The 72089-nt window shown below is 35.0% G+C and overlaps 2 protein-coding genes across 2 annotated transcripts; both read right to left on the bottom strand.

Annotated features, from left to right (window-relative positions):
- Positions 1–23603: 23603 nt before the first annotated feature.
- Positions 23604–27958, bottom strand: LOC121979552 (YTH domain-containing protein ECT4-like). The gene is made up of 9 exons (XM_042531549.1): positions 27767–27958; positions 27180–27253; positions 26889–27042; positions 26609–26685; positions 25885–26472; positions 25015–25578; positions 24721–24933; positions 24508–24654; positions 23604–24235 (listed from the first exon to the last, which is right to left on the bottom strand). The coding sequence occupies exons 1-9, from the start codon at positions 27798–27800 to the stop codon at positions 23984–23986; spliced, it is 2103 nt and encodes a 700-aa protein (XP_042387483.1). The 5' UTR covers positions 27801–27958; the 3' UTR covers positions 23604–23983.
- Positions 27959–30952: 2994 nt separating this feature from the next.
- LOC121979545 (CHD3-type chromatin-remodeling factor PICKLE) lies at positions 30953–56842 on the bottom strand. Its single transcript, XM_042531538.1, has 31 exons — positions 56464–56842; positions 54653–54790; positions 54420–54574; positions 54101–54262; positions 52154–52395; positions 51959–52054; positions 51734–51870; positions 51434–51649; positions 51257–51364; positions 50671–50721; positions 50247–50346; positions 48895–49037; positions 48711–48820; positions 47310–47448; positions 46978–47147; positions 46810–46876; positions 46541–46663; positions 44551–44657; positions 44377–44455; positions 43243–43446; positions 41826–41979; positions 41633–41738; positions 41314–41388; positions 37896–37957; positions 37741–37817; positions 34059–34186; positions 33066–33231; positions 32836–32964; positions 31694–31817; positions 31535–31599; positions 30953–31460 (listed from the first exon to the last, which is right to left on the bottom strand). The coding sequence occupies exons 1-31, from the start codon at positions 56614–56616 to the stop codon at positions 31119–31121; spliced, it is 4128 nt and encodes a 1375-aa protein (XP_042387472.1). The 5' UTR covers positions 56617–56842; the 3' UTR covers positions 30953–31118.
- Between the last annotated feature and the right edge of the window lie 15247 nt (positions 56843–72089).

Raw genomic sequence — 72089 nt, 5'->3', positions numbered from 1 at the left:
TAAATTTCGTTGAAAGGCTTTGTCTAGGAAGTGGTGGATGCTCCCATATCCAAGAAGGTCTAGTGTCTCGCAATGTTTAACCTAGAAGTCAATCTCTGAAATTAATATTTAATTGAATTTGTAACATGGGTGGATTTGGATCAATAATGTTAAGTATCGTTTGCGATCCAAGTCTAAACCACTAAGAACATATAAGTTGAATTTGGAATCAATAATGTTAAGTTCTGTTTGTGATTCCAAATTTAATTTCTAAAGAACACAATAGGTTGTTAGGAATGGTTCAGAACTTGTACAAAATTTTTGTACAGGGGAACTGGTACGATATTCCCAGTAGCAACCAACACTTCCCTCATGTCTTGGCCACTGCACTAATGGCTAGTAGTCACTCGTGATTTATCTCCCCGTATTTGCCTAGGGATTGATTGGCGAGGACATTGGAGGTGAATGAATATCGCCTTTTTGCCACATTGATGACTAACTAGTTGTCCATGGGTACCCAGTTGATTAGAGGATGATAATTTTATTATAACAAGCTAAGGGTTTAATTTCTGGTAAGTACATGTCCATGGAAAAAAATTCCTCCCACCCCTAGCCATTTGACAGTTGGGTATAAGTTGACTCTGTGATTTACCTCTCTTCATATAACCTAGAGACGAATTGTCACATGGGGTGAGCGTAATTACCTTTTGCTACCATTAATGACTAACAAGTTATCCCCACGGGGTGCTCAGTTGGCTAAAGGGTGTCAGATATGCTACAGTGAGGCAAAAGATCAATTTCCAGCGGGCGCATGCCCTTAGAAAAAAAAAATCCTCTCATCCCCTAATTACTTGACGGTCGGCTATAAACTGATCCCGTGATTTACCTCCCCTCACATAATCTGGGGATGAACTATGAGAAGTGTCAAGATTGAGCGTAATTACCTTTTACTACCATTGATGACTAACAAGTTGCTATAGACTATAATGTCAAAAGTGGAACGGCTCCCATAATAATAATTCAAATCTCAACTATGACATATTACATATGGAAAGTTTGATAATTTTGTGATATGACATTGTCCATCAAGACTCATATACTTCCTAATTTATTTTGATGATAGGTGAAAAATTTTGATAAAATTAGATCGATCATTTCAAACCTCCAAAATTAATTAGATCATGGGAGCTTAATATCATGATTATAAAAAAAAATAATGACTAACAAGTTAGCACATGCATTGCTTGATTACTAATACATATTTTCGCAAAAAACATTAAATGATCATTAGTCCATTAATCAATACATTCTGCTCGTTTGGTAGAAATAGGCTTGACATAGAGACTTTGGGGAAGAGACTTACAAACATCCGTAGTCGTAAATCTCATAAAGAAATTTATGTTCCATAATATTACTATCACATCAAAAATTAAAAATCATACTTTTTTTGAAAACTTCTCGTCATTATCATAAAATCTCTCTCTTTTTAAAATCTCACTTCTTTTAAAATCTTCTCTCCATCCTCTCTCCACTAATTTTTTTATAAATCTAGTTCTAAGATTTTGGTATAAATTTATAAAAAAAAACTATAAACTCTATCTATGTAGTGAGAGGGGGGTTTATATTTAGAGATTTATACCATAAATCGCATGCTATAAATAGTGGAGAGAGGATAAAGAGAGAATTTTAAAAGAAGTGAGGTTTTTAAAAAGAGAGATTTTATGATAGTGGAGAAAGATTTTTAAAAGAGTAAAATTTTTAACTTTTGATGTGGCGAAATATAAACCTATTCAAGAGGTTTATGACTACGGAAATCCTAAGAGCATCCACAATGATTGAAGCTCTCAGAGAGCTCTTTCGTTACCGCATCCGCGCAACGTCAAAAGTAAAAAACCTCTATATATCTCTCCACTATAAAAAAAAAAAAAAAAAAAAAAAACTCTCAACTCTTTCATACTCTTTCCTGACCCTACATTTTCTCAAATTTTTTATTATTTTAAAAAACTAAACTTAAAAAAAAAAATAAAAGAAAAGGAAGAAGCGGCTCCATGAACATGAAACCGCTTCTTCTCAAAGTTGAGGGAGCTCCTTCCCTTGAGCCACCTCAGCAATGGGAGCTCTTGTATATGCTCTAAGTAGTTCATAACTTCAAGCTTGTAATTGATGGCACCATGCGAGTAACTAATTCAGGAGTGTCAAACCACATTTAAAAGAGGCTTCCCTGGTCCAGTGGTCTAGCTTCGCATCATTGGTACTATACAAGGCTTGCAACATTCCAGTCAAGTTGGTACTCTGGATAACAAAATTATTCTACTAGACAAGTGTCGATTTTCACGGATTTTATTTTTCTGAGAATTAAATATCCTCCCACTTAAAAAGTTATTCTGATTTATCTTCCTTCATCTTACTGTAGAATGAGATCGACAATGGGAACGGAAATGAGGAACGCTAGGGATAAATGAAATCACCTTATGCTTCATTGTTCTTAGTTTTGGCGAGTTTGGCCGTTGGAATGGATACTTGCAAGAATTCTTCCTCTGCTGCCTCTTCTTTATTGGAAGACCTCATTCCTGGCTCATTCATGGTCATTTTCTCTTCCGTTCTTCAAAAAAGCTAAGGATGTTGATTATTATCTATAATTAGTAGGTTTAATTGTAAGTTGTACATATGAGTACAAATTGAATCCATTAAAATGATTTAACTTAGACTTATTAGTTTGATTATTGGATGTAGACTTTATATGTGTAGAACTTATATTCCCGCATCTATTATCATCTATATGCTGATAATAGATGTTTACTATATATAGGGATCTATAGTCCCGCGTCTATTATTATTTATAGGCTGATAATAGATGTCCATTATATATATGGTTGGTCTCCAAAGATTTAGGGAATTATCTTGACCTAGTTTCTTATTCCCCGTTGACAAAAAACTTTTCGGTACGACATCCCCTAAACCTCTTGAAAGATCCGTCATGTTTTCTTCTTCTTCCTCAGGATTTTCTAGACGACACTAACGAACAAAGACATAACCCTTCGATCAAGTTTTTTATCATTATGTTTATATATTTACTTTCTTATATCATGGTCTTGATGAAAACAGATCTTCTTGTTCTTGTATTTCTTATATGATAGTTCTTAAATTTTTCGTCGATTTATTGTTTGTATGTTAGATCAAGTTTTTCTAGTTAATATAAATTTTTTATCATCGAAAATTATGTAAGAGAAAATAAGATACACTTATTTAACCTAATTTTAGATAAAATTATGATTCAATCAATTGCTCTGGTGATTATTGAATTTAAAATTTTAAATAGAAATAATTAAAATTTAATTAATTAATAATCTTAAACTCATGAATATATTAATTTTAATTGATTAAGTTTATTTTTAATCGAGTGAGATTAATTTTTATTAGATTATTTTTTTCAAATCGAAAAAATGTGAAACACTATTTTTTCTTCAAATCGAAAAAACGTGAAACACTATTTTTTTCTGGTAACAGTATGTTAGTGTTTCATAAAAAAACGTTTCGTTAATAGTATTTCAATTGAAACAGTAGGTTATAATTTTTTTAATGAATATATATATATATATATATATATATATATATATATATATATATATATATATATATATATGCTGTTTTAACGTGTATATATATATATATATATATATATATATATATGCTGTTTTAACGTAAACACTATAACGAAATAAAAAAATACTGTTTCAAAGAAAAACAAATGTATTAAATAATTTTTTTAATGCATGAATAATTAAGGAAAATAGTATTAAATAATACTATATAATTTAATTATAGAACTTTAAAGGAGTTTTAACTTTTAAAGGAGAGTTCTGTTGGGACCCATCAGCTAGAAGGGAGTTGAATAACCCTGTATAAATTCACAAGAAACCCTTTTTAGACTTAAAAAAATACTTGTATAAAATAAAATAAAGAAATAAACTAAAAGACGAGGCTCACAGATTTACTTGATTACAACCGGAGAGGTTGTTAATCCAAGGAAATGAATCGCACTAAGTATCTCCTTCAGACGGAGAAGCCTCTTACAACATTAAAAGGACAAAAAAAAATGAAGCTAAACTAACAAAGTGAAGCGCGCAAATGTTGGAACTCAAATTGTTTGTTATTTTTAAGCTTCTGGACCAAGGCTGTATTTATAGCCTTGGTTGGGGCGCCTAGAAAGGTTCCAGGCGCCTGGAGTGGGATAGATTTTTATCCCCGACGCAACGATCAACGTCCACGTCGATGATGATAAAAGTTGGGTTCCGAGCGCCCGGACCCTCAAAGTCAACCTCATTGACTTTTTCGGTCCGGGCCCTCTGCTCCGGTGCTGCTCGCCTCCGTCCGGATCTTATACTCCGGCTCCACTCTATTGGGTGATTTTGGCCAACCGAAATAAGGCTCACCCGAACTCAATTTCGGCCTTCTCCTCGATCAGGCTTCCGCTCCGACTTCTCGTCCCTCCAACGTCGCGCAAGTTCTTCTCGTCCATCGATGTACTCTTCCGCAACCCTTCCATTCCTCAGATGCACCGAACCCGTTGGCTCCCTTCCCGTGCTATCATTCTCGGTAGCTGCGTCTTCTCCTGTGCTCCTAAACTCCTGCACACTTAGACACAGGAATTAAAAACCAACAAGACCTAACTTAACTTCTTTGATCATATCAAAACAACCTTGGAGTTCCAACAATCTCCCCCATTTTGATGTGAGCAACTCAAGTTAAGATAGGGTAAACAAATAAAGTTAAAACAAAAAAAAAAATTTACAATAAAACATAAAAAATAGAAAATTTAATTTTAAGTTATCTCCCCCTAACTTAATTTTTTTCTTCTCCCCCTTTGATCACATAAAAAATGGGGTACAATAAAAATCTAAGGGTAACTTTTATAAAATCCTGAATTTCGAAAAAAAAAATTCAAGTAAACAAAATTTCTAAGTAAAATCTGATTTTGGAAATTTTGAAGATAATTTTGATAGCGCTAACAACGCAATAATTTTAGAAACATTTTCTAAGTAAAAATAAAAATTTTCCTCAGTTAAAAAAAATCAAAAATTATTTATTTTTTAGAAATTTTAGTAAAGTAAAAAAAATCTAAGTAAAAATTTTCTAAGGAATTTTTTTTTAAAAAAAATTTGTGCAACTTATAAAATACATTTTGAAAAAAAATAACTTAAAAGAAACTAAGTAAAAAATGAATAACTATTCAAAGCATCATATAATTTTAATTTTAATGTTTTATCATTTAGTCAATTAAATATTTTTATTTCAATATTTAGCTTCCAGGCTGTGGCGAGGCACTAAGCCTTCTTCGTTATTAGATCATCAACCACTTCTAGATAAAGCCTCATAAAGAAATTCAACATTTAATTTTATTGCTGAAAGTTTTAAGTCTAAATTAACGTTCAAGTTAGATAAAACTTTAGAACCCAATACAGGTTCTAGCCAACTGGATTAATTAGGAATTTCTTTGGGACATATTTCTTTGAAATATTTCTAATTTGTCTTTTGTGATATCTAAAATACCAATTTAGGTTATTGAATTTTCTAAAACTTGTATTATATAAGCATGCATGATTTTTTAAGTTACTTATTTCTTTTTGCAAAATATCATTTTTTTTAATTTTATTTTGTCAAACTCTTCTAATGGACAAGATTTTGCTAAAATTAATTTTAAATTTTTAATTTTTAATTTCTTTTCAAGTTTGCAACAATCTTTGGTTAATACTTTCACAAATTTAAATAACTAATCAGGTGGGAGAGATCGTACTTGACTTACCTTGTCGACTTCGTTATCCGTAGCTCCCCCTGAACTGCTGCTTTCTTCCGATGTAGCTCTCCCTTCATCGATGCTCTCGATGCTCATTTCGGGCGAGCTTGCTTCGTCTTCATCTTCTTGATGAATTGCCATTAATGCAAGTCCGGAGAAAGCCATGACTTCCGATTCGGACGATGTATCGTCCCATGTCGCCTTTAGAGTCTTGTACTTGTTCGTTTGGACAGACTTCTTTCCTTTGTCCTTGTCCTTGTCCTTGTTCCTAGGCTTGGGGCAGTTGTCTTTGACGTGTCATTCTTCGTTGCAATGGTAGCATCTGATCGTCATTTTCTTTCTACCCTGCGGATGATTAGTTTTTCTTGATTTAAATAACTTTTTAAAACGTCTTACCATCATTATCGTTTCTTCATCCTCGAGAGAAGATTTTGAATCTAATTCGTCCATCCTTGCCTTAAGGGCAATGTTGTGCGTCGGTTCCTTCTTTATATCTGCACATCTCGACTCATGGATTTCAAAAGTTGAAAACAACTCTTCTAAGGTAACAGTTTCTAAATCCTTAGAGATATAGTAGGCATCTACTAATGATGCTCATTTCGTATTTCTAGGGAATGCATTGAGTGCATGCCTTAGTGAATCTCGGTTGCTTACCTTTTCTCCGAAATTCGAAAGTCCAGTGATGAGCTCCTTAATTCTCGAGTAAAGGTGTGCTATGGTTTCGTTTTCTTCAAATCGGAGGTTGGTGAGCTGATTGCGAAGTAGGTCCTGTCTCGCAAGTTTCGCCTTCGAGGTTCCCTCATGTAGTTCCAGGAATTTCTCCCAAAGCTCCTTTACGGACTCATAAGCTCTGATTTGGTTGATTTCTTGTGGCGATAGTACGCTTAGCAGATGAAACTCGGCCCTGTCGTTTGCCACATAGTCGGCTTGTTCCTTCTTCATCCATTAATACTTTTCCTTGCCCTCGAGTGTTTCAAAACCAAATTCCATTATTAATGATAAATCGAAATCGTTTTTGAAAAATACCTCCATTCTCTTTTTCCAGTTGTCGAACTCTCCCTCAAATTTTGGTGGGTAGATGCTTGGTTCGGCCATCATCTTTGATTCGATCAACGGTTAGTCCTCTTGAAGCATCCTAGCTCTGATACCACTTGTTGGGACTCGTTGGCCAATTAGAAGGGGGGTTGAATAGCCCTGCACAAATTCAAAAGAAACCCTTCTCGGACTTAAAAGAACACTTGCATAAAATAAAATAAAGAAATAAACTAAAAGACAAGGCTCAAAAATTTTACTTGGTTACAACCGGGGAGGTTGTTAATCCAAGGAAATGAATCGCACTAAGTATCTCCTTCAGGCGGAGAAGCCTCTTACAGCAATGAAAGTACAAAAAGATGAAGTTAAACTAACAAAGTGAAGCGCACAAGCATTGGAACTCAAATTGCTTGTTATTGTTAAGCTTTTGGACCAAGGCTGTGTTAGAGTATATACTAAAATTCTAACTTTTGTATAAATATTTATTTAGAAATAAGAATCACATTGGTCAAATGTCTACATTTATATATACTGAGTGTCGTCGTTCAATTAATTTATATTGTAGATAACATGGTGTGTGGTGGCACACACAAGAGATCGTATTATCGGTTCTTTATAAATTATAAACAGTAGCTCACGACTAAGATGGAAAGGAACAAATCATTGGAATAGTCGTAGTGTAATTAGGTATTAGTTTATCTTGACTAATAAATTACACTAGTACACTCTAAATGTATTGAGCAAGACCATTTAAGGAAAGTTCTTTTTATACTGACTTAATAAAAAAACAAGACCTTAGTTATTATGGAAGTGTGTGCTCTTAATCCTAATATAATAACAAGCACATATATTTAGTATTCATTTCTTTAACTTATCAAAGGGTGAGGTTTAGCTTGATAAATCAAAAGGCCCGATAAGTTGGAAAACGATATTACTTATAGTGTGTGTTGTTGATTATAGAAGGAAACTGTGTCCTAGTAATCTAGGTTGATAATGTCCCCAAGAGGAGCTTATAAGGATTGTTATGTTAAACCCTGTAGGTGGACTTAGTCCGACATGACGATAAGGTTGAATGGTACTACTCTTGGAATAAGATATTAATTAAAGAGAGTTGTCGGTAACTCATTTAATTAGTGGGCATTCGACATCTTAAACATAGGGAGACTAACACACTCATAATAAGAAGGAGCCCAAAATGTAATTTGGGATTGGTGCGGTAGTTCAATAATAATTCTTTAGTGGAATGAATTATTATTGATGAAATTAAGATGGGTGTTCGGGGCGAACACAGGAAGCTTAATTTCATCAGGAGATCAAAACCAATTCCTCCTCTCGGTCCCTATCGTAGCCTCTTGTATATAGAGATTTATACTCACCGCATACCCACTCCTTACCCAACCCAAAGGGGCCGACCAAGCAAGCTTGGAGACCAAGCTTAGGCCAGCCAAGCAAAGGGTTGAGCAAAGATAGAGTGGCCGACCAATGCTTGGAGCCCAAGCATGATGTGGCCGACCCTAATAAAATTCAAAGGATTTTATTTAAAATATTTTCTTACGTGGATAACATGATTTTATAAAAGAGGGTTTAAAATTTAAATCTTTTCTTTTATAGTGTCTACAAAAGATTAAGAAAAGATTTGAAATCTTTCCTTATTTGTAGATTGAAAGAAGATTTTAATTTTGATAAAAATTTCTTTTTTTGTAACCATGTTCATGATTTAAAAAGAGAGTTTTAAAATTAAAAATTTTAGTTTATAAGTATCTACAAAAGATTAAGAGAAGATTTGATATCTTTCCTTATTTTTATATTGAAAAGAGTTTTTAATTTTAGAGAAAACTTTCTTTTTTGAAAATCATCCACATGTTTAAAAGAAATATTTTAATTTATAAAATTTCCTTTTATAACCCACCATGAAGGGAAAATTTATTGGAGAAATTTTTTATAAATTTCCGGAAACAAATTAGGAAGTTTTAATTCTTGTATTAATTAAAACTCTCCGTGTTTTGGAGCTTATAGGTGGTCGGCCATTATAATTAAGAAGAGGAAGTTGTTTTTAATTAAAAATAATTTTCCTTTTCATGGCAAAGGAATTAAGGAAGTTTTTATTTAAATTTCCTTATTTGACAAGACCAAGGATTATAAAAGAGGAGTTAGAGGTGTCTTCATGGGTAACGACTATATTCTATTTCTTCCTCTCTTTTCCTCCTTGGTGGTGGCCGGCCCTATTGCTTTTCCCTCTTCCTTTTCTTTCTTCTTCATTGGTCGGACCTTATCATCTTTTGGAGCTTGAAGGTGGCCGGATTCTAGCTTGGAGAAGAATGAGAGAAAGGAAGCATCCCTTGGAGCTTGGTTGTGGTGGCCGAACCTCATCTATTCTTGGAGTACTTGTGGTGGCCGAACCTTGCAAGGAGAAGAAGAAGCTTGGGTGGTTCTCATCTCAGTAGATTGTTGCCCACACAACATCCGGGATAAGAAGAGGAATACGGTAGAAAATCAAGAGGTTATTTGCTTACAAAGAAAGGTATAGCTAGTAATTATTTTCCGCATTATACTAGTTTTCTTTGTATAGTTATTTTTGGAAATACCAAACACAAGAGGCATATGATTCTAGAGTTTCAGATTTGTTTCAAATTTATGTTTCTTTTGTTTTATTTTTCAAATTTGTTATTCGATTGTTCCTTTTGGTTAAACCTAGAGTTATATAAGTAAATTAAATATTAGCTTTCCTTAAAAAGCTTTGTCTAGGAAGTGGTAGTTGCTGCCATATCCAAGAAGGTCTGGTGCCTCGCCATGTTTAACCTGGAAGCCAATTATGAAAATTAATATTTTATTTAATTTATAACGTAGGTGGATTGGATCAATAGTGTTAAATTCTGCTTGCGATCCAATTCTAAACCATTAAGAACAGATAAGTTAAATTTGGAATCAATAATGTTAAGTTCCGTTTGTGATTCCTAATTTAACCTCTAAAGAACACAATAGGTTGTTTAGGAAAAGGTTCGACACTGGTACAAAATTTTTGTACAGTGGAACCGGTACGATCTTCCTAGGACCAACAAACAATTGGTATAAGAGCTAGGGTTTGCCTCTGTGTGTTTGATTTTCAATTTGATTATGCACATGTCATACATAATTTAGGCAGAATAATAGTAGGATGTACTAACTTTGTGGTTGCAGACTCCAACTATTATGGCATATAGATATTGTGTGTGATTGGACCCTTGGACATGTCAAGGGCATTTTATTGTGTGTGCATGATTGTAAAATTAAATACAGCAGGAGCTGTATTAGTTATTAGAATTTTATATTTTTGTTTTGATCTAGAATACATGTACATTCCTTTGTGGAATATAGGATCGATATATGTAAAAATTCTATTTTTATCGCGGATCATATCCTTGCGAGGCGTGGTGCTATCGGAGGACCAGAGGCGCAGCGGAAAAAGGAAGCTCGATGGACACAACAGCATGAACCTAGGGCTGACAGCACGCGAAGGGCAGTGATGGAAAAGGCCATAATAGTTGAAAAATTAATTTCCATATTTATTACTTGTATTTACTGTGATGTGTGTGATGTGTGATAGCTAGGTTAAAATTCCTCACAATAAATAACTAAGTGGGAGAGGGATTAGTATATGAATCTCACGGTCTCCATTACTGGTTTGTAAGTGATGCAACAAGCTTGCGCGTTGGCTCTGAGTGTCTTCCTCCATATCAGATGAGTTTGTTTGCAGATCACTAGATCAAACTTCTAAATTGGGATGGTTATAGGAAATTATTTAGGAACGTGTGATCTTCCCCATCGGAAGGGGCACAATCTTACTTAATGGACTAAGTATCAAGTAATGGTATACACTTAGGCACACTTAATAGTATCCTCCCCATCGGAGTCACTGCTATTATTTGTGTGACCGAAGAAAACCAACTATTAATTAATTTGTCATAAAGATAAATTGACGAGATAATAAAATTAAAACCCCCTCTTACAAATGTTGAAATTTTGTATACGTCCACACTATCGTGGCATACAAAATTCACGGTGTTTGAGGTAATTTTATTTGTCAAGTTGACAAGATAATAAAATTAATGGGTAAAACACCTCTTACAAATATTTGGATTTGTATACGTCCACACTATCGTGGCATACAATATTCACGGTATTTGAGGTAATTTTATTTGTCATAAAAATAGGTTGACAAGGTTATTAATGGGTAAAATCCTCCTCTTACAAATGTTCAATTTTGTATATGTCCACACTATCGTGGCATGCAAAATTCACGGTGTTTGAGGTGTTGGTGAATTTAAATGATATTGTTTGAGGAATCAATATTATTTTAAATTCTAAAGTCTTGACCAAATGTTTAGTGATTCTTATGTTTTCAATTCCCCAGCTGTTATACTATAGAATAGACTTAGCAGTCCCAGTTATAGTGATTGGAAATAAAACTTGGACATTAAAGTGGACTGTCCTCTCAGAACTAAGAACAACATAGGTGTATTTTATTCATTAGTTGTTGAAACATGTTTAGTGGTGTTATCTACCAGTACCTGGTGTGTAGATATGGGAGCCACTGATCATGTCTATAATTCATTGTAGGGGTTCCAGGAAACCTGACAACTATATAAATCACTGTCTATATGGGTACTGCTGCAAAAGTAGCAGCTGTTGCAGTGGGAGATGTTTATCCTCTGATAGGAAAAAAATATGGATTTTAAGAAATTATCTTAAAATACCAAGTTTAGAAATAAATTAATTTCAGTTTCTAAACTATTTATGGATAGATATTCTGTTACATTTGATAACAATATGGTTGTCAAGAAAAGTAGAGAAATTATCTGTTCAGGTACGTTGGTTGACAATTTATAATCCAACAACTCTCACGATGCAACAAATGAAAATTAATAACATATCTTCTAACTCTAATAAGATAAAACAACCTTCGGAAATGAACCAATCATATTTTTGGCATCTAAGGCTATGTTATATTAACTTGAGTAGGATTCAAAGGCTAATAGCCAATGAACTTTTGGATTCATTGGTAATGAAAATTTTTCCAACCTGCGAGTCTTACTTGGAAGGAAAAATAACCAAGAAGCTTTTTAAATCTAAGGGGTATAGAGCCAAAGATGTGATGGAATTGGTTCATTCTGATTTGTGTGGATCTATGACTATCCAGGCAAGAGGTGGTTTCGAATATTTCGTCTATTTTATAGACAACTATTCGAGATACGGGTACATTTACTTGATGCACCGCAAGTCTAAATGCTTTGATAAGTTCAAAGAGTACTAGGCTGATGTGGAGTAACGTCGAGGTAAAAGTATCAAAACATTACAGTGAGATCGTAGTGGCGAGTACCTCTTGGAAGAGTTTAGGAGTCACTTATCAGAAGTCGAGATTCAATCTCAACTAACTGCACCTGGTACACCCCAACAGAATGGTGTAGTAGAAAGAAGAAATAGGACTCTTATGGAAATAGTTAGATCAATGATGAGTTATTCAGAATTATTAAAATTCATTTTAAGGATATACTCTAGAAATGGAAGTGAACATAGTACCTTCTAAGTCAGAACTCTCTACTCCCATAGAAGTGTAAAATAGGCGTAAGCCTAGTCTGAAGCATATTTAGATTTGGGGTAGGCCAGCACATGTGCTGAAGGGAGACACTGATAAGTTAGAAAGGACTTCACTTGTTTGTGGGTTATCCTAGAGAAAACGAAAAGAGGGTTATAGTCTAAAAATCAGAAGGTCATTGTTAGCATCAATGCCCGATTTTTAGAAGATGACTAAGTAATGAACCACAAGCCCATAAGTAAATTTGTTCTTAAAGAAATAAATAAAGGACATGTCTAATCTAGTACCAACTGTACAAGATGAAATATCATAAGAAACTGCAACACGTATCACAAATGATACACAATTGCAGAAAGTGCCTCGTTATAGTGGGAGGATTGTTAGGCAACCTTAAAGATTCATGTTTGGGGAAAATCTTTGGACTTGATCCCTGGTGAACATAAACTTGAGTCCCAGAAATATGATGAAGCACTCCAAGATAAAGATGTAGCATCTTTGCAAAGTGCAATGAATACTGAAATAGAATCTTTGTATTCTAAATTCTGGAAGTTTATAGAATCATCAAATGGTGTAAAAGCCATTGGGAGAAAATAAGTCTACAATAGAAAAAATTGGATAGACGGGAAGGTGGAAACTTTCAAAGCAAGGCTTGTTGAAAAAGGGAAACCTTTTACCGGTAGTCATGCTTAAGTCTATTCGGATTCTTTTATCTATTGTTGCTCATATGGATTATGAGATTAGGCAAGTGGATGTCAAGACAGCTTTCCTTAATGGAAGTCTTGAAGAAAATATTCATATAAAGTAACCAGAAGGGTTCATCGCAAAGGGCAAAGAGCATCTTGTGTGCAAGCTCAATCAGTCTATGGACTGAAGAAAAGCTTCAAAGTCTTGGTTCATCTGGTTTAATAAAGTAATCCAGACCTATGGATTTATTCAGTGTCCAGATGAGTCTTGTGTATACAAGTAGTGTGATGGGAGCGTGGTGGTATTTCTTGTACTATACGTAGATTACATTTTTGGTAGTTGGAAACAATATCAAAGTGTTGTCGGAAGTAAGGGTATGGTTGTCCAAGCAATTCAATATAAAGGACTTGGGAGAATGTGCACATATTCTCGGGGATCAAAGGAATCACAAGAAAAGAATGTTATGCTTATATCGAGCTTCATACTATCCTAGCTCGTTTTAGCATGCAAGACGCCATGAAAGGTTTTTCTACCTTATGGGCATGGAGAATCTTTATCTAAAGAGATGTCTCCGAAGACATCAAAATAGATAGAGGACATGAAGGCAGTTCCTTATGCTTCGACTATCGGAAGCCTAATGTATGTTATGTTGTGTACAAAATCGGATATCTGTTTTGCCCAGGGCATAGTTAGCAAATATCGAAGTAACCCATAACCGGGACACTAGACTGCCGTAAAGGATATATTAAAGTATCTTAAAGGGACTAGAGATTATATGCTAGTTTACAAGGCAGATAATTTGATCCCTGTAGGTTACACGCATTTTGACCTCCAATCAGATAGGGACAATAGAAAGTCGACCTTGGGGTTTTGTGTTTACTTTAAGAAGTAAAGCAATAACAATGGAGAAGTGTTAAGCATAGATATTTTTTTAGACTCCACCATAGAAGCTGAGTATGTGGCAGCCTCTGAGGCATCCATAGAAGTTGTATGGCTTAGAAACTTCATAATGCACTTAGATGTGATTCCTGATTTGCCCGAAATTATTACAACGAGTTGTGATAATATTACGTGCAATAGAAAACTCGAAGGAACCACAAGTCCATAAGGCAAGTAAACACAATAGAGCGCAAGTACCACCCAATATAAAACATCGTATAATGAGGAGAAAGTGTTGCCGCCTAGATTGCATCAGGTGATAACATGTAGATCCTTTCACTAAGGTCCTTAAGGCAAGAGCTTTTGATGGGCATGTTGAAGGGTTGGAAATCAGATGTATGGCAGCATTTTTGGCAGCATAGTCTTTTAGTATAAGTGAGAGATTGTTAGAGTATATAGTAAAAGCCTAGCTTTTATATAAACATTTATTTAGAAATAAGAATCACATTGGTCAAATGTCTACATTTATATATACTGAGTGTAGTCGTTCAATTAATTTATATTGTAGATAACATAGTGTGTGGTGGCACACACAGGAGATCGTGTTATCGGTTCTTTATAAATTATAAACAGTAGCTCACGACTAAGATGGAAAGGAACAAACCATTGGAATAGTCGTAGTGTAATTAGGTATTAGTTTATCTTGACTAATAAATTACACTAGTACACTCTAAGTGTATTGAGTAGGACCATTTAAGGAAAGTTCTTTTTATACTGACTTAATAAAAAAACAAGACCTTAGTTATTATGGAAGTGTGTGCTCTTAAACCTAATATAATAACAAGCACATATATTTAGTATTCATTTCTTTAACTTATCAAAGGGTGAGGTTTAGCTTGATAAATCAAAAGGCCCGATAAGTTGGAAAATGATATTACTTATAGTGTGTGTTATTGATTATAGAAGGAAACTGTGTCCTAGTAATCTAGGTTGATAATGTCCCCAAGAGGAGTTCATAAGGATTGTCATGTTAAACCCTGTAGGTGGACTTTGTCCGACATGATGATAAGGTTGAGTGGTACTACTCTTGGACTAAAATATTAATTAAAGAGAGTTGTCGGTAACTCATTTAATTAGTGGGCATTCGACATCTTAAACACAGGGAGACTAACACACTCATAATAAGAAGGAGCCCAAAATGTAATTTGGGATTGGTGCGGTAGTTCAATAATAATTCTTTAGTGAAATGAATTATTATTGATGAAATTAAGATGGGAGTTCGGGGCGAACATGGGAAGCTTAATTTCATCAAGAGACCAAAACCAATTCCTCTTCTCGGTCCCTATCGTAGCCTCTTGTATATAGAGATTTATACCCACCACATACCCACTCCTTACCCAACCCAAAGGGGCCGACCAAGCAAGCTTGGAGACCAAGCTTAGGCCGGCGAAGCAAAGGGTTGAGCAAAGATAGAGGGGTCGGCCAATGCTTGGAGCCCAAGCATGATGTGGCCGACCCTAATAAAATTAAAAAGATTTTATTTAAAATATTTTCTTATGTGGATAATATGGTTTTATAAAAAAGATTTTAAGATTTAAATCTTTCCTTTTATAGTGTCTACAAAAGATTAAAAAAAGATTTGAAATCTTTCCTTATTTGTAGATTGAAAGAAGATTTTAATTTTGATAAAACTTTCATTTTTTGTAACCATGTTCATGATTTAAAAAGAGAGTTTTAAAATTAAAAATTTTCTTTTATAAGTATCTACAAAAGATTAAGAGAAGATTTGATATCTTTCCTTATTTTTATATTGAAAAGAGTTTTTTATTTTAGAGAAAACTTTCCTTTTTGAAAATCATCCACATGTTTAAAAGAAAGATTTTAATTTATAAAATTTCCTTTTATAACCCACCATGAAGGGAAAATTTATTGGAGAAATTTTTTATAAATTTTTGAAAATAAATTAGGAAATTTTAATTCTTGTGTTAATTAAAACTCTCCTTGTTTTGGAGCTTATAGGTGGTCGGCCATTATAATTAAGAAGAGGAAATTGTTTTTAATTAAAAATAATTTCCCTTTTTCATGGCAAAGGAATTAAGGAAGTTTTTATTTAAATTTCCTTATTTTCCATAACCAAGGATTATAAAAGAAGGGTTATGGTGCATTCATGGGTAACGACTCTATTCTATTTCTTCCTCTCTTTTCCTCCTTGGTGGTGGTCGGCCCTATTGCTTTTCCCTCTTCCTTTTCTTTCTTCTTCATTGGCCGGACCTTATCATCTTTTGGAGCTTGAAGGTGGCCGGATTCTAGCTTGGAGAAGAAGGAGAGAAAGGAAGCATCCCTTGAAGCTTGGTGGTGGTGGTCGAACCTCATCTTTTCTTAGAGTACTTGTGGTGGCCGAACCTTGCAAGGAGAAGAAGAAGCTTGGGTGGTTCTCATCTCGGTAGATTGTTGCCCACACAACGTCCGGGATAAGAAGAGGAATATGGTAGAAGATCAAGAGGTTATTTCCTTACAAAGAAAGGTATAACTAGTAATTGTTTTTCGCATCATACTAGTTTTCTTTGTATAGTTATTTTTGGAAATACCAAACACAAGAGGCATATGATTCTAGAGTTTCGGATTTGTTTCGAATTTGTGTTTCTTTTGTTTTGTTTTTCGAATTTGTGATTCAATTGTTACTTTTGGTTAAACCTAGAGTTATATAAGGAAATTAAATATTAGCTTTCCTTAAAAGGCTTTGTCTAGGAAGTGGTGGTTGCTGTCATATCCAAGAAGGCCTAGTGCCTCGCCATGTTTAACCTGAAAGTCAATTATGGAAATTAATATTTAATTGAATTTATAACACAGGTGGATTTAGATCAATAGTGTTAAGTTCCGCTTACGATCCAATTCTAAACCATTAAGAACAGATAAGTTAAATTTGGAATCAATAATGTTAAGTTCCGTTTGCGATTCCTAATTTAACTTCTAAAGAACACAATAGGTTGTTTAGGAAAAGGTTCGACACTTGTACAAAATTTTGTACAGTGGAACCGGTACGATCTTCCTAGGGCCAACCAACAGGCTGTATTTATAGCCTTGGTCGAGTCGCTTGGAAAGGTTCCAGGCGCCTGGAGTGGGATAGATTTCTATCCCCGATGCAACGGTCAACGTCCACGTCGATGATGATAAAAGTTGGGTTCCGGGCGCCCGGAATGGGTCTGGGCCCTCTACTCCAGTGCTGCTCGCCTCCGTCCGGATCTTAGGCTCCGGCTCTGCTCGCTTGGGTGATTTCGGCCAACCAAAATAAGGCCCACCCGAACCCAATTTCGGCCTTCTCCTCGAGCGGGCTTCCGCTCCGGCTTCTCATCCCTCAAATGTCGCACACGTTCTTCTCGTCCACCGGTGTACTCTTCCGCAGCCCTTCCGACCCTCGAATGCACCAAGCCCGTCGGCTCCCTTCCCGTGTTATCTTTCTCGCTAGCTGCGTCTTCTACTCGACTTCCTGTGCTCCTAAGCTTCTGCACACTAAGACACAGGGATCAAAAATCAACATGACTTAACTTAACTTGTTTGATCACATCAAAACAACCTTGGGGTTCCAACAGGTTCTATATATGATCATGTAGTCACATACAGTAGACTTTCAAATCAATTATGATAATCGGTTGGATAAAATCAATCGACTGTCATATGCTATCAATTGATTGATAAGTCTAATTTAGAGTTGTTAAGGCTTATTAAGTAATTTCTATTCGAAATAAGTTTCTAAGGTTTTCTTAGATCTATCTACATAATATGCTACTAAGTTGAACTAATGTGTCGGCCCAAAGGAAGACACCTTAGGTAGGTTTAGTACATTTTGTGTTAGTAGATGTATATCTATGCTAAAAGAAATCATCCCAAAAAAAGGTTACTTTTATGCTAGATATATATACAAGGTAGCTTACAACTATAGAACAAATTATTATTTTGTTCAGATAATGCACAAAATATGTCGGCCTAAAGGAAGGCATATTATGTAGCTGATTGAAGTTGTTGTGAGCTATAGACCAAAATATAACTCATATAAAGTATCATATTATACGCATAATGGATCGGCCCAAATGAAGGCACATTGTATGGTCAATTAAAGTTTGAATTATATTAGAGAGTATCGCTAACAAATAATATGAAAACACATTATGCTGTACTTGGTATCTCATAAAGAATCCATTTATATGCATTTAAAATTTTATTTTATTTACATAATTTTATATTACTTATATATTCTTGGCTTTAATTAAATCGTAAGTTTAAATAAATTTCTCTCTTTAAATTTCAGTGCAATCTGTAACTGCCAGCATTAATAACATCCCAACGTTAACTGGTTCGAATTTTGCTGAATGGAAAGAATATGTGACTGTAGTCTTAGGTTGTATGGACTTAGACTATGCATTAAGGAATAATTGTCCCGCACCTCTGACCAGTGCTAGCACTATAGAGCAGAGGGATGAATTTTAGCTATGGGAGAAATCATATCACATGTGTCTGAGTATCATGAAGCTTTATATATCGACACCAATAAAGGGCTCAATAACAGAGAAAAGAGATGCTAGGAGTTTCTTGGATCAATTTGCAGACTGATTCACCTCAAATAAAAAGGCTGAGACTACCACACTTTTTACGAAGTTGGTAATCATGCAATACAATGGTAAAAGAAACATAAGGGAGTACATTCTGGAGATATCCAATATAGCGACATTGAATGAACCCATTATTCAATGCGTGCAACAGGAAAGAAGACTAAAGATTGAAACATCTGAGAGTGACTTCTCAACTTTGTTAGTTCAGAAGTCAATCTAGCTATTGTACCCACTAACACTTAGTGGATAGATTCCAGTGCTACTACTCACATAAGTGTCACTATATAGGGTTGTCTCAGGAGCCGGCTTCCGCTTGATGGTGAAAGATACATCTATACAGTAAATGGAAAGAAGACTAAAGTCGAGTCGATTGGTGTTTTTAGGCTTTATTTAGGAACCTATGTTTTTCTGGATTTAGAAAATATATTTAAGGTACCATCTTTTTGACAGAATTTAATTTTAATTTTTTGTTTGGACAAATTAGGTTATTCTTATTCATTTAGAAATGAAATTTTCAGTATTTTCCTTAATTCAGTGTTGGTTGGCAACGGTTCCTTGGTTGATAAGCTTTATAAATTGAACACCTTTACTTCTACAATTGACAACTTAATAATGCATAGTATAGGTATGAAATGTAAATTCACTGACAAGAATTCTTCTATGTTGTGGCATAGGCGTTAAAGATATATATCCAAACAACGCCTAAAAAGGTTAATGTCACATGGAATTCTCGATTCCCTTGACATATCAGACGTTGATATCTATATAGAGTGTGTTAAGGGGAAAACCACTAACAAAAGGAACACGGGGGCTAGCCCTTGCAGTGACATTTTGGAGCTAATACATACAAACATTTGTGAATCATTCCCTAAGACATCTTGGAATGGACACGCATATTTTATTAGCTTCATAGACAACTATTCCAGATTTGGCCATCTGTATCTTATTCATGAGAAATCGCAATCTTTGGACATGTTTAAAATTTAAAAAGCTGAAGTTGAACTTCAACTAGATAAGAAAATCAAAGTCGTCCGATCCGACCGTAGAGGTGAATATTATTATCGATATAATGGATCAGGTGAACATCTAGGACCTTTTGCGAACTACCTTGCTGAGTGTGAGATTGTACCTCAATATACCATGCCTGATACACCCAGTCAGAATGATGTAGCTGAGCGTCGCAATCGAACCCTAAAAGACATGGTAAAAAGTATGATGACTTTCACTTCTTTACCAGAATCTTTATGGAGTGAAGCACTAAAGACTACAGTTTACCTATTCAATAGAGTACCTTGTAAGACAGTAACTAAAACCTCATTCGAGATATGAACAAGTAGAAAACCTAGTATTAAGCATTTGCACGTTTGGGGTTGTCCAGCTAAAGCTAGGTCTTACAGGCCTAATGGAAGGAAAATTGACTCAAGAATAGTTAGTTGTAATTTTGTATGTTATTCTGAAAAGTCAAGAGGATATAAATTTTATAATCCCTATAATATATCCTTCTTCAAAATGGGAAATACCAAGTTCATTGAGTACAGTGGAAGTAATAAAATCAGGGAAGTATTTTTTGAGGAAAGCATTAATGATCCTCCTGTGGTCACTACTAGTGCAATCAGTAGCAGAATGGTTACCATACAACATATTATGGGTATCACACATTCAGTGAGCGTAATGAACCATGATATTCCCATGATATCTCCAATGCAATTGAAGGAACCTGCCACTGAAATTGAAGTATTGCCTCATATTGATCAGCAAGTACCTCAAACGCAAGTATCTTTAAGGCGATTCACAAGGGAACGGAGAACCACGAATTCTTGTGATTATGTTTATCTCCAAGAGCATGATTTTGACATAGGATTGGAAGGTGATCCTACATCTTTACAAGAAGTCAAACAATGCTCTAACCCTGAAAGATGGATTAACGTCATGTAAGAAGAATTGAAGTCTATGGTAGATAATGACGTTTGAGAACTTGTAGAATTACCTGAAGGAAAGAAGCCCGTTGGTTGTAAATGGATATTTAAAACCAAGCGGGGTTCAAGGGGTAATGTCGAAAAGTATAAGGCTCATCTTGTTGCCAAGATATTCACTCAGAAAGAAGACATTGATTACAAGGAGACTTTCTCACCTGTGTCGACAAAAGACTCCCTTATGGTAATCATGGCACTTGTAGCTCATTATGATTTAGAGTTATATCAAATGGACGTAAAGACTGCATTCCTTAATGGAGACATAGAAGAGTCTATATATATAGTGCAACCACAGAACTTTGAGTCTAATGACTCAAAGCACCTAGTATGTAGATTAAAGAATCCATTTATGTTTAAAGCAAGCGTCTCGTCAGTGGTACCGAAAATTTGATCAAGTGGTTATCTCATTTGAATTTAAAGAGAACTCCATTAATCAGTGCATATATGTCAAGTTCAATGGGAGAAAGTTTGTTATACGTACTTTATATGTGGATGATATATTGCTTGCGAGCAATAATAAGGGTATGTTGCATCAAACAAAGTCATTTCTATCTAATAATTTTGAAATGAAAGATCTTGGTGAAGCATCCTTTATTTTATGCATACAGATCTATTGTGATCGTTCAAGAGATATTCTTAGACTTTCACAACAGGCCTATATTGAAAAGGTGTTTATAAGGTATGGTATGCAAAATTATATACCTGGTGACACACCTGTGTCAAGAGGTGACAAGTTCAGTTTGCAGCAGTGTCCACGGCTTGAGCTTGAAATAAAATAGATGGAATAATTCTCATATGCGTCAGCAGTGGGAAGTCTTATGTGTGCATAAATTTATACTCGACCAGATATAGCATTTATAATGGGGATGTTAGGCAGATATGTAAGTAACCCAGGACCATCGTACTGGAAAGCGGTAAAGAGAGTGATCAGATCATCTGGAGGTGATTGGATATTTAGACTCTGATTTTGCTGGATGCTTGGATAGCAGGAGATCTATTTCAGACTATATTTTCATGCTTGCTGGAGTGGCTATATCTTAGACGAGCGTCAAGCAAATGCTAGTAGCCACTTCTACTATGGAGGCAGAGTTGGTAACATCTATGAAGCATCCAATCACGGGATTTGGCTGCGGAACTTCATCACAGCATTACAAATCGTTGATGGCATTGACAAGCCATTGAGGATCTACTTTGATAATAAAGTCACGGAACTTTATGCCAAGAACAACCGCAATTCATCGAAGTCTAAACTCATCGACATCAAATTTTAGCCGTTAAAGAAAGAGTTCAGAGTTGTCAGATTATGGTAGAGTACATCAGCGCATATTCCATGATGGTCGATCCACACACCAAAGGCTTGGTGTCTAAGGTGTTTCATGCGTATGTTGTGGATATGGGAGTCCTTCTTATGGAAGAAGAATTCATCTAATAGGAGTATGTATTTATTGCTCTATGTTGATTAATAAAGATAAATATTTGTTTTGATTATTGTACGTACTTAAAGTTCAAAACATTAATGGGAATTTCTATGTTTGTTTTACACTCTAACTATGATATCATTATTTACTGTTGTTGTTTAACATTTGGTGTTTGTAAATAACATATAGATTCATTTTGGAATCATACAGTTTGGATCATGATTTACTATTACAATTTAGCATAAAGGATTTTGTAAATATAATCTGGCCTCTTTTGAAGTTATCTTAGGACCAGTTGAAAATTGACATGTACTAATAATATTTTATATAATTTTTACTCTACACATCTGCATCTTGATCTATGTCATTAATGACATTGGTATTGTGATTACTGTTAGGACTTGTTACGATCATATATAGTAGCTATGACCTCTTTAATTCTATACCAATGAAGTTAATGGATCAGATTATTTACAAGAGTATTCTATACCTATAAAGTTTGATATCAACTAAAGTTACTTGTATTCCATATACAACTCACAAGTAGCTCAAGTGGAAGATTGTTGGTTATTATCTCTAATTAATGGGCTTAATTGTAAGTTATGCATATGAGTACAAACTGGACTCATTAAAGTGATATAACTTAGCCTTATTGAATTCGGTTGTCGGATATAGACCTTCTTCTTCCTCGGGATTATATAGACGACGCTAAAGAATAAAAACATTACTCTTCAATTAGGTTCTTTGTCATTATATTTATATATTTACTTTCTTATGTCATATTCTTGATAAAACTAAATATTTTTATTCCTGTATTTTCTATACGTGAATTCTTTGTAATTTATAAGTCATGCGGCTTAGATTTTAAAAAACTATCTTAGATTTTAAAAAAAACTATCATAAGAAACTTCTTTCTCAGTGTCAGTTGTTCCTGATGGCAAAAGGCGAATACGCTCGTCCCCAGCGCCTCCGTCAATCCGTCCCATGGTCAACACAAAGGAAGTAAATCACGGGCGGCTACTAGCCTTTGGAATAGTGACTAGCACATAAAAGAGACATTTATCTCGACTTTACCGAGATTCGAATCCAGACCTCACGATGACAACACCTCCAATGTCAATTGCTCCTGTGTAGACATGTAGTGTAAATTATGGAACATAGGACACTCAATTCTACATTATTTCTCTATTTCTGGCGGGAGAAATTACCTTCTACGATTTTTTTTTTCTCTCTATTACGATATGGTGCTAGGTTAATTTATCAGTGGGACTTATATCTACTAGTATAGAGTTTGCAAATCTAGCAAATAGACTTTTGTTTGTGAGCTTTACCAGCAGTTCCATTTCACGCAGGAAAGTGAAGCACTGCATTCCACAAGAAAGTGAAGCAACCATGATACTTTTGTGTTTCAAGTGAGAAAGGCATGATCAGTTAAAAAAAAAATTGCCACAACAGAAACAGAAATTATTATTATTATTAATAAGCTTGGTTTGATTTTATTGGTTTCCTAAAAAAATCTGAATTGAAGCAGAATATACGTACACACTTTAAAAAAAAAAATTATGATATATTTCTCTTAGACGTGGAACATCACCATGATCAAACCATTTGTCCCAGGTCACAGCACTCGACAACATAATCATCAATTATGAGACAACCCACCCATACAAGCAAGATAATCAACATCTATTCAGCATAACTCAAGTGTCATTTAAGCAAGCATTTAACCAAAGAGATCCTTGCAAACAAAATAAACAGCAGAAAATACACAGAATTACGAGTAGAGAAAACAGGTTGATCGCATCTAATACTATGAAACTTAAACACCAATGACCTACTTAAGGGGCAGCTTAGAAAACAAACTCAAATCAAATATTAAGCTGGAATTAGAAGAAACTACAGCTTTTCTACAATGCAACAGCCAATATAGACCTAAAGCATACATGTCCACCATCTGATGCCCCAGATTTTGATCAAGTAGCAAACAGTAGAGAGCAGCAATCTGAGGAAGCAAATAGATGTGGCTGTGGAATTGGCTGATTAACTTAATAACCGTTAGATACACCATTAGCCACAACTCGCTTCTCAGTCACTGGTTTAGCATCCTTCGGAGCAACACCAGCAACAGCAGGGACACCATTTTTTTCTGCTAAAGTGAATTCTGACACCGCAAGTGCATTTTGTGCAGATTCTTTCTTCAAAATAGAAACCAGTTCCAAGGACTTCGACAACACAGGCTTCCCATTGGCATTATCCTTTTCTTTTTCATCAAATATGACTGGTTTTCCATCCACAAGCTGAAATGAAAAGATATGGATGAGTGTTCAAAAAGGAAGGGCAACAGTCCAATAGATGAAGATAAAAATTCCCAAGCACACTAGCATGAATTTCAAAAACAAGAAACTTATGGAACTGAGCCATTAAAATTATTAATGCATAGTCTCAACATTCAAGAACGCATGTGTGGCCCATTGATTAACCTTTAGTTACTAAATTTTTGTTGATTGCAGCATAAAATCAGTGTATACAAATACTTGGCACATCAGAAGGATAAAGGACTTGATCATGCCTTCTTCTGTAACTGTTGTTGCTTTGGTCTCTTTTCTTGCATCACCTTCTGGCGGTTCTCATAGAAAGTAAAATCATCCAGAATTGAAGTCACGCTCACATGTTCCTTGAAAAGCTTGAGCAGTTGAAATCCTTGTTCAAGCTTCACCTATAGGAAGGATAAGGCAGGTAAAAATGATATTTCAAATGATTAACACTTGAAAGTTTTTCTTACCTCCTGAGTATCTCTGCTGTTTGTCACAGGTTTGTTGTCATTGTTCTCCAATGTAATATGTTTTAGGATGCTATTGGGCACATCCTTTACAATATGCCATTTAACAGGAAAACACCCAATCCACTTGTCCTGCTGCCAATAATCTAATGTTTTGTTGAAATCAACCGGACCAACCATCTCTGCAACACCTACGAACTGTCCACTAGTGTTGACCTATAATGCAAAAGACATAATCAACAATTATATCATATAAACCTGAAAAATTAGAAAGTGCAACACAAAAATGATGCTTACAGAGAACAATAAAAACACCGGGCATCCATTTTTCTCTTTAGATTCCTGATAAGCAGCATCAAGCTTCTTGTTCCCATGGGGAGTACTAGCCCAAACATTGTACTTGATACTCTTGTGAATATCATCCTCGCTGTATGATTTTATTATAAAAAACTTGGCATCTGAATAAGTTACTAGGAAATCTGTCTTGTTGTATTTGTCTTTATCAGGAACTTCAGAAGAGTCCTGGACACTTGTAGAAAGACTTTGCCCCCTTACTGCAACAGAAAAATTAGGCCCAAATCCCTTTTGGCTTCTAAAATGACCTGCCCTTGGTCCTTTATTAAGCTCACTCAGGCCTTCTAAGTTCTCATTACCATAGCCATAGAAACCATTGCCCTGACCTCTATGCTTATACTTGTTATCCATTGACATTACCCATCTTCCATTCATGCTGGAGTCATAAATATTTGATCGAAAGCTCTGGTTACCTCTGAATCCATTAGCATTCTGACCATATATTCTATTGTTAGGGTACATCTTGTTCACTATTCCAGGAGCTGATGATCTTGGAGTATGCATTCCCTGGCAATCATAAGATATTCTCACTAAACAATGCCAAGAGCGCAAGAAGTATCACAGATAATCGAATATAAAGTTCAATATGTTTGGAATTTGCAAAATGTTCAGCAAGCAGATGCCAAAGTAAGTAACAGTTAAGTGAAACACTTGACTTGCAGCAAGCTAGATTATGACTACTTAGAACAAATTATAACAAAATGCAAGCATGAAAGTGTGCTGCGTTTTCTTACACATGATGCCTACTCAGTTTCACAAGAATAAGTAAATATATCAGTTAACAGACAGGATACTAATTTGTATTGTACATACAGAAAGATGAGGGAGAGGATGGAGATTCTGATTTCTTGTTGACGTAGTATTTGCAATATGAGATGTCATTGAAGAGCCATTGTTAGTGGAAGTTGGTCTCTGCTGCCCATCAGGAAACATGGAACCATCATACCATGAAATAGGTGACCACATGCCATCATATCCAAATCTTGGATCCTGGTAACCAAAAGATGGATTCAGGCCAGGTAATGTGCCTTTACCAAATGAGACACCTGTATTTGATGGTGTATTCTGTTGGTTTGGTTTTGCTTTTGTTGTCCCATTGTTGCTATTTGTACTTGCTTTAACAGCTTCATTTGAATTAGCTTTTGTTGTATCTACTGGAATAGGAGGAAGTTCAGTGGCAGTAGATGTAGAAACATCTCCTTTGGAACTAGGATTTTGGCTTGTTGTGTATGGTGCACCACTGGCTGTCTGTGGCTGGTAATACGTAGCAGGGAAGTGGTAATGTTGGGGTGTGTATAGTTGATTGTTGTGCCCCATAGTTGGAACTGGGGAACCAGGAGAAGGATATGGACTATATGGAGAATAACCATATCCAGGATGATACATATCCCCATAAACCCCCTGTCAATGACCAGAAATGCCATTAATATATGAACATAGAAAAGAGCCAAAGTACATAAATAATATTTGCAAAATAACTTGCTCTGGTTAAGGAACAAGATACTGAAAATAGAAAGGAGAGTTGAAAGCAACTTACAAGTGGAGGTACCTCCACTCCATCAGAGTTAACATATCTAGGATAATCCTCCCACTCTGTCATTGAGCCATCATAACCTGAATTTTTTAAAAAAATATTATGTAATTCCTCAAGTAACACTAAGGAAACTAAAGAAGATATTTGCAATCTTAGCAAGTATCCTGAAATAGACGTTTATACAGAAATAAAACATAGAACGAGTTTACACACAACATGCAATTCAAGTAATTCGGGTAATACCTAAAACATAAAAAAAGATCATCCATGTATCACATCTAACCTCCATAGTACAAAGCCGAAGAATATCCATTCGGCAAGTAGCACATGCTCGCATCAGTATGCTCCTGAAGCCAAGGGGTCAAAGACCGCTCATATGTTGGGATTGGAGCAATTGGTTCCCCGCCATTGGATGAACCATATTGAACTCCAGAAGTCTTCATAAAAAAAAATAAAAAATCAATCAATAATAACTCTAATTGAATAAGAACCTCAATAATATCATCCTTCCTCAAAAAGAAAGTATAGATAAAACGCCAATAATAATTTCCAATAGCTAAATTTGAAAATCTACCTTTGTAACTTCTGAAGCATCTTCACTTTTGTTTTTTGAGTCCAGGGATAACTTTTGCATCAGATCTGCAGATTCTGAGACACAAATTAAGGACTACCAAAATTGAAAAATTGTAACATTATAGTTATAGAACTCAAGCAGTACGAATCACATTAAAAAAATTGATCTCCATACCAAGTTTCCAGATTGTGCATAGTGCTGAATACGAAACAGAAATTATAGGTCAACTAAAAAAGTATTCCTCCACAGGCTTAAAACAATAAAACCCACGATAAATCCATCGACTAGAAAACCTCGAGACGATTGAAGAAACAACACAGCACTAATATTCCATCCAAGAACCAAAAAACGTAGCAAGAGAAGAAAAAAATGACGACCCTAAACCCCTCCTGCCCCAAAAAAAAGTATTCCACCCTTCATCATGCTTGAGCCTCCGATCCAACATAACCGATGTAAAAAAACCTAAACAAAGAAAGCGGGAAGCAAAATCCAGTTTTTATACCGAAACACCAGCATAGAAGCAACAGAACAAACGGATCGAATCAGATCAAGTAACACTAAATCGATTCCCTCGGAAGGAAGGATACGGTCGGCAGGAGCAGCGGGGGCGACTGTCGCCATGGACGGATCTGCAGGTAAGCCGCGGAGTCGGAGGAGCGAGCTGTTGCGGGAGGATCAGATGGCCAAAACCCTAGAGAGCCTGGAGAGGGAGGAGGACAACCCTAGGAGAAGAAGGAAGGAGTTGAGCGCCGCCACAGGAGAGGGGGAAAAAAGAGAGGGTTTTGGTGTCGAAGAGGAGCTGATTAAATACTCACGCTTTTGCTCGAGCCCGCACTAACCCAAAAACTGATACATCCGTGGGACCCTCTTCTACCACTCAAATTGTCGAATTATTACTCTGGGTAGGAGTACGGGTAGACATTCCTTCCCCGAAGATCGTTTCCGAAATAGGAAAACATGGCGACTGCTCTCTTTTTATTTAGCCGATAAACGCAATTAAAATCGTGAGAAAAATGTAGGAGAGCTTACAATTTTTTTTTAAAAAAAAAAAGGAAAATCTATATTGCATTTTGAGTTTCGAGTAGAGTTGTTTTTGTACAATTTATAAGTTATTTTTTTAAAAAAATCATAGATATAATCTATATTTTAAAAAAATATATGTGCATATCTACCTTAAAAATATATCTGCGGAGATAGATATTTAAAAAAAAACGAAAATCTATATTTTTTATCGATTAAGAAATATATGAAGTTGAATGGACTTGTCAACGACTTGTCTAGGTTGGTCTATTATTGCCCTACGGCCCACTGAACTCTTCATATGTGACAATCCCATAATAATCTTTAATATTTAGAACAATCTCATTCATCCTGTTAACAATTCCACAATAATCTTTAGCATTTTAATCATCCTTCGAGCAAATCACTCTATCTTAGATGCTCAATTGTCTTTTTGCTTGTGAAGTAACCACCTTAAGCATTGTTGCTCCACCCCCATTTTTTTCTTGAACCATATTCAATTTGACCCTTTGCATTTTCAATCTCACTTTCAAGGGTTTACTATATCAATAGAATACAAACGAAGCAAGGATGATTTTGATACAATTTAAAATGAAAAGAAGTCAATATATATCATTGGAAAGGCCATTTTATTACCTAATAGTCTCAACAATCACCTAACAGTCTACCCTACTCTAGGTATTTGGCAATTCATCTCCCTTTCCCAACCCCGAATTATGAGGTGTCGATTTATGTTTGTTCGTGATAAGAGACAAAGATAGCTCATGTTAGTGAGTGATCATTATGTTATCAACTCTCCATCTATTTTTTTTTTTTATTAAAGTTGACACTGAATATCTAGTTGCTTATTAATTCTGAAATGACTCATTCACTTTTTTAAAAAGGAAAATAATTGCTCGCTATCATAATTAGAAAGTACTCATAACAGACAGTCTATCAATATGATATTTTTAGACAATACTCGTTAAAAAAAAATCATCTGTTAATTTATCAAAGTTAAGAGTCGATTCTTAAAGGCCTGAAAATTTGAGAATGCGTCTGCTGCTACACCATTATTCTGGGACATCAACTTCTATTTTTTTCTTTTAGTAGTCCAGGTATCCAGCTTGCGGAGGCTTAGGGCTCGTTTAATGAGGCTCGTTAAGATAAATAAATCAAGCTCAAACTTCGCAATACTCGGCTCGTTAGCTCGTGAACACGTTCGTTAAGCTCATGAATCAACTTTTAAATTAAAAAAATAATAGTTTTAATATTAAATTTATAGATTTTACACTCTATTTATGAAAAATATAGACAAATATATTAAATTTATGTATTAGAATAAAATTATAAATTTTAATAAGAATATTATAATTTTCTCTAAATATATAATTTAATTTTTAATGAATATTTGAATTTATAATTTATACTTATTAATCTCGTTTAGGCTCGATAAAAGCTCGAATAAGCTCGTCAGCCATGAATATATTCGTTAAATAAAGCTCGAGCTCGGCTCGATTATAAACGAGTCAAGCTCAAATATTCAAGAGTTCGGCTGGCTCGATTACACTCCTACGGAGGCTCATCAATATAAATCGGAAAGAGCTTGCGGGCATCTAAGCAATCAACATTCTTAGAGTTGTCATCCCACTGGAAAAAATTCTTACAGTGAGCCGCAGCTGAGATTTAATTCTTAGATGTCTAGTTAATTGTTTGTAAGGTATAACTGCTACACCATTGTCTCCGGACATCAACTTTCTATTTCTATAAATGATCATAAGCAAGCCCCTGGTGCCTCACACACTAAGAAATCGAACAGGTCAATATATGAAAGGGTATTTTTGATTGCTTCCTCAGGAATATTTGGAAGCATCAACTCGACTATATTTGGAAGCATCAACTCTCTATCTATTAAAATTGATAATGTTGCTCTTAGCACTCGTTAAAAAAATTAAAAAAAAAAACTACTGCATCTTATCATAGAATATGAAACGAGCAGTGCATTTTGAAGGATCAAGTTGCACAATTCTGGAAGAAAATAAAAATAAAAAAAGGTTTCACAATGTTTTACGAGTCAACCGGATTGCGTGAATTATAAAAGTAAATATTTAGCAAAGAATTAACTTTAAAATGTAAAATGGAAAGATGAAGAGTGCAATATATTAAAACAAAGAATTGAAGAGCTTGGCAGCCAGCTTGAAATTTCTACTTGCTGCAGTTCATCTTTATTCAAAACTCTGCCACTCTAAACCCACACACACAAATGAAACTTACATTCTTACATAGCCAAAATCGAGGAGCAAAGCCAAAGAAACAGAAACAGCTGTTTGCTCTAAGCCCCTGCAAAGTGCGAACCAGACTGCTCATGAAAATTTGTCAATACCGAAGTCAACAAAAGCAGAACCGAGAGCACAGAGTCGCAAATGGTGCTAGTACTGGCTCCCAAACTGTACTGGCTCAGAAACTAGAAGGTGGTTTAACGCTCGGAGCTACTATGACACAACGGAACAACAGCTGAAAACACTTGACAATAAATGCGTGGAAATGTACACAGCTAATTAGCACATTAGTGAGAACACCATAAAGTGAAATATAATCAGCGGATCAACTTTAGAAGTGCCCTTATGAACCCCTTGAGGTACCCATATTCGTAGAATTTCATTTTCAACCGTTTGACTTATCACCAGCTCTCACAACGTTGCTCTCCAACCTGTATCAAGCAAAAATAAAATTTGGGATTACATAGATCAGAACTTTTTCGAACTCGCATCATGTTTGGTGACGTAACAATGCTCCACTATTTGTAAACATTCAGAACAGATGTATAGTCACAACACCGTATGCCTATACAAGAGCAAAAAGGCTGATTGCATTCAATTAGTCAACGTGCGGTCAAATTAGCCTGACAATTACTTAACCTACGATAATGATGACATTATATTAATCATCAACGGCAATCACTCTTTCTGATGATGGATCCTTGCAAGTCTCTGCCCCAATTGTTTCCCTGAATTGTCCATGTGACACGTTCACCTCCTGTGATTTTTCATCCTTTTGAGATTGGGATTCAGATTTGCTACATGGTTGGGTTGCATCTCCTACAGTTTGTACTTGGGGTTTTTCAGCAACTGCCGGTTGATTTGACTCTGCAATAATTTGGCACACATCATCGTGGATAGTCTCTAGCTGATGAAAGCTCTTTTTCATCCTAGAAACAGCGGAGGTATCGCCTAAGTGTGCATGCACCGAGTCGATAGTATTTTCTTCTATTACAGTGCACATCTGTAAGAGCAAACACTGTTTAAGTTGCAAAAAAATCTGACTCGGGTCAATATGAACCAGCAACTATGGTTTACCTCGTTATAAAGTCGGTGCAATCCTACTCGGACATCTTTCTTGTCACAGGCAAGATCTTCTGGAGCTGGAATTCAGAGTATAATCAGGTTTTATGTATTTTGCTAAATAAAAAAAAACAAAAAGACCTTAAGAGCATACTAAAAAAAAAAGATACGTACGTATCTGTTCCACAGCAGGCATTTGCCCCAACAGTTCGGTGATATCCATGTTAAGATTACTTGTTTCTGAAACCTTTGTATCAACTTGTGGATCTTGAGTCAGCTGCTCACTTACATATTTTTTCTAAGTGCCAAACCAGAGAAAGTGAGTCAAAGTATATAAGTACAAACCATTCTTGCATCTAGTAGACAATACATAAAATAATTGTTACAAGTACATAGTCAAGCAACATACTAAGATTCAAGTTGAATGAAGCAGGTGTAAGTCTAAGGGCAGAAGAAAAGAAACAGTAGACAATAGATAAGAAACCTGTTGAAGATGCTTTTTTTATCACTTGCTTACCGGGGTGGATGAATAGAAGGGAAGCAGGGCCAAGGAAAAAAAGTGTGTTCTGCCCATGAAAAAATGATCACTTTTTCATATTCCTTTCTTTCATTGCATTTCCTGCCATTCATCCACCCAAGTAAACAGGCAATTGACATTTTACTTATCCAATATAAGTGATTTTATTTAGCTAGTTTATCAAGAAAAAACATTTTTCTCATTTCTTATTTTATCTTGTAGCATTTCTATCCAAGGTAGACAAGCCCTAAAATCAGAGAAGCTTAAGAACTGCCAAATAGGTTTTAATATTTAGAAGATCAAGCTATTTGGAACATACACTATCTTCTGAAGTATAAAATTCAACTATAATAGTTTGGTGCAGCCAATTATACGAGTGTTTAGTTTTCAATCATGGAGCTAATCTCGTATGGCAAGAAAGATACTACCACCACCAACTTTATCAAGGACAAGAAATTTAGAAAGACAATTCAAACTGCATCCACAATTACAGGCATAAAAACAGTAGAAATAATTCTAGAAACATATTAAAAACCGAGGATTAACCAAGTAGAGAAATAGGATATGTACTTTGTATTACTATCTAAAAAAATAAAGCACGTGTACATATAACCTCTAGGTCTAAATGATTATCCATTATTCAACTATTGGATTAAGTCTATTTTTCCTATTATTTCTAGCAAAGCACAAGAAGTATAAATTTAACAAAGTTAAGTTATGGAAACATGCAATTCCCTTTAATAAAGGGAAATAAACTAAAGCACATACCACTTTAAATGAGTATTACATTATCCGTTACCTTAAAACATTCAAATTCTAAAGCTTTTTCTAAATGAAAATATCTCTTCCTTATGAATTCAACAACCCTTCTTTGCAATTCTCTTGACTGATACGAGCTGTAGCCGTCTTTTAAAGATTCAGGAATCCCCTGCAGAGAAAAATACAAATATATAGTTTTTCTAAAATAAGTTTTAAGTTTTTCTAAAATAAGTTTAACTTCCCAATTTTCTAATGTTCTAATAAACTTACATTACTATTGTTAGCACTACTTGCAGTTGGAACAGAATCAACATTCTCATTAGTATGAACACTTCCAGAAAATGACCTGCCAGGAATATTTAACTCCCTACGGACAATATCAGCTATCCCTATTTCTTCGTCTTCTATGATATATTGCCATCGAGCATAACCATGCCTAACATAGAAAAAAATTCAATTTAGTCAGATGCAATACCGTCTTGACAAGCATACGACAAAGATGAGTAAATGTACATTCGACATGGTTTAGGATGATGATACAATTTCACTAAATGAAAGTATAGCTAGGAACAAGCATTTTTTGATAAGCTTATAGGTCAAGAGGAAGCAAATTAAATATGAATATTTTCAAAAAAACAAAAGGTAATCAGACAAAAAAAGTAATGACAGATCACTCCTTTAAACTTATTACTGAAAATACAAGCATTAATGTTTTCGGTAAATAGTGTAGTTAGCAAATTATAACAACAGAGTATGTGTACATACACAACACCATAATTGAAAATCCAATGAAAAAAAAATCAAAATATCTAGTGATTAAATGGATGATCTATAGATAAGAAAATTTATCATTTTTTCTTCAGCCACAAAAGAGAAAATGAAAGGGTGTGAAAACCATGTCCCCTGTTTCTCCATATAATAATTAGCTGCCCAGCTTATGGGGCAAATTTGTAAAAGCAGCTAGAATATCAGACCTGGTGGAGATCAAAAGGTGAAACATAACAACTACCTTCTGACTTCTTACTAGCTCAGGTTAAAATTCATACATGGCAAAATGATTAAGATATTTTCTTAGATTCAAACTTCATATAATTTGACAATTGAAAACAGCAGAACTAGCTACTTAGAAAATATGATATACAAAGTATCAAACTGCAGGGATCATATTAAAATAGTCTGAAATTTAGTATACACAAACCAATGACATATTTGTCTTAACCAGTATTTAAACAGAAATCAGCCATAGTAATAATTGTTGCATACTTCAACATAGCTTTCAGCAGTGATTGATCGTGTTCTTCTTTCCAAAATCTTGCAGTCAGGCCAGGAAAATGCACCATTATATCTTCTGAGAAAAGCTTAGCTGCTGGATGTTCCGCGATGAACTTCATCTAACAATCATACAAGGGAAAATGGCCAAAACTGAAATATATAAGGAGAGCTCATAGAAGTAATATACAGTACGTGCAAGCAGTTCTTAAATAACAAAATTCTTCAAATATGCAGAGCATGATGCACAATATATTTGTCTAGCAATTAACAAGGTAAATGCCAATGAATCAGTGTGCTACTGACTGCTAAACGCATCAAGCCACTACTATAGCTAACTTGCAGCAATTTTCTTTTCTATCCACTTTATATTCAAGTCAGTCATCTTAGTTTGTTTTTACTCAGAAAATATAGGTAACATACATTCCAATAGAGTCTACATATAGCACAACTCTCAAACAAATAAAATTATTATGTTTACTTAGGAACAAACATACAAAATAAACAGGATCTAGGAGTCCATGCTTGATGCAAACCTAAACTTTAGAACAATCAGTACATTTCCAGTAATAACATATACCATAAGCATTGATAAAAATTATTAGATATTCTATTTTTCTCTAAATCCCACAAAAATAAATGTTGAGTATCATAAATCTTTTCTAAAGTAAAATAAAAAATCAATGTAAATATTTCTTTAGTTTATATTACTCAATTAGTTTTCTTAGTAAATGAGCAGCATGCATAAGCAAACTTTCAAGTACAAAACTGTACTACATATTTTTGATTCATCTCTTATTCTTATGTCAATAGCTCTTCCATCAAATTTAATGGTTTGGCACATTAATAAAATTCATAAATAACTAAAACATCAATCCACACATTTATAAAAGCTTTCCTCCAATCCTCAAGCAATTTTTAAACTAAGCAAATTTTTAATCTTCTGAACTCTTTCAAACTTTAATACGAACATCATACAATTCACACTTTACTTACCTTTACTTTGTTTAGAGCTTCTTCAACATTATTACAAAACTAAATTTTTCTGCATAGACCTCATTAAATAATTTTTGCATCTTAACCTAACATCCAAATGTCTTTTTTTTTCCTGTCTTCGTATCTAATATTGCTTAAATCGTTACATTCCAATTTTCTACCTTTGGATATACAATGAATATCCTTTCCCTGTTCTTAACTTATAGGTTCCATAGAACATACCATGCTTTAAGCTTTCTTGTACTTAACAGATTTTCAACCTCAATTTAAACTGCTTTATACCTATTCAAGTTCTCATCTACTTTTATTGATCATAAAAAATGTCTTCTTTATACTAATAGCATTTGTACTTCCTAATCAAGAACAATTTTCTTTATATGTAAAACCCATATTATTGAACTCAATCAATTTCAATAAGGTGGGCAAAGATACGATCTGATTATGGTTGATATCTTGGACATGCTCGAAAGTCACTGGAAAATCTAAGATATGGTTCAAAATTTGAAAAGATTTATTGAAAATCAAACAAATTGAGTGAGGATAAAAAAGAATCAGGGATTTATCTTTTCTTTCCAAAATCAGTTGACTTCTTTTAGAATTTAGATCTAGACAAAAATCTGTAACAGCTTATGAGAACAAGGAAAACAAGAAGCCAGAAGAAAATCCACGAGAAAAGCCCTAGCCAAACTCATTTCCAAAGCCAATGATCCAATGGGCTTCATGATAGAAATTGTTTTTGTCAGTGGGTTGTAAACAAGCCAAGCCGAGCCAAATGTAATGATGTTCAAGCTTGTTTGATAAGATGACTGAGCAAGCCTAAAATGAACCAAGCCAAAAGATTGTTCAAGCTTAGCTTGATTTCTTTATTATGAGCTTGAACTTGATTCGAGCTTGGCTTAGAGCATAGTTCGTTTAGATGTTATGGAGCTCTTAATTCAAGCTTATTTGATTGGTTGAAACTTTAATATTTTAAGTTTGTTTGTTGGTTAATGAGCTTGATAATACAATCTTATTTGTTTATTTTAAAATTTCTTTATTTATTTAGCATGTTAATAAAAGTTTATTGATGAACATGGTTCATGAATATCACGAACATTAACGAACTGAACACATGTGTTCAAGTTTATTCAATTAGTTTAACGGATTGTTCAAGCTTGTTCATTTAATTGATCTTGTGTGCATTGAACGAACATAAACAAGCTCTGACCAAGCTGAGCACCAAACTTATTCACGAACATTCAGTTCATTTAAAGCCCTATGTCACTTCCTTGTATGTGAGAACAAAAAGATAAGGTCTGCTTTAGCGGGAATTGAGGCCTCACTTGTGAGGAAGGCTAGTGATTTCATGTGGAAGAAGCAATTAACTTTTTTTTTATACCAGGTATCCAGATTTGGTATTAGCAAGCAATTAACTATCGATATTACCGCAACAATAATAGCTAAACGATAAATACCATTTTGTAGTAATAGTCTTAGGAGGTTTTGATATGCAAAGTTAATTACATAAGGGATGGCAAATAAGGCGATAACAACATATGTATGTTACAAATAAGGATAACAGCGTGCAAATATTATTATATGTATAACTAAATAGTGAGTATATGATATGTATTAATACTGAATTAAATATTTAAGATATGATAAATAACTATATTCTACTACATAATAAATTGTATATTAACAATTAATAAAGAAGAAAATAAAATATTTGATAAATAATAGAATAATTAATAGATTAGGTATATTAATATTATTGCTTGATTAACACTCTAAATAATGATATCATGGTTAATTAAAATAATAAAGAATTAATAATTATCATTAAATATATAATTTATTGATTAATTACAATCAATATAATTATTGACAAAAGTATAAGAATTTTAAAAAAAAGATAGCACGGTGCACGAAGCTTCCGCCAATGCAGGATCTAGGGGAAGGGTCTATTGTATTTGATTACGAATGCTCTATGATCGATATCATACCAATATCCATGTCAACCATACTTACAAATCTGATAATATGATGTTAGGTCACTTAAATATGATACATCATACAAATTATTAATCTGATGATACGACGTGCAACAACAGCAATAACAACTTAATTGTTTCATTTTTATGAATTTATCTTTTTATAGATCTCAATCTAAAAAATTCTAATTATCTAAAAAAGTAAATTACTAAAATTTTCAAGTGGCCGATCACAATACAGATATTGATCACACATTGTTAAACCTCTACCTTTGTCCTCTGCAAGAATTCATTGTCATAATCCTATCTTATTTGTTATGAAATTGCACACTATTTCAAAATTATCAATCTATTTGTTGCAAACTCCATTCTCCATTCAGTCTTCGAAAGGATAATATTATTGTCTTTTGAACTCTCATTATCTATTTGAAAGACTACAAGCAATCTTTTTAGTAAAAAATTTAAGTGGGGAGATGCGATCTCAAAGGACATAATAAAACAAATAGCAATGAAATGCTTCTTAGGCCACGCATATCCAACCAATAATGCATTCATTGTTAAAGAATCAAAATTATAGTTAAAATGAGATTAATAGTTGATTGTCTTGAGCTTCTTAGTTTTCAAAAATAATAGAATTTTCTTTAAAGCATCTTATCAAGCACGATTGTTAAACAAAACTGTTAAGTAGATAGCACATTATTACATACCTTCTCTTCTATCAATTGAATATGTGCTATTCTAATCAATATATCCTCGATACGCGCTCCTTCTTTGGGAACACCATCTGTCAGTGAAGAAACATAGAAAAATGGTTGTCATTATAAATTAAAGTGAAACAGTTGATGAAGTTCATGTATAGAACCTGAAAAATTGGGCAAGTCTGTCATATCCTCCTGGAGATGTCTCATGAAAAGTTCAGCATAACTGCCAAAGAGAAAAAACAGTATAAAATACATATTTGCATTTCAGCAGCAGAAATAAAGAGAGTAGAGAAACAAGTAAATTTTTCCTCAACATAAGTCACTCTTAGTTATTGATATCCCACATTTATAGTTTAGGCAAAAAAAAAAATTAAGAAACTCACTTTGTAGAGTTTATGATATTCATGTGAGGTAGTCAAAACTTCCATAAAAAAAGAGAAAATAGGTCCTTGGTCTATGTGTTCTGAGCCTGCTAGGATTCCCAATGTATGTAATTATGAAAATATCAAGGCTGCTACATCTTCCCAATGCCTCTTTAAATAGGATATTGTTGTAACATCATTCCCCAAAAAATCATGAGACATTGTTTCTCCTAAATGAGGCCGATAAATTTTCATGAAATAATCATAAATTATGGATTTATCTCCAACAGAGTTGAAAATGGGTAACAGAATTTTCCAAGGATAGCTAGATTGTGTGACTGAATAATAATAAAGAAAATACATTCATTAACAAAAGAAATGATTTTTGCGGGTAACTATCTTGCTTTTGCATCTCTGCAATTTTGTTAATTTTAATGATCACCTTGTTGTAAAGAGTAATAGGTACATAGCATTATTGGTGTAGTAGGTTTAGTCTTGCAATGGTATTTAGTTAACACAATAAGAGAGTGATTTTTCAGGTCAAAGTTTTCCAAAGAGGTATTTCCCCTTGATGCAGCCTACATGTCACTGCCAGTGGATCCTTTTTCTCCTTCCCTCATCCATGTCTTCGAGCCTTCTCTTCAGCCAGCATTAACCATGCAGAATCCCTAATTTCTCCAGCACATGAGCAACATCCATGAGCACCACGCACCTCAATCTCTTGGTGACTTCCCGCAAACCAATACTGCAAAGAAGCTGCCATCATCACCATCTCCACCTACGTTCATGCCTAGGGCTGTAAATGAGCCGAGCTGAGCCAAATAGTAAGAGGGCTTGGTTCATTATCTCTAAGGTCGAGCTCAGCTGAGTTCGATTCAAGCTTTAGTTCTTAAGCTCGAGCTCAGCTTGTAATAAAATTAAATAGCTCGAATTCGACTAAAAAAAGCTCGTTTAAAAATTAAACGAGCTTAGTTCGAACTTGTTTAAGATAATTAGCTATAATAATTAATAATATATTATTATATTTATTATTTATGTGATATTTAATTTTATATATATATATATAATAAGATAAACGAGCCTCTTAACGAACATGTTCGCAAGCTCACGAATCAAATATTGTTAAGCTCGAGCTCAACTCGATAATATTTTCGAGCTCGAAACCAGGCTTGAGCTCGGCTCATTAACTTAATCGAAAGAACTCAAATGAACTTTTTTTCGAGCAAAAAACCCGAATAGCTCGCAAGCGGCTTGGCTCGTTTACACCCCTATCCATGCCTATGGCACCTAAGATACTTGCAAGTTGAGTACCCAACCCAATTAATAATTTGTTAGATCAACCCGATTAATTACCCACTTTGAATGATAAATTAGCACCAAGACCAAATAATAAGCATTTTACATTATTAGTATATATGGATACCTGCAGGTGCATTCAATTTTAAGCAAGCTTAAACTTGACATGAACTTCAATATTAAGATAATCATTTACTGAACGCAACTCTAACAGGTCGAGTGCCTGTGGTACCAAGTATCAGATATTCATAGTCATCACTAACAGAATCCATGCCTGTATGGGCAAATTCCCACCTTCACCTCCAATAAGGCCCATGCCTCCACCCTCGGTGGCTCTTGTGTGTAGTACAAGCCACCCTCACAAGATCTGCTATTCATGGGTGGTAGCTTCCTCAACCTGTTCAAGTGAGGGATCAAGATCCAAATCTCAGGTCGGCAAATGCAACTTCACACCAGCAACAGCAACGAATTCCATATGTATCACAAAAATGTCTCTTATTGTCACGTGCTGGTTACCTTGCACCAGAGGAGAATGTTACTCTTTCTGCGTCCAGTGCTTGCACAAAGACAAGGCTGATTAGATCCTCCATCAAATATGGGAACAGATCAACACCACATCTTCAACAACAATATCTCCCAGAAAATCTCTAATAGACTACAACGGTGAATTTCTATCACCTTTTTCAGTTCCAGAATTTCCTTAATTGCTGCTGATTAACTGATTTCTATTAGGTATATCTATGTTGCTTCAAATCATAAAATTCATTCTAGTTTTCCAGCCTTCCTCTAATTCCTGCCCTATCAGGTATCCACTTTTTTCTTAACTTCTTCCGATCACAAACTTTCTTCTTCCACTAGGCTAGAACTTAGATCTGAGAACTCCAGCACACAATCCATCTCCTTCTAGCTTCTCGCCTTCCCTCAGATCTAGCTAAGATCTGGAACTGGTATAGATCTTCCAGCCTCTATTTCTTTGGTCTCTTCTCCTCTGTCTACCATCAATAGTTGATAAAGGCCTGAACTAGAAAAATAGCTTATCCTCAATTTGCTATTTCCAGAAAAGAGTCCAGTTGAGACCTAATGATATATCACCTTGTCTCATTTGTCCAGCAAAAGATTGATCTATTTATCCATCTCCCCTCATAGGCCCTCAAATGTTTTAATTTTCCATCAAAGTATTGTGTTATATGTACTGCTTCAAGGAGAAGCCATTTCAGATTTTTGATCCTATTATCTATGTCTCCATCCTCGTTTCATTTTTTATTCTCTCTTAGTGGATGTGTTTATGTGAAGTCAAAGAAATCATTGCCTATGTGTTCAGTCAATAATTCCCAGAGCTTTGCCAAGTTGTGTTTTCAAAATCATCCACTTTTCCAGATTATGTAACAAGCTGGGCATATATACTACATACGCTCCATCTCAAGGGAGAATTTTAAGAGTACTAAAAGGATTACTGATTTAGTGAGTTAAGTCTTAGAACCGTATTTTATATTAAGAGCTTAAGTACATATGAAGCCACCTAATCCAAATGTTGTGCAAAGAGAAGATATAAGAGTTTGTACAAACAGGCAGGATGTCTAAGAAATGACTACTGGCATCAATGAGAATCTTCTTGACAAATGAGAACAAAAAGTTCCTCTCACTAAAACATATTATCTGCCAGCAAGTAATTAATGGACTAGGCGAGATTCTTCAAGACACACTAGGGAACAAAGACATTCACTCTATGAAAACATCTAAAAAGCAAGGCTAGTTTCTAAAGAATTGTAGCATTGCAGATCGTGTCAAATGATATTCAAACAGCCATTCAAATAAACTTCCTAATGCAAACATATTGATATGAATAACCAATAATATCAGAAACAGAGATCTTAAATCATCATTTTTAGTTAAAATAACAATCTGAGTGTATGTGGCATACTCTTGAACCTCTTGCCAGCTCTTCCCCTTTATTCTGGGAAGATATTCCTTCCATGAATAATCCTGAAAGCCGAACCTGCAAGAGAAAAGCTTGAATCAACTCAAAAAATTTGTAAAAAAATAAAGGAAAAAGAAATCCAAGACTTAAAATTATGCAAGAAGCTACAATGACATCACAGGTAAGCTTCATAAATAAAACCATGGCCAATCAGCAGATATTGAAATTTGAAAATATTTTCAAAGTGGAATGTCTATATAATCAAAAAGGAAAGACAGAATGATAGAGAGTATAATCAGAAACCTATGTAATTCATTGTTACCTCATGACCAATTGCAGGAATAAAGACCTCTGGTTATGATTGAAACCAAGAACCCTGAAAGATTTCCCCTCACCCTCCATTAAAGGAAGTGGCTCTGAATAATCAGCTGTGATATTTTAACAGAATTCAGACCAGGTTTCACTGTAAGAAATTAAAGGCTCTGTGCCTAAAAAAAGGTAGCCAGAAAAAATACCACGTAGTTTCCTCTTTGAATATGGGCCCCTTCTTCCAGCCACATTTCCTGGTAGATTAGATTCAGTATCACTCAAATCATCTTCACAACTGTAATCCTCATCTTCGGAACTCACATCTTGAACACCAGTGATATCATCCTCAGCAGATGCCATCTGGAATAAACCCAACAGAATTTTCAAATAATTGTCTACACTCATTATCTCTGGGAGTTCTCATCCAAAATTCAAACATGGAGCTAAGTTCAGTGGTGATAAAATGTTCCATGGGTTTAGTATTCAATCAAAAACAAATAGCAGAGAAGGCAAGAAATACAATAGTGATAGCTAATTAAACTGCCCAGAGAACATCTCAGAATCCCATATGAGAACTGGAACTTTTCATAGAATTTTAATGCCATGACAAAGAGAACCGAGCCATACTGAATCTCATTTCTAATCATTTTTTAGAAACAGTAAAGCAGTATAGTAGATAATCTGCAAAGGATGTTTGGCGTTCGGGTGCACAAGTGGAATTTGTGGAATCAGATAGAGAAAAAAAAAACCATAACTTGCTCATGTTTACTTAACAAAATCCAATTAAAAATATTATTAGGCAAAGGGTCAGTCACAAATAGCAGGAAAATCATAAATTTCAGTTGTTGCCAAAACTTGCAACCACCCTTAGATGCAATTTTTGAATGACAATTACCCTTCTGCTGCAAATATAAATCTCATTTCACTTTTTTGATTTTTCCAAAAAGGGTCAGATACTATGCACCACCTATATGCACCAACCAGCATCATTGAAAAGGAAATTAAAATTCTCACATAAGACTTGTTATATAACAGCAAGAATTACTCAGTTAATAACATTGAGTTGGACCAATATCATGAACGAAAGGAAGATGTCCTCTCCTAAGAGTACTCTGTAGAACCGTCAAACACCCTTGTTCTTAAATGATCAATCTACTTTAAGTAAAACTTGCATGTCTATGTAGGTGCATTGTATAACCACAAATTAAGGACTTAAAATAGCCGAAACTGAAGAATCAGCAAATGAAGATGGAGAAACAATAGCAAAAACAAGGGCTTCTCTTCAATATATTACTATCAAATACATTTTGCGAGAAGTTAAAATGTTTAATGACAACTGGGTATAAAACAAAACATTGTTGAGCGAGTGTCCCAACTACCAAGAACACGAGGACATAGGGAAACCATCAAATAATGAAATGATAAAAGTTATTCTCACAATAGGGACGATAGAAGAGAGAGCTATAAATGATGAGAAAAGGGAAACCCAACTGTAAAAAAAATGTAAACTGAATGTTATGCAAGAAAACCCAGAGAAAATGCATCAGAAGTACTTACAAGAAAGTCTTACTGGAATATATGACATGGAAAATAGGCATGTGTTGCTACAATAAAGAGCCATACCTGTTTACGACTGCGTTTACCCTTGCCCATAGCTGTGAGCTCTTCAATTTGCTGAACCTCAAACTTGTCTTTCAGCAGTTCATCCCAGTAGTTTGCTCTGTCAGTGTTAGAGTTAGAAGCTCTCTCAGCCTCCAGTTGCTTCTTCATTTTTTCTTCTTGAGCAGCTGCAGCTTCCACTTCATCAATGTACTCAAAATTCGCCACCTAAAATATGCCAGGTAAATGACGAGCAATATTACAGGATGAAAAGTAAAAGTCTTAGTACATAAGATCAAGATTATGAAATCATAGCAATTTCAGGAGTCCACCTTCACAGCACTACCAATGACAGCTGCATTCCTAGTAAGCAAATTAGGTAAAATCGCCATCTAATAGTTGAAACTGTCACAACCCATTAAATAGAACCAGTTTAAACCAGATGACCCAAAATGTTTAGGTTGTGTTTTCTATGAAGGAAGACAAGTAGGAAGGAAATAGAGTGAATGAAAGATTTCCCCAGTGACTAGCCCTTATTAGATGTGCCTCGAAGAATCTTTTATTATTATTCCGTTAAATAATAAGAAGAAAAAGTAAAACTCTAAAGCATATAGCAGACACCAAGACTCCTCGATGAATGAATTCAGCATTTAAATTAGGGTGTGCCATGAATCAAACTGCAAGCCAATAACAATCTATGTCATACCAATTGCTACCAGAAATCCTTAACAGTAAGGAAATATTGCTCTTTTCTCATAAACTAATATCATAATGTACGAACATCAAAGAAAACTTGGCAACAGAAAAATTATCCGTGATAGATACAGTTATGAAAAAAGGCATTTTAATAATAATCCTTAAACACCTTCCAATTTGACAAGAATAATCTTTTAGACTATGAGCCAAAGATCCAGTTTCAATAATATAATATAGACTCACACATGTGGCACGTCATAAATATGCAGATGAAATTAAATCCTCTTGCACGATGAATGGGTGATAACTTAAAATAAATGAACCACAAAAATACAAAAAAGATGTGACAACAATATGATGTATAGCTTTCAGAAACATGTCACACACTTCAAGAACCACAGTTCAAAATTAAGTCGAAAATACTAGCAATACACAATAGAAGACCTTAGGCAAGAAATATACCTTAAAAGCTTTTAGGAAACCATCATCCTCTTCATCAACTGAAGATTCTTCACCATTAATATGGTCACGATTGAGCAATCTACATGGCAACATGCCAAACCAATGTGATAACACATAAAATATGAATGACTAATCTATCTAAACAATCAGCATAATTTGTCAGAATTGTTGTACCTATCAATTGCTGCATCATCATAGTGTATTTGACGAGCTTTAGCTTCATCACTTTCATCAGCAAATAACTCCTTTGAACCATATCTTATTATGTCATCCAACTCCTCCTAGAACCTCAAACGCAAGACATCAATATCAGCACAATACGTTAGCAAAAGTCAGTTGACTCATAGATAGTAAAAGGCTTCCAGTTTAACATCAACAAGGTCAAAGGTTAAATAAACCTCAATATCCTAACACATTTGTATGGCTACTGTAGAAGCTAAAGAACTTGAAGATGAGAACTAAAGAGAAAGCAAATGGTTTGAAATCGAAGAAAACACCTGTATCAATCCATGGCCATTGTTTTTAAATTAATTATGAGTGCATATTATAGATATTTATTGTTAAGTATCATTATGAGGAATTTTTTACTCCAAGCCTTGCTACAATAGCTAATGCCAAGTTAGCTGGCACCTAAATAAACAAACTTAATATCTAATACGAATAGTCTATTTGTCATAAATACAAAGGCATTGTATGCCTTTCTGAAATAACATAATAAAATCTGAGTACTCACACTGATACCACTCTAAAAATCTGAAACCACACAAGCAAGTCTTGTGGATCAACCCATGCACCACATGAATTTATTGAACAACTTACAACCAGCTTACAATTCTATAGTATTGGCTGTGTATTGAGACACTAGATATGGTCATTCAGTACAGCAGTTGGAAAACATATACAAAAATTGACACAGCATATGATATCCTAGAGAATAATTGAGTAATTTCTATAAAAATGAATTGCAAAAAAGCATCAAATACTCAACGTTTAATGATATCACTAGACCAGTGTGTTGGTGATTGATGGTGTTATTCTATGGTACCTCATTAGAAATTTACTGGAAAGATAAACCAAAAAATAGTGTTCACTTTTGTCATAAAATTGCAGGAAGTTACAGAAAAAAATCACACTTTCTATCTGATTTGAATGAAAATGTATTAAGAAAAACTGGAGAAATATTATAATTCCTCAGTTGTTTCTTTCCCCTCTATTTCCTCCCAAGGATGCAGAGTGATCGTGCACTTCACTACCCTGAATTCCTTCACAAAGCCTTTCTTCAGAAAGGCCCAATTTCCTATGGGGGAGGGAAATACCTAGGGAGAGAAAGGATATAGGAAAAATAATTTGAAGGAAAAGATGACAAATTTTCCCTAGTTTGTGCTTCCTTGAAAGGAAACAAAGAAGGAAAAGTTCAAATATATAAAATTGATTGTTTAAAGACATAAAACATTGAAAATTTTAATAAATCTTGAAGAAAAAATTACTTTGATGGGAATTCGTGATAAAAAAAAATTCTCAACAGTGTTGCTACTGCACAATTTAGGCAGAAGTTATGTCAAGAAGTAGGAGAAAGCAATCACTAGACTCTTCCTTCCCTCGTTCTGCACAAGAAAATGAAGGGAAACAATGTGGTGACATTCGGAAGCATTACTCTAGGCACATTTCATTCCACATCTCCTTCATTGGAAACTAAACCTTAATATTTCTCAACCTCTTAAACACTATAATCCAATTGACATACAATTTGTTCTACCACAACCTATTAGTGGTCATTAACCAAATTCATATCATCTCCACTTAATTTCTCACTCTACCATCCATCAAGATATACCTAATTGCTGCCAAATAATAATAATTTAATTATATTTTTCTAGTAACTCCGCACTCTTAACATATATTTTCTACATTAATCTTTTTATGTGTTATTTCTTAAACTATCCCACACCCTAATAAAAAATGTGTGATGAGTCATACCATTCTTATAATAGACTAGCAGAGTAGATAAACCTGGCCATCCATATACTATCATTTTTTAGCCTATAGGCACATAGACTATATAGTATTATTGTCACGATGCAATAATAAACAAGTATATGTCTTGTCATTCTTATTGATTAATTAGCTATGCCAACCAAAAAATTTACAATCAAGTAAATGTTACCTGATTAACGTTTTGGGATTTGAGCCGACCAACAACCAGATGCTCCAGTATCATTTTCTTTTTTGTCATTTGCATCATCCGTTCTTCAATTGTTCCTCTAGTGATCAGCCTATATATCATAACCTGCAATTGAGTTACAGAAATGTGCATTATATTCACATAATATAAGCATGAGGACATACATGGCACTCATACAAATTCTCATGTAATATAAACACAAACACAGTATACAAGCATAGCACTATCCAGTTCACGAAATTCTACCCAACCTTATTAGTCTGGCCTAGCCTATGAGCCCTTGCCATGGCTTGAAGATCTGCATGTGGATTCCAATCACTGTAAACCAATATTGTGAATAAGTTTCAGTAACAAGCATGGAAAAATACATAGAACGAAAATGGATCGAGCATGGAAAAGAAATGTTGGGTAATCATTACCTATCATAGATGAACACAGTATCAGCAGTTGCAAGGTTTATACCCAATCCACCAGCTCTAGTAGAAAGAAGGAAACAAAACTTGGTTGAATTCTTGGCATTAAAACGATCTATTCGTATTTGTCTTTCAGATCCACTAACTTTCCCATCAATTCGTTCATAGGTCCATTTCTAACAAAATGAAAATGAAAATAAAAAAATAAAATTATATTTATATATATATATAGAAATAAACAAATCAAACCTACATAGCAACATTTAGTTTAAGGCACAACCAACATGCAAATGCCTGTGATTGCATCAAGGAATAGTTAAGATAACAGCCATACTTACATTGTAGCTCAAGTAATCTTCCAACAAGTCCAGCATATGTTGAAACTGTGTATATATAAGAACCCTATGACCTTGTTCCTTGAGCCTCACCATCATTTTATCCAACAATTGCATTTTCCCAGAAGCATCTAAAAGTTGTCTGGATAAACAAATAGGAAGTGAAAAGTTTGCCACTGTTTGAAAATAGATTGTCACCAAAATGTAGGCATACAAGGAAAAAGTAGGAGAGGAAGCAAATAAAAAGAACCAGATCCTATCTGGTCAAAGCACCGAGAAGTAATTTCATTTTAGAATTGACTGAGGTTCAACATCATCTTCACCAAACCAAGTCTGCCCTAACAATTTGGAGTTGGATATATGAATCTTTACCATATACAAGGAGATATTAACAATATTGAAACCAATTGAAAGTCATGCTTTTCAATTGATTGATATTCTTTACCTACCTCATCCCCTTAGATCTTCCATTATAATTCAACTCTTCTACCTATTGAACCCATTAGTTGTCTTTCAACAAGTTAATATCATCTCAAAATATTACCTCAATGGGAGCTAGACATAAATGATCTCGAATATTAATATTTTTATTTTTATCCTTTCGAACATCCCTTGGCATTCTTGTCTCTGCTACATCTCCTATCAGTTCAATAGTCCAATTCATCAAGTATGATGAGTCAAAGAACAGTCTTTTGAACTTTCCCTATTAACAAAAGACTCAAGAATCTAGTTCCCAGTTTGACCATTCTTCCATCATCCTATAACTATATCCTCATCAATAGTCGATTCTTGTTGGATATCATATTCAATATATCTAAAACTCTTACGGAGATTTTATGTCCATCTATCTTAATCAATTGATTCTTTTCCTGTTACCTAAATTACATATCATATATTAATTTTTGTTCTACTTAATTTAAACCCTTCCATTTTTAATTTTTTTCCTCCATAATTGAAGCTTCAAATTAATCAAACTACACTCTCATCAATGAACATAATATCAATCTGCAAATAACATATATCAACAAGATTTATCTTCAATATGACACATCAGTTCATCTAATACTGATGTGAAAAGGATAGGAAAACAATTGGCGCACTCCCATAAGCTCTCACAAAGGTAACCACATTGTAATGCATATCATTTATCACATTAATACTAGGTAATTCATTGGCTGAATAATTAAGAAATTGATGGAGGATCAAGGAACTCCTTATAGAAATCTGCAAATATGAAACCAATGTTCGGAAACATGGTATATCATCGATTAACCCTTCAGGTCATGAATGGGATAGCATTGTACAAGAGACCTGAATCTTCAAATAAGACTTAGCATCGTGTAACAAATTCCTTGTTTTATCACAATAAACATAACGAGCACAAAAAATGAATTCAGACTTCACCTGAAACCTTCATTAGCATCAGTTGGTTCAATTGCAGGTTCTACACCTTCCAACATATATGCATGGCAGCATAGCTTACGAAGTTCCATAACAACATTGATGAGTGATATCTGCATTTACAAAGAAAAATAGGCAATGAGCATCAATATTGATGCACCATCTCACTTCAGCCCAAAAATAATACCTGAGGCCCGCCACGACGAGCAAGTATTTGGTAATTACGAGTGAGGATGGCCTTATAATATTCTTTTTGCACATTACTTAACTCAACCCTTAAAATTAATTCCTTCTTTGGAGGAAGATCCTTCATAACATCTTTCTTTACTCCTACAATAATGAAAACAGTGGCCTCAATGAGTTAAGAAAGTATCACACTTCCAATTCCAAGTCCTACTATAAATACAACAAAAATACATGCTAAAACAGGTTAACATCCAAAAACATTGTACTGTATCAACAAGGAAACCTGTAAAATTGCTTAACAAAAGAAGCTTAAATGGGAACCATATTTTATTGTGCCAGTTGAACTTCCATAACATTCCACATTGAAACACAATATAAAGTTCTTATCAGAATTTCATAGCACATCCCTTCTTAACAAAAGCATTTATCCTTAGAACCCCATACACATGATATCCTTTATATTCTTCAGTTTTTCTGTCATTAATTGAATGAATAACCAAGTGATTCAGGAAAAAACCGTTTCCAAATCTTAATAATTGATTGGGGAAGAAACTATCTATGCCTGCATGAGATTACTTGACCTATATAAAGTGTGAGGATGTGGCAAGCACAGTCCAAGAGCACAAGCTCTAACCATGCATGGATAAATGTTATAATCCTAATTCTAGCAAGCTTTGAACAGAACGGGAACAATACCAAGATATATACTAACCTGCACCGCCAAGTATCATTCAGCAAGACAACAAAGATAAGGAAACTCTTGTTTAGTGGCATCGATATGTCAGACAAGAAAATACAAGTTTCCACATTGGGTCTTAAGAGGCCAAATAGTTGAAATGTAGGGTCAGGGTTTTGGATATCTGAAACAGATTTTGGATTTTGACAACATGACAGACAGTCCTGTTATATATCACTCAATAAAATCACAAATAAAAATGAGCATGCAATCTATTGTGCCAATCTATTATATCGATTATATGCATGAATACCAGCTAGTCAAATCATGATAAAAAGTATGAACAATTTGATCTATCTAACCAGGCCACTAATACACAGAATTTTGTATGAGTAAGAATATAAACACAAAAATAGGTTTTGCAAAATACAATCAGCACACTTGTAAATAAAGTCAATCAAATACATTAATATTAAAAGAACTACCAAAATCAAGTAACTCAATACAATAAATCCAATTTATACTTTTGAAAATTCCAAGAGCATATACATTCATCAAAGTAAGAAATATCAACAGTTAGCAATTGCAGAGAATATTCATTATATTAAATGTGTGTGTGTGTGTCTAAGAAAGTAGAAATATATTCTCTGAAAAAACGAAATAAAAAAGAAGACTACTCTTTAGGAGGTGTGGGGCCAGCATCTTGTGAAGCCTATCAATTTGCTCTTCCTGATTTATATCCTTGAACTCCTTCTGGAAATCTTCGATGCTTGCAAACTAAAAACAATAATAGTTAAATACTATAGTTAAATAAATTTCTAGAATGCATGTTCTTCAAAAACGAAACTCCAAGTAAACTTGAGCAAGAAATCAATAATTCCAAATAACAAATCTCAAGCAAATTGAACAATGTGAATCCTTCATAAATCTTGGTTGAGGAAATGATAGTTCCACTAAACCATAAATTGGATGAGATGCATAATAAATATGCAAGAAAAGGAAAAAAGAAAAACAACATGTGAATGTGCAACTGAGTTATACGATAAAATGTTTCACCATCCTACAAAGGACTAGTAGAAGCAAAATTCAAATAATACTAACCTTTCCTGCATCAAGGAAGTGCATAAGCATGAATAGCTCGTCCAGGTTGTTCTGAGAAAAAACAGAAATATCCTATGAATGACTAGACATTTTTAATTGAAAAACAAATTGAAGATATAAGGAATCCCAGAATATCTAACATACATAAATTTACACAGCAAACAAAAACGATGAAGCACTAAAAGTTCTTGATGCAATAGAAAGATTATCTTCAAGAAATTATATGAGAACTTTTAAAATGATCTTATCCATAAACAGCATCTAACTTTAGTTCGTAGCGCTCAGAAATGAGAAATTTACATGATGTGCATTTGTTTTTCATATCTTGGAAGTCACAAAATGTTAGGAAGAAAAACCCATTGCTTTTAATGCATTTACAATCATAATTGATTAAATCAAACAGTGCAGTATGTTTTTTCAAACAAAAGAATTCAACCTAAGAAATATAATCAACAGATGAAAATCATCATTATGAGATTATATATCAAGCAAACTCATCCAAGATTCATGTCATAAGGGCACATCATCAGGTAGTAAGTTGAGAAAACAAGAAATTTCCATTAAAATGATCAGAGAGCACAACCACCTGAAGAGGGGTTCCAGTTAAAAGTACACGATGTTTTGTTGAGTAGAGTTTGAGTGAATGGAATAATTTGGATTCCTTGTTCTTCAGTCTGTGGCCTTCATCCACAATCTACATAGGTACAATTGTTAGAAATGTGCAAAACTATATTTAAAGATAAACACAAAAAGAACGACTTACCATGCACTCCCATTCTATAGACTTTAGAACAGCTGAGTCCATGTTAATCATTTCATATGAGGTTAACAGTACGTTGAACTTGATCCGTGCTTGTTTATTTTGGTTACTAGATTGAATAAGCTTCTTTTTTTTATGCTTCTTAGACTTAAGTTTTGGGTAATAAAACTCATATTTCCTAATAACCTCACGAGCCTGGGAAGATCCAACGTACATCACCTATAACAGATATATTAGATTATTTCATAGAAAGGATTTGAGCATATAAGCACATAAGCAACTTCACAGTTGTTCAAGACTCACAACATTCATATGTGGAGCCCAGGTTGCAAACTCACGCTCCCAGTTGCGCAGTGTTGATAGTGGTGCAACCACTAAATAAGGAGAGATGTTCTCTTCAAACAAAGAAGCTAAAAAGGCAATGCTTTGTATGGTCTTTCCTGTATATAACAGAGATTTGTCTCAGTCTTAACAAAAGATCAATTTCACATAGATCATTGTTTTCAAATTGCTACAAGGTAATATTACCAAGACCCATCTCATCAGCAAGGATGACATGTGTACTTTTAGACCATGAAAACCTCAGGAAATTCAAGCCCTCAAGTTGATATGGATGCAATTTACCTTCAATAATACCAAAAGCAACATGACGTTAAACCAAATCTAAAAGATATTGATATTCTAAATAGTTAACATGATAATGATATTAATACATAAACTTACCAGAAAGAAATTCTGGAGTGGCATCATATTGTTGAAAGTCTTTCTGTTTTTGCTTCAACTCTAAATTGGGGTTAAGACTTTTACTCTTACTGCGGGATTTCTTTGGACGTCTCGATTGAATCATTTCATATCTTTCGATATCAGGCTTGAAGGTGGAAATATCAGACCCCACTTCCCATGTACACTCATCATAAGCAAGTTCTTTCCATTTTACAAAATATTCACGCTCATCACCAGTATTCCTGTGAAAAATACATGACTAAAACAGTGAAGTAGTGCAAAATTAAAGTAGCATTTGAATCCAAAAAAAAAATGGTAAACACACACATCATAGAAACAAAAGTGTATGGTCAAACAGACACGATGGCTCAGCCATACAGTGCAATGACATGTTGAGATGTTATCCAGAAACTTGTGCAAGCTCAAAATATGAGATATAGGATGAACACAACAATAACCCAAATGAGACTGCCTTTAATAATACAACTCAGCTAAATGAGCTATTTCCTAATATTTAAATACATAAAGGCTAATATACTCCCATCTGTTAGTCTATAATCTTTTTCCTGCACAACAATAAAAGTGTTCCCAGCCATTTGAGATCATCTAAACAAAGATCTTTCTTCCAGCCACTTACACTAATCTTGTTTACTGACATAATTGTATGAAAGAAAGTTAATCTTGTGTTTATTAGACTAAAACTTCCTTTCCCTTCACCTCTGCCCAATTTTAATAAAAATAAAGGAATTGGACCGAATAAGGAATTAAATTCCTTCCTCCTCTCCTCTCCTCTTCCTGTCAATTATCAGGAAGAAATTAATTTTTTGGTTTTTTTTTCCTTTTCTTTTACCTCGTACTTCCATCCAAGTAAGCACTGCAGTAAAGAAGATAAAAGAGGAAGAATAAACAAGAACTGTCTTAACTTTCATCAATTTGTTCTTGTTAGTTATTCCATAATCAAAAGCAATTACACCTACTCACGAGATATTTGTGGTGACTGACAAATTTAATCTATTTAGCCTAAAATGCTAAAAAAGGACACGAAATTGCCCACTACAATTACTTGAACCCATAACTTGAACTTGCAATTCATTGTTATTCTGTATAGATGAATGAAAACTAAAGAAAAGGAAAGAAACATAGACCAAACATGCTAGTTTACTGTAACACCAAAAACAAATTTAACTGAGCAAAGAACTACCAACCATAACATTGATAACTGCACAAATGAAACAGACATGGTCATTAGGATGAAATCCTACCGATATACAAGGAGTGATCCATAGGTTAGGATCATAGTATCAAGAAATGTTGGATCCATATAATTTAATAAGAATATTTTAAAAAATAATCCACTATTTGACATTTAAAATTTATCATATGTATTAAATGTCAATATTTACTATTAATATTAATGTTCACACTATCATTCCAAATACATGAAGCATATAAAAACTACTGATACAGTAAATATATTAAAAATACAAAAAATTATCAAAGTATTCAGCTCTATATATCAAATAGTAACTTTTATAAGGTGAATAAAAATCATGAGAAAAATAATAATAGCTGAGAGGATAACAATAATTAAAAATAAATTTTCTACTTAGGAATCAAAAAGTATCACAAAGTAATTATTTTCTATAGCAAATGTCAATTGTTATTTGACTGAAAATTTATTGTTTGAAACCAAGATTCTGCACAGGAATGGTAAGCATGCATAAGATTAGATTGTAGGTTCATAAATGCCAACCCAATTCAGATCTTAGTTGGGATCTAAATGCTACTAAAGATTTGGATCAGGTTAGTTTGGATCAAAGGAACCTGTAATCCTTAGATATGGATCGCAATTTTGGTTACTATAAAAACAGATTATGTTCATAGTTGTTGTAAATAAGGTGAAGTGAATGATAAACTAGTGAATTCCTTCAGATACTTAATATCAACCTGCTAGCAAGGACTCTGTCGACAGTGGTCCACTCAGGACGAATAGCCACCCAATCATCATCTGACTTATTCAATGTTTCCATTTGTTTGTGGAAAGTGTTTAACCTACTCTTCAATCGAGGATGAGTCTTGGCAGCTTTTATAAATTCTTTCTCGGGAACCCTGATTAAGAGGCATAATTGCACGGTTAAAATGTGCTCAAAATTAAGTAATACTCCAGAGAGAATGAAAAAAATAAAGTACATTAGGTAGTAAAATAAAATCAATTAACAATGCATATGAAACTATTAAAAGACAAAATTAGCTGATATTCAAATACCAAGTGCAATGAAGGTATGAAAACCCTTTCCATTTAACAAGATATTGTTTGACTTTAGTCTGACTTGAAAAAAACTTGGTAGAATCATTCTTATCTGCCATTGTCGGGCGCATTTCACAATCTAAAATCTTTTCAACTTCAGTTAAGGGGCTCACCTGAAAATAAGCAGCGTCAACAATAATCAGAAACTCATTAATAAACACAAGATAAAAGTAAGGACCTAAAAAACATACACATTCAGGACAGCTCCATGTATCACCTAAAAGTGCTCTGGAAGAAGGGTATAAGCACCCTTTGTGAAAAGCATAGGTACATGTAGTACAGTTAATGAGGCTCTCACTGGCCCCACAAAATTGGCATGAATCTTCTTTCTGCGAAGGGGAAAAAAGTATCATTGATATGTTAGTAAAAAAAATTACAACCTAGGAGCATAAAAAAACCTGAAGCCAAACTGAACTAGTGGATATTCCATACACCATGCTGTATATATGTCTCCTTTTTGGGAAAGTAGGATGACAATTCGACACATGCTAGTCTTCCTATTAATTAAATATATCATTGTATCTATAACAACTTTGTTAAACAATGATTTTACGGCATAAAATGAACTGTCTAGATAGAAAACAACATCTTTGAATAACTAGCCTGCACAGAAAGGTGTAACTAGCAATCAGTAGCACAAAGAATTTGTATGACAATGTAGTTTCTATTTCTACTTCCCAATTATAATGGTATGGCTCTAGGGTATGGTACAAAATCCATCACAAATTAGTACTGACAAGTTGTCATGATTAAGATAGATACTGATGGTGTAGTAATTTGCTATTTCATGACAAATAAGCAAGAAATGCAAAGTCCAAAAACTATAGCATGTAAGCAATGGCGGAGTATGATTGTATAAATAGTATCAATCAAAAATATTACAGAAATAATGCAGTGCTTAAGAAGATTACACAGTAAATTAATGGAAATAATAGTTTGCATATGTTGGCCTACCATTCAAACCAACAAGCCATGGACCAAGACATTGCTCATGAAACAAAAGATAGGCAATTGAAGTGGAAAGGGCCATGAGGTTTTGCATGACAATTGTGCACCCAGAATTAGGGAGAAAAGAAAAACTATAGCACTGGGTAGTTAAGAAAGTACAAAAAACTTAGTATACCCAATATAAGGAACTTCAAATGAATGAGGTATCTAAGGCTAAGCTTGCATTGGTTATAAAAACAAATCAGATCCAAAACAATGGTGATGAAATTTTTTCCATTCTTTACTTGGACAGAAACACTTGAGGCTATATGCTTAAATCGTTAGAAATATAGGGCAAATAAAAAACAGTGGATATTTTTCCCATTTATTTAGAGATATTTTATGGCAAAAGTGGTTGATTACAAAGGGTCCAATTTTTCTGAATTTTATATCTGCCCAAATGTGGGTGGAAATGAAAGCAAAACTGTGTGTGTGTGCGCGCGCGCGCGTGTGTTAGCTATGAGTATACATATACAAATCACTATAGAGCTCTGTTCTCACCTTAGCCACTATACTCACCTACCATGCCAAAACATCAATAGCCATTTTCCTAGGAGACACCAAATTTTCAACATCTCCAGTGACACTTTGCACACAACCACACTGCACGAGGATATCAACAGATATAATTATTCAGATTTTCCTCCTTCAAGTGATCCTCAAAGTAAAGGTCGTTTTTCATTCTCCCAGCATGATACAAAATGGACCAACAGAATTCTTTACAAATTCAAGAGCAGGCAAAACTAGGTAAGTTGTTACTGCTTTGTCATCCATTGTTTTCCCTGAATAATCGAAATCATTCAAATAAACAGAGAGTGACAGTTTTCATCTTCCATTTTTCATCCGCTCCTTTCATTCACCAAACAGGGTGAAAATTCAATAATAAAACAAAGCTACAAAATAAACGAGTCACAAGCCCACCCAGCTTCAGTTTAAAATTATATGTCTTCCTTTAAACAAAACACTCGAGAATCGCCATGAGAGTAGCAGAGAGAGAAAGGGGAAAAAAACGTACCGCGTCAACCCTCTTAAACTTTTCGGCCGGTTTCTCCTCCAGCTTTCTCTTCAATGCCTTGGAGACGACGAAATCGTCGTCGTCGGACTCGTCAAGGTTATAGAGAGGCCGCTTCTCGGACCTCACTCGGAGTCGCTCCACCAAACTACTCATTGTCGCCGATCCTCCCTAGATCCCACGGCCAGCGCGGGGTGACAGACCTAGCAGACACCTGCACAATGCTTCCGACGACAAGAACTGGGATCTCGTCCCACTCGCCGTCTCCTTCCCTCCGACTGAGAAACCCTAGGACACCACCGCGCCGAGAAGGATCGACGGGCAAATTGTCACTCGGTGTGCCTTCAGATGAGTCTAACTTTATTGAGCAGAGGCCGATTAGATCGCGACAACGACTAATTAAAACATTCGATCGTAAACTCCTCCCCCGCATTTGCGGTGACAATGGGCCCATGCCTAGCTGGGCTGGGTCTAGCTCGGCCAGAACTCGATGGACTAACACCAAACATGGATAAATAATGCAGCCATTCACCGACATAGCATCAACAACAACGGTAGCCTGGATCGAATTGAGCATTGAACTGAATTAGGAATGATAATAAATAGAATTCAGATCGGATTTTATATTTTTCTTCTACAGATCGGCATCTATAAATCATAGGATATTCATAGATCGGATATCTATTCTACTAATAATTTATTATTATATCTTTTCATCCAACTATTATTATTATATCATAAAATATAATTAAAAATAATATATATACTCTAAAGTTGAACAAACGAAGACTCCTCGCTATCCTACGTGTCAAAAGGAACGTTAACGACCGGTTCAGAAAAAAGATCTCTAGTATTGATCCTCCGATACTCAAATCAATAATCGACTTTTAGAAGAGGAACAATGAAATTAATAATAATAATAATAAGCGTATAAAATTATGTAGCATCACATATCTTCGTCTGTGGACTAAGACTTTCATTTATAATGTCACTGGTGTATCTATACACGAATTTCGAAGTACTTTCAAAAAAGGATAGGTCACAACATGACTCTAGCACATTTCCTAAAATGAGCTTCAAATCTCTATGATTTAGCAAGTTGGAAGCTTTAAAATTATGATTTACTTGTAAAATATTATATGCCCTCCATTACACAAAATACAAAAATAGTGTATTAATCTGTTGGGATATGGGGCCTGTAATTGACTATTTGACTAACCAATCGAATCACTGATATAGTCCGACCAGCCCTTACTCCTGAGAGACATCGAGCCAGTGTTTATGAGTGCAGTCAACAACTCGACTTTTACTCAGCTTCTTTATTTGAACCGCAAGCAACCAAGTGGTAGCATATTCGATCGGACCATACGTCTGATCAATTAAAGCACTCGGTCGAGATAATTGATACTTGGTTTCATGCTTCATCATTGTTTATGAAATCGGACTTCGAAACCCGATCAATTGAAGGGTCCTATCGGGCGAGCACCTGGCTTAACACTCCATCCGCGCATAAGATTGGAACTCGAAGCCCGACTAGCTCAGAGATCCAGTTGGTCATTCTCTTATTTTGAATGTTGTTGACCATCCTTTAACTTGGACTCCCACATCAGCCAACCTCTATATATATATATATATGGTATTCGGGTCAAATATCGAATCCTTCATCAAGTTCAGAAGAAATTATCATCCCTAGACTCAATTCTACCAAGTCTAATCTAGGCGAGGCATAATATACAAAGTAGATTGAGTTCCACCCGTATATCATGAAAAGAAATAATACAATTAATACTTCAATAACTTAAAGCATCTATGACATAATAGCTGATATAAAAAGTAATTAGAGATTTCCACACATATCATGGAAGTCGAAGTTAAGAGGATCATTTTGATCATCTCTATCTAGGTCATATCTACCAACTCAACAACCCCTAACTTGACAGTCTAGTCGGGTCGAGAGGCACTCCATTCACCTTAGTGCCCCCACTCCATAAAATATGTTTGTCTTAGTGCTCCGACCTGACAATCTAGTTAGATAAGCTCTAGTTCATTCAACTCAACTCTTCGATTCCTCCAGTTGATCTGCCCGACTCTAGGGGCTTAGTGTTGAAGTAATCAGTGTGCCCCTAGATTTTGATGTTTGGACAAAGGTTTAAGTCAGGTTTATTATTGTATTTGATACGTGTTTGTGAGTGTACAGGATGCAAGTAAAGAAAAATCCAAGTGTGATCTTGGCAAAGGTAAAATCCAAATGAGATCTTGGCAAAGGTGAAAGTTCAAGTGGAGTCTTAGCGGTGTAAGTCCAAGTATGTAATCTTGGCAACATAAGTCCAAGTGTGGCTTGGCAAGGTTGAAGTGCAGGAGAAAGAAGCTCTTAGCAAAGGATGAAGTCCCGGAGGTAAGGAGTCTCTTAGCAATAGAAGATTCAACAATAAGGACAAGACCAAAAGAAGCTCTTGAAGGTAAAGTATGAATGATGGGGAAGCATCTTAGGAATGTAAGGCTGATAAGGAAGCTAGAAGGTAAAGTCAAGGTTGTGTGGGCAAGGGCGAGTACATGAGAGAATGTACTCAAGTAAACCTAGGGTTATAGTTTACCAATCGACTGGTGATTAGACTAGGCGATAACAAAATACTTCTGTTCTCTCAACCAAAGTGGACCAATTGACTGGTTCTGGCAATAGTCAACTAGTATCGAGTCGTTGTATTGTAACGGTTGAATTCCATAGAGGACCAGTCGACTGGTGGTGTGACTAATCAACTGGTAACGATAAAAACAACTTGGTTGTTTTCCCCAAGCTTTACATAATGGAGCTTACGGTAGTTGCCTCGACTAGTATCGAGTTGTTGGATTATAACGATTGAATTCTATAGAGGACCAGTCGACTGGTGGTGTGACTAATCAACTGGTAACGATAGAAATAGCTTGGTTGTTTTCCTCAAGCTCTACATAATGGAGTTTATGGTAACTGGCTTGGGTGATAAAATTAGAGATGGTTAACCCCTAATAGAGTCTCCCAAACTCAAAAGTATTCCAAGAGATCTTGATCAAGTTGTGGTGAGGTTTCTCCACCGACAAGGAGGATTGAGTTAGCCAGAGTTTGTCGTGGAATCATCCACCGATGGATTGGGATCATTCACCTTACGGACAACCATAAAGTAGAAGTAAGTTATCTTTGAACCATGTAAATGAACGTGTTGATTTTTTCTTCTTATTTTTATTATTTTTAGGTTAGTTTTCTATTTGTTTGTTTGTATTTTCGTTGCGCTAATAAGCATAGGAAGCGATCGAAGTAGGTGATCGACTATTCACCCCCCTTTAGCCGGCCATAAAGGTCCCAAATTAGTATCAGAGCAAGGTCACTCTTCATTTGACTAATCACTAAAAAAGCAACCTCTAGAGGTAGAAGATAGAGTCAGAGGGAGCACTTGGATGTGATATCTAGATCCCACTTCCATATAACTGAGAAGACTTTGGCTATTGGAGGTCACATTTGGAGACTTGGTTCTAAATAAATTGGGACCATTGGATGATGTTGGAGGATCCATTCGAAGCTTCGATAGATAAGAAGGGGAAATGCCTCCATCCTTGGTATTGGAACAAGGAACAAATGGAGCAATTGGAGATGGATAAGGAGGGAACAAAAGTTTTGATAAACTTATTACCTTCTAATATTGTTTTAAGTGTAGGTAAATACGAGAATACAAGTGACCTTTGGAAAAAGGTCATTGCTTATCACAAGAACCCTACACAACTTCAAGGAATGGAGGAGCCCAAGGAGAAGGGCTCATTAGTCAAAGAGGAGAAGGACCAATTAGATATGGAGATGAGCTTAACGTTCGAATAAAAGGAAGAGGTAGAACCGTCCACATCTTCAAGTGAGGAGGAAAAGTCCAAGAGAAGTGAAGAAGAGGTCTTGGAACCCTCAACCACCTCAACTACCGAGAAGAGTATGAAAAATCACATCAAGTGATTTGAGTATAATAAAGTGGGACACTACAAGAGTAGGTGTCTATTGCTCAAAAAAGTAAGAGAGGTAACTCCTAAACTCATTAAAGTTAGTTTAGAAACTAATATAAGCTGTAGGAAAAAGAAAGATAATAAGCATATTAGATGCTTTACGTGTGGTAAGTGAGGTCACTACCGCATGAAGTTCCCAAGGAAAGGAAATCTTAAAAAATTGGCGCACTTAAAGAAATGAGAGAAGAAGAAGAGCTCTAGTCAAGGGGTAGTTTCAAAGGTAAAGGATAAGATAAACCCTAGTCTAAATTTGAATGCAAATTTAAATTATTCCATGCATAGTAGGAATAATTATTATTTACCTATGAAAAATCATGGTTTTAGATATAATGATAGGAACATGGTTAAGGTAGATGATAACCCTAGGAAATCATTTTCAAAGGTTAGACCAAGCAAAACTTAAACAACTTTGCTTAAGGGAAAAGAGTGGGTGAAAACCTAGGCATTAATTCTAAGAAAGTGAGACATATACCTAGAAAGATGGGTAGGTCTAGGAATGTTTAAGATGGACAAGTTGACTCTAGGATGAGAAACCTAGAGTTGAAAAATCAAGTCTTACAGTCAAGGCTTGAGAAGTTGGAAAAAGTCCTAAATAAATTTATTATTGGTCCTAGAGGACTTGATATGTGTTTGGATAGTCAAAATCAAAAAATTTTAAATTGAGTCTCTCCAAGACCAGAAGGATGTCAAGTGCTAGGGTAGCACATGACATTGATAGGGGAGAAGTGACTAAGGATAAGGGAGTGTCATCTAAAGTTTGTGAAAAGAAATATGCTAAGGTGACATATGATTATAGTAATGAGAAATCAAGAGATGGCAAGGGAAAGTCATTTAATTAAGGATAAGAAGAAATTAACCAAAGACAAGGTACCTAAGGTTAAAAAGGTAAGATTTATAGGTCAAGTGTTACTCAAGGCGCACCAAAGTGGCCTAACCATAGTAGATAAGTCACCTAACGATGTGGCTAAGGTTAATAACTCTAGGAGCATCTAAAAGAGTCTTTTCAAAACTCATGGTCAATGTATCTCAAGCAAACCATGCTTGGGATTATAGACAGATCATTGAATGTGTCAAAGGGTTTGGAAATGGACTTGAGTCTTAAATATAAGGAATTGGCACAATTGGGTTACACTCATGCATGAAAATATGAATTGAGTTTATATTACATGAAAAGTAGTTTTTAATATATAGATACCGTATAAACTAATGTTAGGGATGTATTATGGTTTAGTATAGACAAATACATAAAGTGGAAGTCAAAACTATGACTTTATGTCAATATTCAATTAAATCATTTAGCTAATTTTAGGTTTTATATCAATTTTGGGATTCGAGATATAAATATTTTTAAATGTATTTTTTCAAGTAGACACTAGTAAAATAGACCTTTCCATAAAATTTAATAATTTGTAGAGATCTATAGAATTTCTGGTGCATTTCTGAAATTGAGTTCAAAAATATAGTTTGGGTTGAAATATGGTGTCAGTTTATTGGCTCAGATATCAGTTGACTGGTAACAGTATTCATCAAGCACAGAATGATTTTGTAAGATTATTTCGATGGGATCAGTCGATTACTGTGTATAACAGTCGACTAATACATGCTAAAGCTATTTCTTAGCAATAGGATATAACTAAAAGGATAGTAAACATGTATGTAATCTCAAGGGGGATTAATATATAATAATTATGATTATTATAGGTTTAAAAGTTCAATAATTAGGATATTGTTAAAGCTCTTTTCGATGTATGGTAAAGGGGGAGAAATTTAAATTTAAGTGGAAAACTTAAATACCTTTGCAAGAAATTTTAGCTCAAAGGGAGCTTAGGTGAAGGGAGAGCTTAGGATTAGATTTCATGATATAAGAATGAGCAGATTGTTTATTTATTGGAAAAAAGAGAAGTTTACCTTTACGGAAAATCCTAGCTTAAGGGAGAGCTTAGATGAAGGGGGGCCTATGATTAAGTTCTATGATTTATATATAAATTAATTTGTATATTTATTTGCATATGTATTGTTATATTATTTCTCTAACTTAAATGGATTGTCAAACATCATAAAGGGGGAGATTGTTTGAGCAATCGGTTGATCCTAGATTTTGATATTTGGGCAAAGGTTTAAGTTAGGTTTATTGTTATATTTGATATGCACTTGTGAGTGTGCAGGATGTAAGTACAATAATAAAAATCTAAGTGTGATGCTGCAAAGGCAAAGTTTAAGTGAGATCTTGGTAAAGGTAAAAGTTCAAGTGGAGTTTTGGTGATGTAAGCCTAAGTATGTAGTCTTAGCAACGTAAATCTAAGTGTGACTTGGCAAGATTGAAGTCCCGGTGTGAGGAGCTCTTGGCAAAGAATAAAGTCCCGGAGGTAAGGAGTCTCTTGACAATAAAAGACTCGACGACAAGGGCAAGGTCAAAGAAAGATCTTGAAGGCAAAGCATGAAGGATAGGTAAGCATATGAGGGACGCAAGACTGATAGAGAAGGCTATAAGGCAAGGTCAAGATTGTGCGGGCGAGGACAAAGCATGAAAGAATGTACTTGGGTAAACCCTAGATTTAGGATTTATCAGTTGATTGGTGGTTGGACTAGGATAGAACAGAATTCTTCTATTCTTTCAATTAAAGTGGACCAATCGACTAGTCTTAGCACCAGTCGGTTGGTATTGAATAGTTAGATTGTAATGATCAAATTTCACAGAGAATCAGTCGACTGGTGGTGTAACCAGTTGATTGGTAACGGTAGAAATAGCTTGGCTGTTTTCCCCAAGCTCTATATAATGGAGCTTGGGGTGACTGACTTGGATGACAAAATTAGAGGTGGTTAACCCCTAATAGAGTCTCCCAAGTTCAAGAGTAATCCAAGAGATATTGTTCGAGTTGTGGTGAGAGTTCTCCATCGGTAAGGAGGATTGAGCTAACCGAAGTTTGTCGGAGAATCATCCACCCACAAATTGAGATCATCCACCTTATGGGTAGTCATAAAGTAGGAGTAAGTTATCTCTTAACCATGTAAATGAATGTGTTAGTTTGTTTTTCTTATTTTTATTGTCTTTAGGTTAACTTTCTATTTGCTTGTTTATATTTTTGTTGCGCTAACAAGTATAGGAAGGAATCGAAGTGGGTGATCGGCGATTCACCCACCCCCTCTAGTCGGGCATAAAGGTCCCAACACTTAGCTCCTTCAACTTACTGCTCCTCTCAATCGGCTCTCTCTGATTCCTCCATTCGGTCCGCCAAACTCTAGGGGCTCATCTTCCTCAATTCACTGCTCTAGCCAAGCATAAAGGTCCCAACACTTAGCTCCCTCAACTTACTGCTTCGCTCAATCGACTCTCTATTATTCCTCCATTCGGCCCGCCAAACTCTAGGGGCTAAGTTTCCTCAACTAACTGCTCCTCTCAGTCAGCTCGACTCTCCGATTCGGTCTCTTCTTCTTACTGGACCGGATCCCTAGACCCAACGGAAATGTATCTTGTGGTCTAGCATCATAAATGCTATAGCACGTGCATTATCAAAGCAAGTGGAGTGGCATTATTATACAAGATATGGAGGATGGACGATATTATACAATGGAGATACGATGATAGGACATCTTTACCATGATATGATATCTAATTAATGAAGAGAGAATACTCTATCAACGGTATTATAAAAGGAGACCATATCTACGAGCAAAGGTATGCATACTTATACACTCACACCTATTGTTTTGCCTTATTCCCATCACGAGAACTTGACTTAAGCGTTTGAGTGGTTGAATCGGGCATCTCCTTACATCCATTCTAACCCTCATCTTCTTCCTTTCTCTCTCTCTCTAGTCTGATGTACACCCTCAAAAAATAATATGGAACTATCACATCAATGACCTCATGGCATATGGAAGGAGATTCAATATGAGCATAAATGTCAAGCGTATGGTAGGGCCTTTATAGGTGGTGAAACTATGGGATCAACCCCTGCCCAATTTGAACAAAATATCATGCACTTATCATTTTATGGCAAGTCATGGGAGCTAGTGTACACCTTCAAAAGCCCTTATATTTTTTTGGCGATTTGTGACTTATTCAACCTCAAAGTTAGTTCACCCATAGTTTGTTCGGCAATGATCTCAAATAGAAATAATATATAAAATAGATAAATAAGAATAATGTTGTGCAAGTATAAATGAAATTTATAAAAAGGAATAAAACGTTGTTTGATGTGGGGTAGAGGAAGAGCCACATGGACAAGAGAGTTTTTTAGGGTTTCACTGGCTTCCTTTTTTTAAGGGTTGACCTTCAACAAGGAAAAAATGATTGACCCCTTTTTTTCTCATGCCTCCCCTCATACAAATTTTTTGACCTAAATGCCATCACTGTCTTCTCTTACATGTCTTCCCCGTCGTGAGTGTCATCGCACAGCTAACCACCACATCCTTGCCTACGCTACATCCACAAGATCTACCATTTCCTTCATCGACACCTCCATCTCCGCTTCGTCTTCCTCCGCCATCACACCTCTCCCCTCTCGTCGCCTCTAAAAACAGATCATACCTTCTCTCCCCTTTAGCGCGCTCTTGTCGTAGTCATTGTCTCTTAATACCACTATCACTCCCCCCGACTCTGTGCCCCCTCCCACAGTGTCTTTCCCTTCCAAGTCTCACTCTTTAAGCTCTAGTAGTGCATGCCACCGTCGATCCGACTTTGAGCCCTTGATGTTGCTCCTTTGTGCTTCGTCTCCTAGAGCCCTATGGTCTCCAAGCCCTTGTTATCACGCGACCATGCTTAGCCTCTAGGACGACTCTCCATTTAAACTCATAAATCTCAATCGAGCGCTCCATTTGGCTCCACCAATCTAGTGCTCCATTCAGCTATGCTAATCCAATACTCTATTCGGCTCCTCCAATCCATCGCTCAATTTGGTCTCGCTAATCCTGATCCATCTCATCTCTGATCAGCCGCGTTGTTCCCGTTCTGATGCTCTAACTCACCTCTACTTTGATATGACATCTCTTTACCTCCCGCCCGATTATCCAACTTGTTAAGAGCACGCGGTGTAGCATATGGATTATCATAGCAATAAGTGGCTTATTAGGACACATGCAGCGGCATGACTGACACAGTGTGATCCCATGAGATCTCCCATAGTACCAAATATGAGTGATGTGATCCTCTGATATGGCGATGGAACAACCTCTTTACTAGGATGACATTCTGTCAGAAGCATGTCATCCCCTCCACCAAATGAGGATATGACATCTCACTCATTCGTGTTATGAAAAAAGCCTGCTCCAGTTGTTCAAGATACACAAACACATTTACATATAACTAGATACACACATCTACTAATGTCTATCTCCTTCGTCGAAAATTGACTTCAAGGTGAATGAGTCGGAGCATCCCTGACCTCCATTCTAATTCCTCCTTTGCTCCTTTATTTTTCGTAGGCTCTTCAAGTAATTCATTCCTTTCGGCAGTGTTTGATAACTCACATCTACAACCCTGCAAACATCACTAACTGCCCCACCTTCCTCCTAGCTCTTTCAACAATGAGGACAACTCACCCCCTTCTTCCGAGACTTTGCAACTTGGTCAGCATCAGAGACACCTCACTAGTGGCTCATCCTCTAGCACTCTCAAGAAGAATCAAATCAACATCGTTTGTGAAAACATTTACCTGAATTGAAACGTTGAGATGGATAATACCGAAAAATTATCTATCATCACTATGACCTTTGAAGATTTTAACAAATTCATCGCTGTCATGTTACAAGAGTGAGAAAGCAATATTTCTTAAACGTTATTTTTATTCGAACATTGCCCTAAAAGTGATCCTTACTCTCTAGATCCTCAATCATTATAGGAGGTAAAAGTTTCATTAAATTTTATACGTCAATTTTTTACATATCTCATTCTGTCAATCAGAGTGATTTTTATGAGTTGACTAGTTGTCTACCTACATTATCGAGTCGAGTTTCTTATTATATTTTTTCCTAACTTTGTAGATACTTGAGAATCACATGATTGAAACCACTATTCTCTCTCTGACTCTACGGACGTTTGGGAGTCACAGGATCAAGCTCATATTATTATCTCACTTAGCGGGATCAAGTCTTATTTCATTCTCTCACCGACTCTGCAAATGCTTGGGAATCAAGCGATTGAGTTATTCTCTTAGTGGGATTCTCTCTCCAACTCCGCATATACTTCAAAGTCTAGGAAATGAGCGTTATTGTTTCTCTGACTCTGCAGACATTTGAGAGTCGTAGGATCGAGTTCATATTATTCTCTCTCTCAGTGAGATCAAGTTATTTCATTCTCTCTCCAACTTTGTGGATGTTTGCGAGTCGAAGGATTAAGTTATTTTCTTAGCGGAATTTTCTCCCTAACTTCGCAAATGCTTGAGAATCAATGGATCAAGATTATCTATTCTCACCCTCAAAGGGATTAAGTCATATTTAATTCTCTCCCCGACTTTGCGAATACTTGGGAAATGAGGGATCAAACTCATACTATTCTCTCCCTCGGTGGGATTGGGTTTGTTCCATTCTTTCCCCAACTCGACGAATTCTTGGGAGTCGAGGGATCAAGTAATTCTCTTAGCAGGATTTTCTCTCTAACTCCACGAACACTTGGGAGTCAAGAGATAGAGCTTATACTATATTCTCTCCCTTGCAAGATCGAGTCTTATTCCATTTTCTCAGTGGAATTCTCTCTCCCACTCTAGGAATCGAGGGATTAAGCTATTATCTCTCTCAGTATGATCAATATTACTATTTCTTTCTGGCTCTATGGATACTTGTGAGTCAAGCGATCGAGCTATTATCTCTCTCAGGAGAATCAATATTACTATTCTCCCCTACTCCACAGATACATGAGAGTTGAAAGATCAAACTATTATTTCCCTCAGTGGGATCATTATTATTATTCTCTCCCCACTCCACGGATACTTGGGAGTCGAGGGATTAAACTATTATCTTTCTTAGCAGGATTGATATTGCTATTTTATCCCTGTTTTATGGATAGTTGGGAGTCACATAATCAAGCTATTATCTTCAGGATAGTGGTGAGGTCACCTCAAAATTGCACATCAGGATCGAGTGCATATAGTTTTATTTTCGAATATGAATTGTTACTATTCTTTGTAGATTTACCTGAAGGTGCTTCATCGATCTCCTCTGAATTGGACATAATCGGGTCGAACTCACAACTATCCTTGTCACGGACCATGGATCTCCATTAGCAGTTGTTGATTTTCTAATCCAATCATTCACAATTCAGACATAGTCAGGGTCGAGCTTGAAGCTATCTTAGTTATGGACCATGGATCTACACCAGTAATTGCCTGTTTCTAGGTTTAATCTCTCCCGACTTAAATATAGTCAGGACCAAACTCTTATCTATGGTTTCATACCATCTCCATTAGTAAATGTTATTTTTAGGGTTCAATCTCTTCTAACTCGGACAAAGTCAGGATCGACCTTATATATGCCTATAAACCTCTCCTAAGCACGATATCGATAAGTCTCTCTTGACTTTATGGACACTTGGGAGTTACAGATCAAATGTTATCTATGTCGGTAAGTTTTCCCTCTGCACGATGTCAATAAGTCTTTCCCAAATCCGCGGACAATTGAGAGTCATGTATCAAGCACGATGTTATCTATACTAGTAAGTCTCTCCTAGGCACGATCCCAGCAAGCCTCTCTAGATTCCGTTGACGCTAGGAAGTCACGTATCGAGCACAATGTTATCTATGCCGGTAAATCTCTTTCTAGCACGATGTCAGCAAGCTTCTCCCGACTTCGGGGCACTTGGGAGTCACGAATCAAGCATGATGAGATGTCACCCTACTCTCTCCCTACTTTGCCTTATGCTAGGCTTGGATTACCCATACAACATACTCGGATTGCTTTACAATAGGTTCGGATTGCTTTACAATAGGCTATGAGCTTCTAGCCCTACGCTAGCGATTCGTCTTACGATATATCTGGAGTTTTATTTCCCGACTCCTCAATGGGAAGACACTCAACATTATGATAAGCTCGAAACCCCTAGCCTCGCGCTAGTGATTCGCCTTACAACATACCTAGAGTTTCTTTTCCCGACTCCTCAGTCGGAAGATGCTCAACCTTACAATAGTTTAGAGCCCCTAGCCCCTCTCTAGCAATTTGCTTTATAATAGGCCTGGATGTTCCTTTCCTGACTTCTCAGTCAAAAGACATTTAGCCTGACAATAGGCTCGAAGCCCCAAGCCTCGTGCTAGCGATTCATCTTACGATAGGCCCGAAGTTTTCTTTCTCGACTCCTTAGTCGGAAAACATTCGGCCTTACAACAGGCACGAAACCTCCACTCTCATTCTAGCGCTCCGTCTTACGACATGTCCGAAGTTTCCTATCCCAACTCCTCAGTCGGAAGATACTCGACCTTACAATAGGCTCGACGCCTCCAATCTCGGGCTATCGAATCGTCTTACGACAAGTTTAGAGTTTCCTTTCCCAACTCCTCAGTCAGAAGACACTCAACCTTAAACTAGGCTCGGAGCCCCTAATTCTATGCTAGCAATTCACCTTACGACAACCTTATAGTTTCTTTTTCCCACTCTTCAGTCAGAAGACGCTCAACCTTATGACAAGATCGGAGCTCGTAGCCTTGCGATAGCGATTCGCATTATGACAAGCCTGGATGCTCCTTTCCTGACTTCTCAGTAGACATAACCATGGTTCGGAACCGTCGGTTCATGGTTCACCACAGTTAGGGTTGTAAACAAGCCGAGCCGAGTCAAGCTTTAGAATGTTCAAGCTTGTTTGATAAGATAACCAAGCCAAGCTGAACTGAGTTTAAAATGAACCAAGCTTTTGAAATGAGTGTTCAAGTTTAGCTTGGTTTATTTTTATGAGCTTGAGCCTGTTTGAAGCTTAGCTTGAGCTTGGTTCATTTAAATGTTATCAAGCTCTCAATTCAAGCTTGATTCAAGCTTGGCTTGAGCTTGGTTCGAGCTTGGTTCGTTTAGATGTTATCAAACTCTCAATTTAAGTTTGTTTGATTATTTGAAACTTTTAGTTGTTTAATTGGTTATTGAGCTTGATAATTTAAATTTATTTATTTATTTTATTTTATTATTTATTTAGCATATTGAAAATAGTTTTATTGATGAATATGATTCATGAATATTGTTCATGAACGTTGTTTACGAACGTTGTTCACGAATGTTGTTCACGAACGTTAACGAGCTGAACACATATGTGTTCAAGCTTGTTTGTTTAACTTAACGAGCTGTTCAATCTTGTTTATTTAATTAATCTTATGTATATTGAACGAACATAAACAAGTTCTTACCAAGTCGAGCACCAAGCTTGTTCATGAACGCTTGGTTTATTTACAGACCTAGTCACAGTTTACCACGGTTCAAGATTATTATATTAAAAAAATTAAAAATAAAAATTACAAATTACAAATTAAAATTTATTGTAAAAAAAGGGTTTGTACTTATTTAAGTTGTCTACGTATCCTCTTAGGGTATAAGAGAATCAAAGTCCACGTATTTCTTTACATTTTTATCCTTTACATTGTCACTCACTTCTATTTCTCATTCCTATCGTATTCGTTCCTTCAGTATAAAAATCTTCAATTTCATCATATGAAAGTTGCATTCCTTGGATTCTTTTCTCCGCTCTAGTCCAATCGTCTAGTAATGTTTGAGCTTCCAATGAGTTGGGAGACAAAGTTGATTGTCGTTCATCTAATATGTTACCGCCAACACTGAATGTCTGTTCCACAGCAACAATTGACACTGGACAAGTTAAAATTTCTTTGATAATCACAGAGAGGATGGGAAAGCTTTGAGCCTTCTGTAACCACCACTTTAAGATATCAAAATTTTTGTTATCTGCTTCATTAAAATCAAAAGAAGTCGTAAAATAATTCTCAATTTCCTGTGTAGAACTTGAGGATCCTCGTGGACATTTTGTCCGTTCTTTTAATAAAAATTGTATTTTTATAAGTTTAAATTAATACTAGTAGTTTGTTGTATTTCAGAAACATTAATTTGTGTTCTATATTTTACATAATATTGATTATAAATATCATATAAATAAATTCTAACATTATATATAATATTAACTGGATCAAGAGAAGAATAATCTTTAATTGGAATTAAAGCGTCATAATATAAAGTTAACATTTATTGTAAAACCTCTAATTTAAATCTAGGATCTAAAGCAAATGTAATTAAATAAATTTTAGGAATAAAATAAAAATATTTTTTCCATTTAGTTTTCATAGCTATGATGCAGAGAGAGATAAAGATTCATTATTAATATGCCCATTTAAAACTAATATTATATTAGAAAAAATTTCTAAAACTAATTAAACAGTGAGATAATAAACACCGGAAAGTTGTTCGGTTGTATCATTAAATACTTTTAAAATTCATAAATACTACTATAAATATTCCATTGTTGTGAAAATAGATATATATTAGTATTAGTATATATTTTGTGCAAAAAATGAACATAATAATTCATCATATTAAAATGAATCTTGTAATAATTGGTATGTTGAATTCCAACGTGTTGGTACATCACGTGGAAAGTTTTTAGGTCTCATTCCATTTGTTTTACAAAACTTACCCTATTATTTTATTATAGATGGATGAGACCATAAATAAAAAAGTCTAATTATAATTAGTTTAATATAACTTTCTAAAATTTTTAATCCATCTTGAACACATAAATTTAAAACATGGCATACACAATGAATATAAAAAATTAAACCACCAATAATAGATTGACAAATAGATTTTAGATCATCTATATAAGCGGTATTGAAAACTAGCATTATCTAATGATATTGAAAATATTTTATGAATTAAGTCATATTCTTCTAAAATTAAATATAATAATTGTGTGATGTTATGAGCATTATGTGATTCATCAAAAACTCTATAAGCTAACAATTTTTTTGGAGGTTTTAAAAGTTATCGATCCAATGGCAAGTCACACCCATATATGAATGTGTTTGCCAATGATTACTCCAAACATCGAAACATAAAGAAACTTTATTATCTAATTTACTAAATTCATCAATTAAATTTTTTTTCCTTGTTTTACTAAATTTTTAATTGTACGAGTAAGTGTAGTCATAGGAACACGTTTAGCACATGGATTAAGAGATTTTTTACAAAAATCTTTAAATGTGCATTTAGATCCAAAACTAAAAGAAAGATGTTCTACGAAAACAAATTTAGCTAATGATTCTCTTAATTTATTATTTGAATATAAAAATAAATCAGAATCAGTACTACCGCTAGTTGAAGAAAATTTTGATAATTATGTTTGAGAACAGTCAAGTCTATATTCTGATAGGTGCTTTATTTCTAGATGTCATTTCAACGATCCATAGCCGCCGCCGGCTTGGAATTTGTAGGAAGCATTGTAGTGCTTACATTTTGCACGCATTTCTCCCGACAGAACAGTGATCTTCTGAAAATGTTTAGTAAAAATAGAAGACTTTAGATGAGGAAGTTCCCGAACCTTAGAAGAAATTGCATCGATACTTCATTGTATTTTGGTGTCGGATTTGGAAGGTGCTCGATCATATCATCGATGGATTGAATGTTGAGGTTCTCTTCCC

Source organism: Zingiber officinale, chromosome 1B (genome assembly GCF_018446385.1).
Source record: "Zingiber officinale cultivar Zhangliang chromosome 1B, Zo_v1.1, whole genome shotgun sequence".
NCBI classification, from domain to species: domain Eukaryota; kingdom Viridiplantae; phylum Streptophyta; class Magnoliopsida; order Zingiberales; family Zingiberaceae; genus Zingiber; species Zingiber officinale.
Note: the sequence above shows the minus strand (reverse complement) of the source record. Positions and strands in the feature narration are given on the sequence as shown.

Bases quoted from the DNA above. Each gene is read 5' to 3' on its own strand.
- LOC121979545 (XM_042531538.1), bottom strand. From the start codon at position 56,616: ATGAGTAGTTTGGTGGAGCGACTCCGAGTGAGGTCCGAGAAGCGGCCT. The intron at 51,365-51,433 runs GTAAGTCGTTCT...GTACCTATGTAG, and splicing joins CTATAGAATGGGAGTGCATG to ATTGTGGATGAAGGCCACAG. The intron at 50,722-51,256 runs GTGGTTGTGCTC...GTTTTTTCTCAG, and splicing joins TAACTGGAACCCCTCTTCAG to AACAACCTGGACGAGCTATT.
- LOC121979552 (XM_042531549.1), bottom strand. From the start codon at position 27,800: ATGGCGACAGTCGCCCCCGCTGCTCCTGCCGACC. The intron at 27,043-27,179 runs GTAGATTTTCAA...TTTTTTATGAAG, and splicing joins ATGCTTCAGAAGTTACAAAG to ACTTCTGGAGTTCAATATGG. The intron at 24,655-24,720 runs GTAAGAAAAACT...TCCTTCCTATAG, and splicing joins ACAGCAGAGATACTCAGGAG to GTGAAGCTTGAACAAGGATT.